Below are 72,089 nucleotides of genomic sequence, written 5' to 3' on the forward strand. Positions count from 1 at the left end.
GGGGTCGAGAATCTTGGTTTGCAAAAGAGCAAGGAGAGAAAATACTCACCAAGAACATTCTCTGTATTTAAGAGAAAGACATTCTCTCAAGTGTAGAATCTGTATTAAATACATCCATTAATAACAGAGACTCGTGGACTAAGGCTCATTAACGCCCCAACCACGTAAAAAATCTTCATCTCACTTTCTTACAGCTCTTCATTACAATCATATTTTAATAGTTGCCGAAAATCTCGGTCAACAGTTTTACTAACTGGTTTCTCATGTTCTACTTTTTTTTTTGTTATTCTTTTATGATTTTTATAGCATTTTTGTTTCTTTAATTTTCTTTGTTTCTTTGTTATATTTGCTACATAATGTATGTTTAAATCAATTCTATTTTTTGAGCAAGAAAATAAAAATTAAATGCCAAAATAAAGAATGAAGTTAGAAGTTTGATTATTAGGTATTGATATAATATTTATATGTTCAAAACTGGTTTTTAATTTTAGTATCGTTTGTAAAAATTTAGTTACTAGGCATTGTGTATATTTCATTATGTTATTGATGAAACTATTTTTTTTTTCCTATTTTAATGAAATAATCAGTTTCTTTTAATATTGATGAAACTGGTTTTAAAGTTAGTATCGTTTTTAGATTGTAATTTTTTTTTCATTATCTTGTTGATGAAACAATTTTTTTTATTCTTTTAATGAAATTATTAGTTTCTTTCAATGTTGATGAAACTAGTTTTTAAAGTTTGTATTCTTTTTCAGATTATGATTTTTTATATTGTTTGTTTTTTCATGATGATGTTAATGAAACTGATTTTTTTTTCTGCTGTTTTTAATAAAATAATTAGTTTTTAACAAAAAAAAAAATAGCAGTTTAAATAAAAAAAAAGTTTAATTTATGTAAAAAAAAATAAGATACAAAAATGTACACTAATTATATATATTCATAGGTTTTAACAATTCTGTAATGAGGTTGCTCTATTTTTATGATATTATTGTATTTTTTTAGTTTGTATAAAACTAGTTTTATTATTGTATGATATTTGAAGAACAATTTTTATTTTATTTTAAATAATCAGTTTCTGACACACATATTATTTTCATAATTAGTTTTTTTTAAGTAACTAGTTTTCATAACTGGTATTTTTATTGTTGTTCACAATTGAGTTTAAAGTTTCAATTTTTTATTTGATTATTTCAAGAAACTAGTTTTTATTTGTTTGTTTTTATTTTGGTTGTTTGACTAACTGGTTTCTCACATTGTTCTGTTTTTTTTTTTTGGTTATTCTTTTATGATTTTTATTGCATTTTTGTTTCCTTTTTTTTTTTTCTCTTTGATTTTAATTTATGTTTCTCTTTGTTATATTTGCTACATAATGTATGTTTAAATCAATTCTATTTTTTGAGCAAGCAAATAAAAATTAAATGCCAAAATAAAGAATGAAGTTAGAAGTTTGATTATGAGGTATTGATATAAAATTTATATGTTCAAAACTGGTTTTTAAATTTAGTATCTTTTGTAAAAGTTTAGTTATTAGGCATTGTGTATTTTTCATTATGTTATTGATGAAACTATTTTTTTTCCCTATTTTAATGACATAATTAGTTTCTTTTAATATTGATGAAACTGGTTTTAAAGCTAGTATCGTTTTTAGATTGTAATTTTTTTCATTATCTTGTTGATGAAACTGTTTTTTTTTATTCTTTTAATGAAATTATTAGTTTCTTTCAATGTTGATGAAACTAGTTTTTAAAGTTTGTATTCTTTTCAGATTATGATTTTTTATATTTTTTTTCATGATGATGTTGATGAAATTGGTTTTTTTTTTTCTATTGTTTTTAATATAATAATTAGTTTTTAACAAAAAAATAAATAGTAGTTTAAATAAAAAAAAAACAAATTTAATTTCTGTAAAAAAATGAGATACAAAAATATACACTAATTATATATATATATATATTTATATATATACAAAGAAAAAAAAATAGTTTGAGAAAAAAAATTAAAAAAAAAGAGAGAGACTCAAAAAGAAATTAGAAAAAAAGATAAAAAAGAAAATTAGAGAGAGAGAAGAGAAAGAAAGAAAAAAAAAATCAGCAACTGAAATTATAAATGTAATGTTTGAAAAGAAAAAAAGGTTAGTATTTGGTGTAAATTTTCTAAATAAAAAGAAACCCTAAAATGTAAATGTAAAATAAACTAAAAAAAATAAAATTAATTAAGTTAGAAACAAAAATATGAAATATGGGTATGGATAATAAATTTACAAAAATATGGCATATCAAATACCATAAAAAGTCTTAAATGTGAAAAAATGCCATTGAAGATTGACAAACCTATAAATGCCATATTTTTGTAACTTTTTTACAAAATTCCATATTTGATATAATTTTCACTTGTATTATTTGTTTCTTTAAGTGTGTTGGTTAGAACAATCATTTCCAACAGCTCCCTTAAAAAGAGTGACTTTAGCTGAGAAACTAACTTAGAGTGATAAGTCTCTAAACTCCATTTGCAGAAAGGGCCTCCACTCACTCTGTTTATGATCACTCGAAGCATTTATGGACATAATATAATCTGTTGTTTAATGCTGAATTACTGACGGCTATTGTTGGAGCTATATGAATCCAGTATTTCTATTGACTAACTCAAGCATTTATATTGAAAACTTTACCAAACAATTGCTCAAAGAACAATGATCATGTGTGAAAAGAGCTTCCTCTTTAACGTTTATAGTATCAAATATTTGTAATGTTTGTATCAATCTTCAATTGTTTAATTTGGGATGACTGGTGAGCAACTCATCAAAGACATTCTTTCAATCCCAAACAGTTCATTGCATTCTTGTACAAAATAAACTTATAAAATTTGAACCTATATAGCTTATTAGGTACCCAACTAAAATAAAATAACAAAATATAGAATGACCTTAACCTTTAACAAAGTCAAAACCTAAAATTCACTTGTAGTTTCTCTTACAAAACTCCATCCAACAAAGATTTGCTATTGAGAGTTTCAACCTTAGACTTGATAGAGCTAACAGTCTCATTCAGAACAGAAGATTTCAGCTCCAATTCCCTCAGATAAGCTCTGGTCTCTGCAATTCGCTTCTTGGCTTCAAGAACCTCCTTTTCTTTCAAAGTCAAATCCGCCATCTGAGATTCTACTTGTTTCCTAGTCGTTTCCAAGTCCTGCTCACAGTTTGTCTTTGCCACTGCAATTGCATGATGCTGACTAATCAACTCAATGGTTTCTGCGCCTTCACTCAGCACACGGCGTAGCCAAGCAACATCGATCCCTGATGACTCAACATCCTTCAGAATGGCCAACATTTCTTTGACTTTGGACTTTGTCAGCTGCATAATTTGAGTGGACTCCAGTTCTTGAACCACAAAGCACACACATTCCAAATAATAAGAACGCATAGCAATTGATTCTAGTTGGCAACTTGCTGCTATGTCCCCATACTTGTCAAAAATCGACTGCAAAATGGAAGATAACCTTCCCTTAACTCGATATTTTCCCACTGACACACTAGCATCAGAAATTACTGATTGAGCTTCTTCATCATCACTCTCTTGGAAACCATGAGGTACACCAGTGAAAGTAAAGCTGGATTCAGAGGGTGAACCAGTAGTTCCTTCTCTTTTCTCATTCATGACAGGAGATGAAACTGCCTCTGTCATTGGCTGATGGTTTTTCTCCTCTTTCTGATGTATTGGTTGTTCAATGGCAATGGAGTTGACATCTTGTTTCGGAGGATCTTTGGTATAATCAGGCTGCCGAGGAGAGGTACATGATTAGAAAGAGAATTGGTAAGAAATGTGAGTGTGTGGGTGTGTGTGTTCAATATGAATTTCAGCTTACCATCTTGAGAATTTCAGTCATGGATATTGGATAAGAGTTGACGTGCTTCTCATCATAAGGAGACTCTTCAGCATGAATTTCTCCAGAATACGTCTCCGAAGAAGAGTAGTTCTCCCCATTTTGTGATCCAAGCTTTTCTGTAGAATATATGCGTTTTGGAGGCAATGAAGCACTGTTGTTGAAAGCTCTATCTCTTGCGGGTGCACTGTCAGGCTCTCGAGGCGGTGGCATTGATCGAGATTCTTGCATCTTTTTCTTTCCCAACTTCATGGGAAGATCAAGAATGGAGCCTGTAATTAAATGGAACATAAAACAATCATTTGTTGAATGGAAGCCAATGGTATGTTATTTGTGTTAACCCATTGCATTTGTCAATTGTTACATAATCAGAGGACTATAATTTCACAAGGAAAAGAGATCAATCAACATGCAAAGGTTAGTATTACTTAGTTCTCTTCACTCAACTTTTGCTCTCTATCTAGTCATTTGGGAAATTTATTTAAAGAAAGTTTATGGGGTTCAAAAAAAGGAGATAGAAAAAGGGGTTAAAACCTGGTTGGTTTATATCTTCTTTTCCTCCAGCTTTTTTGAGGCAATTTTCATTACACTCATGGTAAGGATTAGATGCCTTAGGGCATGCTCGGCCAACAATTTTATCTTCATATCTTTTGTTCAGACCACCATCTTTTATAACACTGCCATTATCTTTAACAGACAAAAAGAAAAAAGGAAATCCAATATTGTTGTCCCATGTTCAGAAATGGTTTAAGAAAAATATCACAGCAACAAACTCTGATAGGAATAAAACATATTCTTTTAAAACTCAATAACATTTTTAATCAATTGACCAATAACCAAGAATTGTTGTACAAAAACAAAAGCTAAAGCAATACATGTTAATAACTAAGTGAAAAAGCATTGTGCTAGAGCCATGAAAATCAGGGAGAACAATAACATTTTGGTTTGTTTGTATAGCAAATATGAAGAGAGTACATGAGAGAGAAGAAAAAATTGAAAATGGAAAATAACCTGATTTCTTTTTTTCCGTGCGGACCTTTCCTTCTGCTATTCTCTTCAAGCAAGCTTCAGTGCATTCATGATAAGGATTAGGTGCATAATAGCAATCAGAACGTACTTTTCCATTTGAAGTCATCTCTCTTTTGTTGAATTTACACTTGTGATAATCCTGCAAAATATTCTGTAAAAACAACACCAAATTCAATTCAATTAGCATATGAGGACAAATTTCTTCGATTTGGGATTAATATTCTATAGTCATTTTTTAATATGAACTTTCAAGTAACAAATAACAGGGAAGGAAAAAATAACCAAATCTTGAGAAACCATTAAACAACAGATGCTGAAAGTATATACCATCCACAAAATCAAGAGAAATTCAAAAATCAAAATCATTGGCAAGAAAAATATTTATATATATAATTATATTTTCATTACAGTTCATAGCAACCAAACATTAAACAGAGCAAAAGTCTTAAGCCATAGCTCTATGGTAAGTCTCAATTCGAATCAATATATATTATACAATATTGTTTAAAGACTTGTACGAAAAACTTAAAAAAGATAATAAGAAGATCTTCAACATGTACAGAAAAACTAATTACCTAAAATAAAAAGAATGAATAAATCCACAAAACCTCAACAACAAAAAAAGGAGCAGAGAGTCTGAATTAATAATCTTAAAAAAAAAAAACCCACCTGATAAATATTAGGATCTGATAATGGAATAAGAGCAGAGTTTGATGAACAATAACAAAGATGCAGATGGTTTGGTACTGGTAATGATGATGATGGTGCGTAGTTTCTTGACTACGAGATATGAGTGTATCTGTATGACTAGAAATATAATATACTATTAATTGGGAATAAAAGAAATTGATATTTCAAATTCCAACTACAAATATATAAAAAAAAAAATAGAAAACAAATAAAAGAAAAAGAGGCAAAGCTCTTAACAGTGCAACACCTTCTTCGTCGTCTCATTCATACATGACGCACTGCGTTGCCGTTCTTTGACTTTGGAAAGACAATATTGTCAAACCACCATTACTTCTTATTTATTTATTCATTTCATTATTACTTAGGATTCGGACCACTTTTTTATTTATTTATTCTTTTTTTTTTTAAATAAGGTAACATTATTTAAAAATATAATATAATATTTTATTTTATTTTTTTATATTATTTTTAACATTGTTATTTCTAAAAATATTTCAATATATATTATAATTACAGTCTCACACATTATTATTTAATGTGTAATGTAATTTTTAATTATAATAACTTTTTAACTTCAATTTTTTATTAAAAAAATAAATAATATCAATATTATAACATAATATTTATGTAAATTTTTAAAATAATATATTTTTTTCTAATAATATAATATTTTAATATTTTACCAGATAATATAAACATATCCTAAACCCCCTCTAAAATTTTATTAGAGATGCTTTTATGTACCTTCATTTCCCTATTCTCTTTCTCAAAATAAATAATGATAATATGAGATGCTGTACCTTCTAGAAAGATTCATTTCTCACTAACACCAATTAATAGATATAAAAAATTAAAAAAATAGGAAATTCCCTATTTTGTTTTTATTGTTGTAAATAACACTATAATAATAGTGGTACTATCTAAAAAAATAAAAGTTTACTTTTGAACTTCGAAAATTCAACTCTGAACTTCAACCATAAGAATGTGTCGTCGTGGCCCTCGTGGCCCTATTTATCACCATACATACATCAAGATGTTACTCGTTTTTTCTTTTCGTTTCTATTTTTTTTTTCTCATATAAGCAAAAGTAGCCTACATCACCTTTTGTCTTGCAGAAAGTCACAACAAGCAATATCAAAAAACTTGTCTTTTGTGTTTGGATTAAAATGCAAAAGCTTTTATTTGGTTGGGAAATTTTACTTAATTTAAGTTAACTTATATTAGTATAGGAAAGTTTTATTCACACCTCATAAAATTATAAATAATTTAATAATTTTTATTTTATATAAAATATATATCTTTAATTTATAAAAAAAAATTATCCTTCTAATATTCTTAAAAAATACACTTATAAAATAAAAATTAATTTTTTTAAAAAAATATTAAGACAAACAATTAAAATTAAATATTATATGAAATGAAATTAAAAAAAAAAGTATAAATGATTTTTTAAATAATGTGAAAATAAAATTAAAATAACTATTTATATTTAGAGAAAATAATGTGAAAAGCAACTTTTAGAAAAAAAATAATTAAAAGTAAACTTTAGAGATTAATTAAAATTAAGTTTAATTTTTTTTAAAAAAAAAATGGGATGTACTAATAATTTTACGGGGTATAAATAAAATTTTCCTATAAAAGGCTAAGATTTCATCAAACCTAATTCTACCCCTCATTTCAAACACTTACCCTCTCTCTCTCTCTCTCTCTCTCTCTCTCTCTCTCTCTCTCTCTCTCTCTCTCTCTCTCTCTCTCTCTCTCTCTCTCTCTCTCTCTCTCTCTCTCTCTCTCTCTCTCTCTATGAACTCACCCTAAGGACTCAACCCACCACCACAACCTTGATCCCTTCTCTTCACGACCACAGACCCAACGACCCACGGACCCCATGACAATTGCGGACCCAATGACCTCCATCGTCCACGGCTTCTCCATCGACAATGTCGCCAAAGGTAAATATTATTTTTGTTTTTGTTTTGTTTTTTTTTTTTTTTGCATGATTTAGGATTAAAATATATGAAATTATTGATATGTTTATTTAGATTTAGGGTTAACGGTCTTTGATTTTTGAGTTTGGATTAGATTTAGGGTTAGAATGGTCGGACATGTGTTTTAGGGAAAATTTTAATTTTTGGCCTGGTCTGGTGCAAGCCCGATGTATTTTTTGTTATTAAAATAGGATAAAGGTTGAAGACAATAGCCCAATGTAGGCCTTATGCTGGGCTTGATATAGGTCCCGATAGTGTGCCTAAGTTTTATGCTTTTATTGTAAGGCTCGATTGGACCGATGTATGGTCCGATATGAGGCCCAATGTATGGTCACAAAATAGCACAAAAATAGACACATTATCGAGCGTAGCATCGGGCATAATAAAAAAGCATAAAACTTAGACACACTATCGAGCCTTATATTGGGCCCATCATTGGGCCTACATCGAGCTATCGTCTTCAACTTTTATTCTTTTCCAACAACAAAAACATATCGGACTAGGCCAAAAAACCAAAATTTCTCCAAAACACATATCCGACCATTCTAACCTTAAATCTAACCCAAACTCAATAATCATGCAAAAAAAAAAAAAAAAAAAAAAAAGATACTTACCTTTGACAACATTGTCGATGGAGAAGCCATGGTTGATGAAGAAGTTGTTGGGTCTGTGGATCGTTGGGTATGTGGTGGTCGTGGAGAGAAGGGACCGAGATTGTGGGAAGTGAGTTGTGGGTCGAGTCATTCGGGTGAGTTTAGAGAGCAAGAGAGAGAAGGGAGGAAGAGAGAGAGTCAAGTGTTTGAAATGGGATGGGTAAAATTGGTTTTATGAAATGTTAGCCTATTCTACCAATATGGGTTAACTTAGGTTTAAGGAAATAATTTTAATCCAATAAATGCATAAAAAATTATATTTCCCATTTGTTATCATAGTTTTTTTTTTTTTTTTTTTTTGAAAGGATTATCATAGTTATTTAGATTAAAAGAGAGGTGAAAAAAAGTGAAAAGTAATAACTTAAATTCAGCAGTCAACACTCGTCTACTCACTTTGAAATGTTTTACTAAAATTTTAATTCTCTTTTAATTTTACCAAATACATTTACATTATTTAAATATTAGAAACATAATAAAATAAAATAATTATTTCAAGAATAAACAAAAATAAAAGGTTAAATAATATAAAATATTGTACCTCATAAATAGTTGTAAATAGTTTGGAGCAAGTAGCTAAAAAAGTTCAGATGGAGAAAGGCTTAAATTGTTTGATGGAGAACGAAAAGATTTTAGTTATTAATATTTCTTTTTTTATTACATCTTAACTATTATAAAGGAGCACTTCCAACAACTTGAGTGGAAAACGTCTTTGATAGGGTTGAGTAGAATTTTTTCAAAGCTATTATTCTCCATTTTGGTTTCCCTGCTAGGTTTGTCTCTCTCATTTTAAACTGGATTTCCACTGTCTCCTTTAAAATCCTGGTCAATGGCTGTCTCTCTTAAAGTTTCCATCCTTCTAGAGGTATCAGGCAAATGGACCCCCTTTCTCCTACCTCTTTCTGTTGGTCTCTGAAGGCCTCTCTGATGTCATCCGTGCTCGTATGTGTGCTAATCATTTTAAGAGTTTTTCTATATGCAGAACTGCCCCTGTCATCTCTCACTTGTTATTTGCAAATGATAGCCTACTATAAAGTCATCTCTCACTTGACCTCTATAATAATGTCACTGGTTAGTCTGTAAACTTTGACAAATCCTCTATCCTTTTCTCTCCAAATACTAGCTTATCTGATAAAAGTATTTTTTACAATAATTAGGGCTGTCTAATAAGGATTTTATCAGCAAATACCTAGGAGTTCATCAGTGTTGGTAGGCTTAAAAGTTCTTTTCACTATCTTCTGCAAAGTGTTAGTTCTAAGATCAATAGCTAGAATGGGAAGTTCTTCTCCATGGCTGGGAAAGAATCTCTGCTCAAAGTTACAGTCCAAGTTATCCCTTCTTATGCTATATCTTGTTTCCGTCTTCCCATGACTACTTGTAAAATCCTGGAGAGCCTTATGGCTAAATTCTGGTGGAGTTCTAGTGTTAACAAGAAAAAAAATCATTGGAAAAATTGGCCATCACTCTGTGTTTTTAATTTTTTTAGTTGGTTGGGTTTTAGATCCATTGACCACCACAATGAGGCTATGTTAGTTAAGCATGTTTGGAGGATCTTTCTTAACCCTTTGTCTCTTTTGTCTGGATTTTATTTCAAAAATAATGATTTTCTCCATGCGTCCAAAGGTCATTGCTCTTCGGCCAGTTGGAGAAGTATTATGTGAGGAAGATATGTGCTTTTGAAGGGTCTGATTTGGAAAGTTAGAAATGGAACTTCTATCTCTACTATTAGTTCCTGTTGGGTTCCCAACGTTAAATCTCTTCAATTTAAAGAAAAAATTTCCCCTTGATCACTCGGTCTCATATTTTATTCAGGATAATGATACATGGAATGTTGAAAGTCATAGACTTTACTTCCCTAAGGACATTATAGATGAAATCCTAAAGGTTCCTATTTTTCCAACTATGGAGGACACTCTCATTTGGGGATATCATCCCTCGAGCAATTTCACTGTCAATTCTGCATATCATCTTGCCAAGTCTTTAGTTTCTACTTCTTCTCCCTCTTCCTCTAACCCAGCTACTTTTAAAAACTGGTGGAAGCTGATTTGGTCTTTGAAAATCCCATGTAATGACTACATTTATAATATGGATTAGTAAAGACAATTAGCAATAATTATTGATATTTTTATAGTCATTTGTGAATTATATATGAATTATGTTAGTTTTACAATTTTTGCTCAACGACAATGGAAAATGCAATGGATGACTATTTTAATCACATGGGTAAGTCTAGAATCTTATTTCTTAGTGGGATGTATATTGAAGAAAATAGAATACCGGGTTTGAGCGGGATTATGGTTTTTGACCATTTTACCCCTTGACTTTATTTTGCTTAAGGTGTAAGTAAAAGGGCAATTCAGTAATTTGTCAAGTGTGGGATTTGGTGGCTGCCTAGGGGAGTGACACCTAGTTATTTATTTTTAGCAAGGGTTTAATTTATTAAATCTTATTTCATTTAGAGGAAAAACTAAGAAAAGCCAAAAAAAAATCAAATAACACCCTCTCTTTCCCTTCTCTCTCTTTGAATCAGCAAGAACCATGGGGTTTGTTGCTGATTTTTTGTGTTTTCAGCAAGAATTTGTGGAGGTCTTAACCAAGGTAAGTCGTAGACACTCTTTGTTTATGAATTTCTCAAGGTTTTAGTTGGTTTTGACTTATGAGTTTAGGGAATAGGGGTTGTTAGGGTTTGATTAGGTTATGGTAAGATTTTTAAGTCCATTTTAAGTTGATTTTGAGTTCTTGATGTTGGATTTGATGTATTGTGATGGAATTGATTCTGAGTGTTTTTCTTAGTTCTGTTGCTTAGAAAATATTGTGGAAGGTTGTTTTAGGTACCCTGGAAGGTTTGGTGGCATTTGGATAAGTTTTGAGCAAGTTTGGTGTTGTTTAGGGAAACTTGGTGCAAACTGGTAACTGGTTTTCCAGAACCTGTAAAACTGGTTAACCGGTTTTGGTAGATTCCCCAAACAACTCGTTTTCTCAATTCTTGCCCATTTCAGTGCCTTAGTTGGGTGTTTCCCTGTTTCCTAGGTTATTGTAGTTCCTATTTAGAATAACAATACCTTAAGTTGTAGGTTTAAGTTTTCCGGATTAGGATTTTGACATGTGATTTACCAGGTTATGTTATGTGATTAGGGCATCCATCTAGCATGAGACTTTCCGTTCAGGTCGACCAACTCACTTAAATTCAGAAAGAAGGTAAGAACTATGTATAATATGTGATATGAATATGCGAATGTATGTATGTGTTAATGTATATGCATGCTTGTTATGATTGTCACACTACCAATACTTGTGAAAATGGTACAGAGTGCATTGGTATAGTGTATATTGTTAAGGAGTACATTACGGTGATACCAGCACAAGTACAGAAAAGTACAGGGTGTGTGTGGTATATCACTCAGGGGTACTCAGGGTACGAAAGAAACCCTACCAGCACTCGTGCAATGAGGTACGTAGTGTATGTGGTACAGTGGTTGTACCCTAGTATGAAACGTTCTTACTAATCTGTTAAGCCTTGTAAATAGGTCTATGGGCGCCTAGATACAAGTCAATATTATATGATATATTATATGCTATTCTTACTGAGTGTGTTGACTCACATTTCTACTTCAATGTGTAAGTAAAGGAAAGGCGAAAGTTGAGTATGAGTGAGCCTGAGCTGTGATGGGATTGTACATGTCCGGCAACGCGACCTGGAGTGTTCGATCTCGGGACATCTGGGGTTTCCATTTTGTAGTCGCTATGCGACCTGACATTTGTATTTTGTATATTTTTGTAAAAGTTTAACAACGGGACCCGACACTTGTAAATATTTTATTAAAGTTTATAAAATTTCATAGTTATCATTAAAAGTTTTAATTTGTCACGATTTTCGAGAAAATTCTGTGATTAGCAAAGATAGCACCGCAATTGAAAAATCATTATAGCGTCCCTTAGCATTAGGGCGTTACAATTTCGGTATCAGAGCTGCCAGGTTTGTTTACCGAAGTTTTCTAAGACATGTACAATCTTCATCGGAGAAAGCTCGTCTCACGGTTCAATAAGCCTGTACTTTTTTAGTATTATAAGTGATTATCGAAGCATGTTATGAAGCATATTAGATTATGGTTATCTATTTTAAATGCATTTCCTTAAAATCTATAAGTGCGGTATTAAGTTTTATGATCGCTGTCTAACCTGCCTCGCTTATGGGTTCGCGAGCTAAATCCTATTAAATGGACACCCTACAAAATACAAGGAATCAGGTTAATAGGGTCGAGACTGGAGGCGGATAGGGAAATCAAATTTCCCAGAATCCTCGTGGTCTCGGCTGTGGCCGTGGCAGAGTTGAGGGTGGTCATCATGTGAATCCACCAAAAGCTCCTCCAGATTGGGACCAGAGATCGCGAAAATGCAAGATCGTATTTGCCAGCAAGATGAAGAAATTTTGAGGCTAAGGCATCAGGGTCCTCCTGCAGTGCCTCCACCGCAAGCTAAGGTTGTTATAGTGTTGAAAATATTTTACCAGGATCTAAATTTACTACCAAGTATGTTTTATTAACATCCTAATATGAATTCTAAAACAATGAAATAAACACATAAGAGTTTAAGAAAACCTTACATTGGGTGCAGCGGAATATTATGACTCCTTCTATTCAGATCTCTAGCCCTTGATTCCTTTCTGTAGCAGAGCATTATCAAGATCTGAATCTGGATCTCTTTCTCTCCTTCTTTGATGCTGATTTTCCACAGTCTTACATACTATGATTGAGGTACCACTTGATGTGTGTGGGCACTACTCTATCACTTAGATGGATTTCGAAAACAGAGAAGAAAGAGAGAGAGGGAGTGGCGGCTTCAGGAGTGTTTGAGTGAAAGAAAATAATGCAGTAATGTGTGTGTGAAACCTGAAGCCTTTACCTTCTATTTATAGAATACCACATAAGGTTAAGGTTGAATTACTTGGCATTTAAAAATGAAAAATAAAATGATAAAAGGGAAGCAAAGTGGCCGGCCATAGCAATATGGAAACAAGCCTCTCACTTTTGCAACTTTCCTATTTTATCATTCCTAGTTTCCCATTCTCCAAAATTGCCAATTTTCTCATTCAACCACATAAATGTCAAATCTAATTATTTAATAACTATAATTAATTATTAAATAATATATTGTCATTTATTTTATTTATTAATAAAAACTAATCAAAGTTTCCCAATTAATAAATATACCCTATAAACTCTCTATTTACTGTTTTACCCTTACTTAGTGAAAATTCATAAAGTAGACTTAGTCTAACTTTAGAATTATAATTGATTAATCAAAATCAATTAACTGAGTCTTACAAGCAGTATGGTCTCAACTTGTATGGGGACCATGGGTCTATATAACCGAGCTTCCAATAAGTCCAACCGAATTTACCAAGTAAATTCCCTAACTTATTAATTCCTTATTGAATCCACTCTTAGAACTTGGAATTGCACTCTCAGTCATATAGAACGCTCTATATGTTCCACGATATAGATACGTCATTAGTTATCCATTGTTATAATCCTAATTTGATTAATGATCCTCTATATAGATGATTTACACTGTAAAGGGATTAAATTACCGTAACACCCTACAATGTATTTTATCCTTAAAACACTTAACCCTGTATAAATGATATTTTAGCTAAGTGAAATGAGTACTCCATCATTTATTTTCGTTTGATTAAGCTCGAAGGAAATCATCCTTTACTTTCTATTCCCCAGATAGAAGTTATAGATTCCATATTTATGTTAGCGCTCCCACTCAATTGCACTACCGTGTTCCCAAAATGTACGTATCACCCTGACCCAAAAGTATGCTTAACTAACAAATCAAAGAACACGAATAACACTCTTGAGATTGAACCTAATCATATCAGGATTAAGATCATTTGATCTAGGATCAACAGGTGATATTGAATTGAATAGATATTACGGTAAATTCTAATTTATCTAATCAAAGTTTAATATCGGTCCCTTCCGATGTATACTCCATACATTCGATACTGGTAAACTTTGCCAATGTCCTGGAAAGGACATAACACTTTTCCAAGGTGTAAGAATACCTATCGCTGATTATATCATGTCAGTCTAAATCCAGTGTTCTGACAAATCAGGGAATAAACTTTCGAAAATATAATTAAAATTATATTCCACTGTGCTGACAACACTATAATCATTAACAAATTCATATGTTCTGGACTTAAATAGAATTCATACATTATATATAATCATGAAATAAATCATGTGAACCATGCAACATAAAATGTTATTTCTGATCTTTATTAATAAGTGAATCTGATTATATTGAAATGAGTTTTATTTAGGGCACAAAACCCAACATATAGTTCCTATGGTGCCAGCAGAACAACTTGTTGCTGGCAACTGTATGGAGCCACTATATGAGAGGTTCCGCAAGCAAGCACCTCCAGTGTTCTTGGTAGGGGTGTGCCAAAAGTCATCTAATCCAATTACAATCGACCGACCCAATCCCAACTGATTTAATAGAATCAGATATTCAATCATAATTGGATCGGATCCAATGTAAATTTTGAAAATCCAATCGGATTGAATCAGTTGTTGGATGGGACATCCGATCCAATGGATAACCGACCAAATCGATCCAATTATCATCCAATGGTCATCCAATTATATTTATATATCTTTAAAATACATTTATAATTTTATATATTTAATATATTTTATTTAAAAATATGTATTAATTGATTTATTATACATTTAACACATGAGATTAAAGAAAAAAAATCTTAGATTTAAAATATTAATTTCCATCTTCCTAAACGCTATTAAATTTGTAAATACGTATTGAATAAATTTATTTTTTAACAGTTTTATCATTAGATGATGAGAATTAGGTTGGACTAAACTAATGTTTATTATATATGTTGGATTATTAAGTTTTAAATTATATTTTTTTGTATATGTTTTTCTTTTTAATGAAATTAACTTGAATGGTAGCTAAAATGGATTGGATGAATCCAATCCAATCCAGTAAAAAACCAGTCAATGCATCCAATAGTTGTAACTGATCCAATCCAATACATTCATTGGATCGGATTGGATCAGATGACTCAATTTGATTGGATTGGATCGGTTGGGTCCAAATCCATTAGATGTGATCCAATGAACACCCTTAGTTTTTGGGAGGTCCAGATGTGATGAAGGCTGAACAGTGGCTCATAGTGATAGAAAGAATTCTGAATTTGATGGGGTCGTTGGAAATGATCAGGTGACCTGCGCAACTTTTTCAGTTCCAGGAAGACGCTCTCGTGTGGTGGGAATTGGTGTCCCTCACCTGAGACGTCACTGTCATGACCTGGGAGGAGTTCCGAGATTTATTCAATGCCAAGTATTACAATGAGGCAGTCCATAGTGCTAAGCGAAAAGAATTCACAGAATTGGTGCAGACTGAGGGTATGTCGGTAACTAAATACACAACAAAATTTGATTGTCTAGCCAAGCTCGCCTCGAGTATTGTGCTTACAGACTTCAGCAAGAAAGAGAAATATTTGGCAGGTCTCAATGTAAAAATTAGACATTACCTGGTGATTACTACAAATGAGGCAACATCATATGCGAAGATGGTTGAAAAGGCTCTGCGAGCCGATGGTGCAGATAAGTTTCTTCAGGAGCCCCGTGTGACTCCGAGTGTTGGTGGGACCCCCACTCTTCCTACTCATGTCTATGGTAGGGATGGTGGTGATTCCACCACTGATCAAAAAAGAAAGGCTACCCCGACATCTGGTGGTTCAGGGCAGAGCAAGCGGTTCCGTGGGAACCAAGGCAGAGGTGGACACTAGGGTTACTCTTACCCTGAGTGCCCACGTTGTAAAAAACATCATCCGGGTGAGTGCAACCAGAAGACATGCTTCTAGTGCGGCTTGGTGGGGTATTTCAAGAAAGATTTCCCTCAAACAAAGAAAGAAGAACATAAGCCAGAGGCAAACCCCTACCTGCTCGGGTGTTCGCCATCACTCAAGCTGATGCTGGAGCCAGTCCTTCTACGGTGACAAGCCAACTTCCTATCAGGAACTCCTTTTATACTATATTCTTTGATTCAGGAGCTACACACTCATATGTGGCAACACGGGTAATCGATCTTTTGGGTAGGCCATGTGATTTTATTGAAAGAGGGTTTTGAACCCTAATGCCTAGTGGGGAGTTGGTTATCTCTAATAGGCGCATTAGGTCTAAGCCAGTTAGGATTGAAGATTGGGAGTTGAGTGCTGACTTAATAGAGCTAGAATTAACAAAATTTGATATCATACTTGGGATGGATTTTCTGTCCAAGTATTCGGCCAGCATTGATTGCAAGCGGAAAATGGTAACTTCTTAGCCAGAGGGTGAGGATCCATTTGTTTATGTTGGATCGGTTCAAAGGTCTCGGATCTCGACTATTTCAGTGTTAAGGGCTAGAGATTTACTACATAGTGGATGTGTAGGATTTTTAGCGGTTGTGATTGACTCCAGCACACCCGAAACATTTGGGCCTGAGGTAGTCAGAGTTGTTAGAGACTTTTTCGACGTATTTCCCAAGGAGTTTCCGAGATTACTGCCACAATGAGAAATAGATTTTGTGATTGATTTGGCACCTGGAGTTGAACCTGTTTCAAAGGCACCTTATAGGATGGCTCCAGAAGAACTTAAGGAGCTAAAAATATAACTTCAGAGGATGCTTGATTTACGGTTTATCCGACCCAGTATATCGCCCTAGGGAGCTCTGGTTCTGTTTGTGAAAAAGAATGATGGTTCCCTTAGAATGTGTATTGATTATCAAGAACTGAACAAGCTGATGATTAAAAACAAATATCTGTTGCCCAGAATTGATGATTTATTCGATCAGCTTCAAGGAAAGACTGTGTTTTCAAAGATTGACTTGCGATCTGGTTATCACCAACTCAAAATTTGAGAAAAAGATATACCAAAGACTACATTTCGAACCAGATATGGGCACTATGAGTTTCTGGTAATGTCATTTAGATAGACTAATGCTCCAATGGCCTTTATGGATCTCATGAATAGAGTATTCAAGGATTTCCTCGATAACTTCATCATAGTATTATCGATGACATCCTCGTATACTCTCAGTCAGAAGAGGAGCATGAGCATCATCTTCGAATGGTATTACAACGCCTCAGGGATCATAAGTTGTATGCAAAGTTCAAAAAGTGTGAATTCTGGTTGTCAGATTTATCTTTTCTAGGGCATATTGTCAGAAAAGATGGAATTATTGTTGACCCAAGAAAGATTGATTCAGTGAAGAATTGGCCGAGGCCCTTGGATTCCGACAGGCAAGGGGCACTAAAACAGGAAGTTGACAAGTTTTTAGTCAACGATTTTATACGCGAGGTATTTTATCCCTTGTGGATAGCCAATCCTGTTCTTGTTCCAAAACCTGACGAAACTTGGAGAACTTGTATTGACTTCTCCGATCTGAATATGGCATGCCTAAAAGACTGCTTTCCACTTTCCAAGATCGACCAGTTAGTGGATGCAACTGCTGAGCACGAGCTTATGTTATTTATGGACGCATATTCTGGATATAACCAGGTAAAAATATACGTCCCATATCAAGAACATACAAGCTTTGTAACAAACATGGGACTCTATTGTTATAAAGTCATGCCGTTCTGACTGAAGAACGCTGGGGCAACATATCAACGACTAGTGAACAAAATGTTCGCAAGCAAAACAAGGCGAAATAAGGAGGTTTACGTCGATGATATGTTGGTGAAATCAGTACAGAGTAAGGATCATACCTCAGACCTCACGGAATGCTTTAAAATATTAAAAAAGTATAACATGAAGCTAAACCCAAAAAAATGTTCCTTTGGAGTCTCCTAGGGAAAGTTTTTGGGATTCATTGTTAACACGAGGGGTATTAAGGAAAATCCTGAAAAAAAAAAATCAAAGCATTAATAGGCATGCCATTCCCGACAAAACATAAGGAAGTACAGGCCCTGACAGGAAGAATGGAGGTACTTAACAAATTCATTTCGAAGTCAACTGATAAATGTGTGTCGTTCTCCAACATATTGCGAGGCAACAAAAAGTTCGAGTGGACAAAAGAGTGCGAAGACACCTTTCAGAGCATAAAAAGGCATCTCGCAATGCCTCCAGTTTTGGCGAAACCAATAACTGGAGAGACGTTATTTCTTTATTTAGCCATCTCAAAAGATGCGATTAGTGCATCTATAGTGCGAGAAGAGAGCAAGCACCAACAACCTATTTACTACGTAAGTAAAAGGTTACTAGGGACAGAATCCAGGTATCCCCCTCTAGAAAAACTCGCGTTATGCATAGTCCATGCATCTCGTAAATTACAGCCGTACTTCCAGGCTCACCCCATAAAAGTGTTAGCCGATCAGCCCTTGAGACAAGTTTTATCAAAACTAGATGCTTTTGGAAGATTGATAAATTGGTCGATTGAACTGGGGCAGCTCGACATAACATACCATCCTAGAACATCCATCAAGGGCCAAGCTTTAGCTGACTTCTTGATAGAAGGTATAACACCAGAAGAAATCCCACCTGATCAGCAAGACGCGGAAACCTAGAAGTTATATGTGGATGGTGCATCCAACAAACAGGGTTCGGGTGCAGGGGTAATATTAATATCGCCAGAAGGCTTTAAGTTTCACTATGCTCTGAGGTTCCAATTTGACGCATCAAATAACAATGCTGAATATGAAGCCTTGATTGCTGGCTTAAAGATAGCAGAGGCTTTAAAAGTCAAAAATCTCATTTGTCATAGTGATTCGCAGCTGATTGTGAACCAGGTCCTCGGGGAATACCAGGCCAAAGGCTTGAAAATGGAGAAGTATTTAGAGAAAGTTGAGAAGAACTTGGAAAGATTCGATTACTTTAAAATTGAACAAATTCTGAGAGAACAAAACTCCAACGCCGATGCCTTAGCAAAGCTGGCCCTGCAGAATGACCTGGATGAAGTAAATCTGGTTCCGGTAGAAATGCTGAGTGAGCCAAGTATATGTGAAACTGAAGATGTCGAGATGATAGATAGCTCTCCAGCATGGATGATGCCTATTATCAACTATTTACTCGACGTGCAACTTCCAAATGACAAAAATGAGGCACGAAAACTATTGTATACTGTGCCTCGCTACACAATGATTGAAGGCAAACTATATAGAAGAGGGTATTCAATGCCCCTACTTCGGTGTATTCCTCCCGCAGAAGCAAACAAAATCATTAGAGAAATTCATGAAGGCTTCTGTGGGGATCATGCGGGTTGGCAAAGCCTATCTAAAAAGATCATTAGGCAAGGATATTACTGGCCAACAATCAATAAGGTGTTGGGAATTATTTTACCAGGATCTTAGATCTACTCACAAGTATGTTTATTAACATCCTAAATATGAACTTTCTAAAACGATAAAATAAACACATATAAAGTTAAGAAAACCTTACATTGATGCAGCGGAATAAATGTCTCCTTCCACTCAGATCTCTAACCCTTGATTCCTTTCTGTAGCAGAGTATAATCAAGATCTGAGCCCGAATCTCCTTCTTCTTCAAGCTTTGATCCTTCACAGTCTTCCAATCTATGATTGAGTTACTGCTTGCTGTGTGTGGGCACTTACTCTTTCACTAGGGTCACGAAAAAGATGAAGGGAAAAAAGAGAGAGGTATTTCGGCCAAGGATAGAAAGTGGGAAGGCTCGGTTTTTCTGAAGAGAGAAATTTCTGTCAGAAAGCTTGTTGAAAACTTGTGATTTGACTGAGCCATCACTTTCTATTTATAGGCAACTACTAGGTCTAGGTTTAGAATTATTTGGCATTAAAATAATGAAAATAATAATTTGAAAAATCATCATTAAGTGGCCGGCCATATGGTGTTATTGGGCCTTACTTAATTTTGCAATTTTATCAAATTTTATCTCTATTTTCTCAAAAATGCCAATTTTCCAATTCTAACCTTTTAAATGCCAAAACTAATTATTTAATAACTAAAATACATTATTAAATAATATTGTCATTTAATTTAATTATTAATTAGACATATAAAGTCCATTAATAAATAAATAAACCTAGAAAACTCTTTTCCTTACAATTTCACCCCTGCTTAGTGAAAATTCATAAAATCAGACATAGTCTAACTTTAGAATTATAATTGACCAATCACGAATCAATTAATGAGTCTTACAAGCAGAATGTTCTCAACTAGAATGGGGACCATGGATCTATATGCTGAGCTTCCAATAAGTGAACCAAATTTACCAAGTAAATTCCTACTTATTAATTCTTCGTTGAATCCACTCTTAGAACTTAGAATTGCACTCTCAGACTTATATAGAGCATATTGTATGTTTCACGATACCAATATACTATCTCATTTAACTATTGTTATAATCTTATTGTGATTTAAAGATCCTCTATATAGATGATTTACATCGAGATGGGATTTCTTTTACCGTTCTCACCCCTCAATGTATTTTGCCCCTTAAAACACTTAGCTACCTGTAAATGGTGTTTAATAATCTAATAATTAGTCAGTTAAACAAGAGCTCGTCCATTTACTTCTATTTGCTAAGCTCGAAGGGAATCATCACTTGACTTTTATACACCAGAAGAAGCTATAGATTCCATATTTATGTTCAGCACTCCCACTCAATCATACTATCATGTTCCCAAAATATACGTATCACCCTGACCCAAAAGTAGGCTTAACTAATAAATCAAAGAACATGAATAGCACTCCTGAGTTGAGCCCAAGCATATCAGGATTTAGATTCTTTTCAATCTTAAGATCAACTACTGATATTGACTTGGAAAGATATGTATAACGGTAAGTTTGTAATATCTTAACTTAGTTGCAATATCGGTCCAGTCCAATGTATACTCCATACATTCGAAACTAGTATACTTTACTAATGTCCTGGAAAGAACATAACACTTACTCCAAGTGTAAGTACACATCATCGCTGATTATCACATTAGTGTAAATCCAATAACACTGATGAAACAGGGACCAAAACTTTTGATGCATATGATCACAATCACATTCCACTGTGTTGACGATACCGTAATTGTGAATAAACATATGATCTGGATTTAACTGATTTTGTGTGTATGAATGTCATAAACATATTAAACATATTAAACCATTAGCATGTAAAATTCATGCAAACATCAATCACTTCTAATTTCTTTTATTGATAACTAATCAGATTGTAAAGAGTTTTATTTAGGGCATAAAACCCAACAAACTCCCACTTGCACTAATATAAAACAAACTGCGCAAATAGGTCAATCTGATGTCTTGATCTTCAGATCAAGTGTAGTATATTTGAATCCACCCAAACTTCTGGAAACTAGTTCATAAATACACTTATGAAACATCCTTTACTATATGCTTTACTCATCAAGGGATACTGAAATCTTTACTGTTTTAAAAGTACATCTGAATTAACAGAAGACATATCTCTCATATTTTAAAATATGTAATTGAGATAATACAGTGTAGACTTTTCTTCAGTGATATAACTTTCTGGTATTTTCGAATAGACCAAGTAATAATTCTTCTCTGGTAGAGCTTGAATTATTATACAATAATTCCTCCACCCCCAAAGTAAGCACCATCTCATATAAATCGAAATTAGATGGTGAGATACAAAGACAACTGATACACAGTTCCTTAATATCTGACATATAGATCACTTACATAAATCCTTCTTGAATATCTTCTAATGTTCCCTATTTGATTACATCTCAAATAGCTCCCACTCAATAGCAGATGTCTGGTTAAATAATACTTTTAACCTCTGATTGTTTAGAGAGTTACCTAGTTGTGACTTTTGTGTTAGTCTGAAACTTTAAGTTAAGACTAAGTCATCAACATAGCAGACTAGTATTTGAAGTGAAAAATACATGCCAGAGATTGAAGTAATCAAAATTAAGATACCATCAAATTTTATGAGGATTAAGAATTCTATGTTCAAGTCATTCAAATGGACTGAACTAGAGTTCTTTATCTTATTCTCATAATTCTGATAAGCTATACCTATCCATGTGAATGGTTAGATTTGCTTTTCAGTAGTGTTCTTAAGTACCTATCACAATTATCAACCTAATGAAGATGGGTATAGAACTTTAAAATTCTCCCACTCAATTAAGGTAATGTGAAACTTTAACAAAGAACTTTCAAAGGTATCAAACTTTTACTTACAACAGTAAAATCGAAATGGAACATACAATCAAGATCAAGAATTTATATTGACAATAGCTGACTCATTATATTACTTCTATGTTTAAACAAGATATGTGTTTCATAGGGAATTGTGGAATATACTCCACCCCTAAGAATATACATATAGGGTACTATGGATAACCTCCACCCCTAAGTATATAGAGATTATGATCCACCCCTAAAGGTTGTAAAGATCATGATTCTCTAAGTGTGATAGAGTTTATGTGGAATTGAATACTATCCATAGTTCATTAGATATAAAAGATCGTTGAACTGCATAGTTTTCTTAACTTTTCTCCACCCCTATCAGATCATAAGATCCTTTTATTAAACAAATTCTTAATAATTGTATGAGAATTAACAATTATTGATAAACATAGAAATAATTTCTAATGTTTATATAATATAACTCTATGAAGAGTTGTAAATATTATAGAATTTGCATCAATAATAAAATCACTTACACATACAAACATACAAATATAATGTGGTAATAATTGATGAAGATAAATTAAATGAAGCTCAATCTCATAAATTGCAATAGGGAATTTCGAAAATAAAACTTTATTAATATTAAAAAAATATTGCAACAATATGAGAGAAACAGGGATAAATATCCCTAACTAAAATTTGAAATCCAAATTGTCTTTAAACTAAAACAATTAATTCAAAAAAAAAATAAATTGAAGAGCTTCATCTTCATCTGGACGATTTCACCCTTGGTCCAGCTTTTTGATCGAACTCAATTGAGTTCAAGTAGCTTGGCCTATAAGAAGAAGAAAACAAATAAACAAAGTTAGTCCAGAATCATAAATCCAATTGGATAATAATTCACTAAAACTCTTAAAGTTTATAAAAGGAAATACCTTGTTTCTTTGCAAGAAGTTTAGGACATTGGGGTTTCCAATGACCTTTTTCATTGCAGTGGAAACACTTTCCTTTAAGTGTAGCATCACCAGAAGGAGCAGCCTTTTTCATGGCTTTGGCTCGCTTCTTGGTGTTCTTCCACTTCTTCTTCGATTTGGGCTTTGAAGCAGAGGCGGCATTTGCTTCAGGTTTCATCGTCCCATTACCATTACCAGGATTATGAGGTTTACTACCTTTCTTCTTGGGTCCTCCAATCAAATTTTCATAAGTTTGAAGGTCATTGACTAATTCATGAAAGTCAAATTCCTTCTTATTCATGACATAATTTGATGTGTATGGTAGAAATGCTGGAGTCAGGCTATTCAAGATAAGACTAACTTGAGTAGCACTGTCCATTTCAGCACCATGATCCTGGGCTTCTTGGAAATAACTGGACATGAGGAGAACATGATCACGCACGTTTTGATGAGGTTCCATCCGTGCATTGATGTACTTCTTAGTCGCGTCAAAGCGTGACTGAAGTGATGCCTTACCGAATAGCTCATTTAATTTCGTCATAACTTCAGCAGCCTTCTCGGTTTTAGAAAACCGAGTTTTGAGGGTGTCAACCATGCTAGAAAGCATAAAGTATAGAGCTTTGTCATTTGCTTTCTGCCAACGCTCATACTTTTCTTTCACAACTTTGGATGCATTATCCCCAGGCACTTCAGGTGACGGCTCAGTTAAAACAAACAAGGCACTTTCTCCTATGAGAGCAATATTAATGTTCTCATTCCATTTATTAAAGTTAGATCCATTCAGCTTGTTTTCAGTCAACAGTGATAACATGGGATTCATTTTGACAAAATAGGATACTACAAAATAATAGAAATCAACAAATAGAAATTAAAAAATGGTTTAACACACAAAAATAATTCAGAAATTATAAGCACATAGCAAGTAGGAATGATATGAGAAAATACTTAAAAAATTCAATCTTAAATAATTTCCAAGGTTTTCAACAAACTGATATCAGTGTCCCGTTTAGGCGAGAGTCAAAGGTATCATCCATTGAATAGAGTTGTCAGCACATCTACAATGTTAAACATTCTAGCAACCTTTTATTCGATCAAGATCAGAATCCAGCGTTGTCCCGTTTAGGCGAGAGTCAAGGCTATTCTATCTCATGAGCTTCTACCATTGTTTCACAATTTGCAAGTCAAATATGGTCGCCACCATTAGGGTGATCTATACCATATAAAACACTTACAAACCACTTATCATGCGAGATTAAACGGTGCGAAATTGCTAATGAACGTTCCTCCATTAGGGAGGATTACTCACTAAAACAAACGCGGTGTAAAACCCACAATGGAGATCGAATATCTTAATAATAATAAAGCTCATTGTTTAAAATGTATTTTCTTTATTATTCTAATAAATAAATCTCATTAAATTTTATTTAAGAATTAAAATTCAAAAATAAAAATTTAATATAATATTTATAAAATTATACTTAGATGGTGATTGAAATAAAATTAATTATTTCCATCTTAGTAATAATCTTAAATATAAATATTAAGGAAATTAATTTAAGTTGAATTAAATTAAATAATTAGCAACTTAAAAATTTCCTTTGAGAATATATTTATTGAGTTCGAAAATTAAGTATAAAAACTATACAATTTTCGAAAATAATAAAAATAGAAAAGAAATACTTCAAGCAAAAATATCACCTATCTAGATATTCTTTTGACTAGTTAATTCAATTTCTAATAATATATATATATTTTAAATTCACTTATTTTAAATTAATCAATTAAATGAAAAATCATTGACTTGAGTTGGTCCAAGAATTAATAAATAATTAATTTACAACTCAATCTATTTTTCAAAAAAAATTCGAAAATATTGCATAATTAAAATGCAAATTTCGAAATTGATTAATAAAATGAAGAAAAATATATATATTGAAAATTATTTAAATTTAAGTTGAAAAATTAAATTTCAACCTAAAAATAATTTTCTATTTAATTAAGTGTCATGAAAAATCAATAAATATTTAAGTATCATGATGAAAATCAACTTAGATATTTAGATTTTTCAACTTAATTAAATGTATTAAATTCAAGAAATAATAATTAAGTGTAGAGAAGGCTTAATTATTAATTTCTATTTAATACTAGGAAAAATATACTTAATAAAATTGTACCAAAATTAATTATTTAAATAATTAATTTCACAAAGTATGATTTTCCTATTTAAATATTAGAAATAATAAGTAGTCTAGAAATTACTATCTAGAAAATATCTTATTTGACTAAGTATCTTTTTAAAATTTGAAAAATATCTAATTTAAGTTATATAGAAAAAATCTAAAACTTAAATAATTTCAAATCAAGATTTAATTAAATATCACAAATTAAGTTGTAACCACTTAATTTGAAGATATCTTTTGAAGTTAATATTTGAAAAGATATTAACTTAAAAAATATCTTAAGAATCTTTAATAACTAATGCCTAAGATTCCTCAACTTGATTTAAAATTTAAATCAAATATTCAAATTTAAGTTAGTTAAGAAAAATCAGTTGATACAACTAATTTATAACTTAAATAGGAATATTTAATTAAATAAGCTCCAGAAAGAATCTTAGTTAGTTAAAATTCTATATTTAATTAAATACAAGAAAAATACAAATAGTTTGTCTAGAAATAATATCTAAAACTAAAAGTGTTTTTCTTAAAATTAACTTTAAAATATTAAAATGAAAATAAATTTCATATATTTTAAAAGTTAATTATGTTGCTAATTCAATTTTTTTTATTAGGTCAAACTAATATAATTAACCTAGTACAGTTATTTAAATCAAGCAAATGGGCCTTCACAATTGGGGTAGTTCATGTGAGGGGGTGCTGGGTTCAGTATGTCGTACCCACTTCTATGGCACCCAACTCTCACACAAGGCCCAAAAGAGAGGAATTTAACCTTAAAATGAATAACTGTTATTAATTGAATAGGTCCAATAACTAAATGGACCTAAATAAAAGCTATCATGGTGTGACATTTTATTTAGCAACAACCTATATGCATCTATATAATAAAATAAACATATAGGCTCACACAGGCACACTTTGGATGGATCCTATCATGTTGCTAGGTCATACACAGATGAAAGAAGATTGTAAAATTTACCTGTTACAAATTATTAACTTGACCAAGGGAGCCATCAGATCATTAGATCTGGCAAAAAGTAACCATGGCTATTTGCAATCAAGTAATAATAGGTTTTTAAAACTTACACACAAGCTAAAAACACATACTCCTGCAACAAGGTTAGCTGGATAGTTGGAAGTAGGATTTATTTAATTTTAAATAAATAATTTCGAAAAAATAAATAAAAAATATTTTAATTAATTTCGAAAAAATAAAAAAAAATAAAAAAAATTTAATTAATTTTCGAAAATAAAAAAAAATATATAAATTTCGAAATTATTTAAAAATAAATATTTAAAATTAAACCTTCATTTTGAAAAATTAGGTTTCAACCAACCTAAATATCATTTCAAAAATTTGCTAACTACTTTTAAAAATTAAATGTTATTTTAAAAATAAAAATTAAATAAAAAATTAGAAAAGATAAATAAAATATCTTTTCAGATTTTAAATTTAATTTAAATAAATAAAATAACAAAATTTAAAAGTTAGCAAAATATCTTATATCTATTTAAAATTACATGATTATAAATATCTTATTTTAAATTTAAATATGGTCAAAATATCTAAAAAGATTTAATTAAAAAATCTTAACAGATAAGATATTTTTAAAATATCTTAAAAGATAAGATATTTTTAAATATCTTAAAAGATACTATAAATATCTTAAAAGATAAGATATTTTTAAATATCTTAAAAGATATTATAAATATCTTAAAAAATCTGACCTTAAATTTTAAAAAAATATAATCAAATTTAAAAATAAGATAGATTTTTAAGCAAAAAGATAAATACTAATTCTATTCAAATTCAAATTACACTAATATCTTGAATTAAATTAAAAAAAATTAAATTAATTCAAAATGATAATTAGAATTGAATTAGGAATAGTAATAGTATATATACAAAACCATACAAAAAATTGGAAGTTAATTCCATGAAAAAGTATGAAAAATTGAAGAAAAAAGGAAAAATTCGAAACTGTACGGACAGTTCTGCGATCGCAGGAAAATATCAAGACAAATTTCCGATTTTGTCAAATCTTCAAAAAATCATAACTAATTCAAATAAAATCCAAATTGAGTTCTGTAAAAGGCTAACTTGCTTAATTTTTTTCATACTATCCAATAAAAATAATTCCAGAAACGAAATCACAATTATTTTTTTACGAAAATTTCACAAACATCAATCAATCATCAAATAACACTCAATACAACATGATACCATCCAAAGAACATACAAACAATCGTTTTAAAGTCCAAATTACATGCAAGTAAATCAATTACCATGGCTCTGAGGCCAGTTGTTGGGAATTATTTTACCAGGATCTTAGATCTACTCACAAGTATGTTTATTAACATCCTAAATATGAACTTTCTAAAACGATAAAATAAACACATATAAAGTTAAGAAAACCTTACATTGATGCAGCGGAATAAATGTCTCCTTCCACTCAGATCTCTAACCCTTGATTCCTTTCTGTAGCAGAGTATAATCAAGATCTGAGCCCGAATCTCCTTCTTCTTCAAGCTTTGATCCTTCACAGTCTTCCAATCTATGATTGAGTTACTGCTTGCTGTGTGTGTGCACTTACTCTTTCACTAGGGTCACGAAAAAGATGAAGGGAAAAGAGAGAGATGTATTTCGGCCAAGGATAGAAAGTGGGAAGGCTCAGTTTTTCTGAAGAGAGAAATTTCTGTCAGAAAGCTTGTTGAAAACTTGTGATTTGACTGAGCCATCACTTTCTATTTATAGGTAACTACTAGGTCTAGGTTTAGAATTATTTGGCATTAAAATAGTGAAAATAATAATTTGAAAAATCATCATTAAGTGGCCGGCCATATGGTGTTATTGGGCCTTACTTAATTTTGCAATTTTATCAAATTTTATCTCTATTTTCTCAAAAATGCCAATTTTCCAATTCTAACATTTTAAATGCCAAAACTAATTATTTAATAACTAAAATACATTATTAAATAATATTGTCATTTAATTTAATTATTAATTAGACATATAAAGTCCATTAATAAATAAATAAACCTAGAAAACTCTTTTCCTTACAATTTCACCCCTGCTTAGTGAAAATTCATAAAATCAGACATAGTCTAACTTTAGAATTATAATTGACCAATCACGAATCAATTAATGAGTCTTACAAGCAGAATGTTCTCAACTAGAATGGGGACCATGGATCTATATGCTGAGCTTCCAATAAGTGAACCAAATTTACCAAGTAAATTCCTACTTATTAATTCTTCGTTGAATCCACTCTTAGAACTTAGAATTGCACTCTCAGACTTATATAGAGCATATTGTATGTTTCACGATACCAATATACTATCTCATTTAACCATTGTCATAATCTTATTGTGATTTAAAGATCCTCTATAGAGATGATTTACATCGAGATGGGATTTCTTTTACCGTTCTCACCCCTCAATGTATTTTGCCCCTTAAAACACTTAGCTACCTGTAAATGGTGTTTAATGATCTAATAATTAGTCAGTTAAACAAGAGCTCATCCATTTACTTCTATTTGCTAAGCTCGAAGGGAATCATCACTTGACTTCTATACACCAGTAGAAGCTATAGATTCCATATTTATGTTCAGCATTCCCACTCAATCATACTATCATGTTCCCAAAATATACGTATCACCCTGACCCAAAAGTAGGCTTAACTAATAAATCAAAGAACATGAATAGCACTCCTGAGTTGAGCCCAAGCATATTAGGATTTAGATTCTTTTCAATCTTAAGATCAACTACTGATATTGACTTGGAAAGATATGTATAACGGTAAGTTTGTAATATCTTAACTTAGTTGCAATATCGGTCCAGTCCAATGTATACTCCATACATTCAAAACTAGTATACTTTACTAATGTCCTGGAAAGAACATAACACTTACTCCAAGTGTAAGTACACATCATCGCTGATTATCACATTAGTGTAAATCCAATAACACTGATGAAACAGGGACCAAAACTTTTGATGCATATGATCACAATCACATTCCACTGTGTTGACGATACCGTAATTGTGAATAAACATATGATCTGGATTTAACTGATTTTGTGTGTATGAATGTCATAAACATATTAAACATATTAAACCATTAGCATGTAAAATTCATGCAAACATCAATCACTTCTAATTTCTTTTATTGATAACTAATCAGATTGTAAAGAGTTTTATTTAGGGCATAAAACCCAACATAAGGACACACATGAGTTTGTCAAGAAATATGATAAGTATCACATGTTTTCACATATACATCGCGTACCACCAACAGAACTTAGAATGATGACCTCACCCTACCCATTTGCTATATGGGGAATAGACCTAATTGAGGCATTACCCACTAGGCGAGGAGGAGCTGAGGATGCAGTTGTAGCAGTCGACTTCTTCACTAAATGGACGGAGGCCGAGCCCCTCGTCTCCATAACCTGCAAGAAAGTCCTTGACTTTGTCGTCAAGAACATTATTTGTAGGTTTGGAATTCCCATGAAGATAGTATTCGATAATGGAACCCAATTTGATGGCGACTTATTCATTGAATTCTGCGAGAGGAATAAAATTATCAAAAGCTTCTCGTCAGTATCCAAGCCTCAGGCAAATGGAGAAGTGGAAGCTGCCAATAAAACCCTAAAGGATACTATCAAGAAGAAGTTAGACGCTGCCAAAGGTAGATGGGTTGACGAGCTACCTCAGGTGCTCTGGGCCCACAGAACTACTGAGAAAACAGCCACGGGACACACTCCTTTCTCGCTAGCATTTGGGTCGGAAGCAATGCTGCCTGTTGAAGTGAACATATCGACTCACAAAAGAGACTTTTATAATCAAGAAGAAAACCAGGAACTTTTAAAATTGTCCTCAGATCTACTTGAGGAAAAACGAATTGAGTCGCAAACTATCAACGCCACATACCAACACCAAGTCACAAGATACTTCAACAAAAGAGTCAAGAAAAGACTATTCAATGTTGGAGACTTGGTGTTAAGATGAGTCTTTGCAAATATGAGAGATGCATCAGCAGGAGTGTTCAACCTGAACTGGGAGGGTCCAAATGTCATCGAAGTAGGAGTTGGAGTCGGAGTCTATAAATTAGCTCGACTTGATGGCTCGCTATTACAGAACTACTGGAACGCAGAACATTTGCGATCCTTCTATCAGTTATGAATAAAGAGAATCATTTATATTAAGTAATTACAAAGTTTCATTCTTTAAATTACTTAAGGGGCATTTATGTATGACTAACCGGAATTCATCTGGAAATACATTGTATAATGCAAACTCGCCATTTCAATTTTTTTTTTTAAAAAAATTCAAAGGTTCTCGACTAAACCTCTTTGACGAAAGTGGAGTAGAACCGTTATAACTCCCTGACCAAACCCTTTTGACGAGAAATGGGTCGAATCGTTATAACACCTTGATCAAACCTTTTTGACGAAGAAGTGATCAAACAACTATAATTTTTGATTTATAACCTATCTGACGGGAGAGGAAAATCAAAAGCTATAACTCGCGTATAAAACTGAATACTAACAGTTCTCGCGAGTTAGGAAAGTACTAAACGAGGCATCACGGCGCATTGATAAAAGTACTTAAACCTAGAAAAGGGATAGATAATATAACTATTCATACGAGCAAATAAAAAATATACAAAGTGATAAAATCCTTAAAGTATATTTAAAGCTTGCTTAAGGCAGATTATAACTGCAATTGCGAGGCAGAATTGACAACCGCTCAAAAATCATAAAGTTTGTTAGATAACTAACTATAAGAAGATTACGAGCAATGGAGAAACCCAAAAGTGATGTATATTTGATCAAAATATAGTTGTTTACATTGTGAATGAAAACGCAAGCAAATACAATTGTATTAATTTCTAATGAAAACAGTACAAGACATTTAAGATAAGAAAAACCTAAGACTGGTTACAAACTTGTCTTTACAAAAATTCCACTAGGGGCAAACCATTAAGTCATTCTCCTAAGCAGAGGATGAGAGAGAAATACTGTCTACATATAGCTTGGAGAAAGACCGGCTACACATAGACAAAAAAGACCGTCTGCACGTAGAGAGCCTTAATCTCTGCACAGACCCAATTCTCCTCATCATCAGATCCCATTTCCTGAAGCCGAGATCTATTTCCCAACCTCAGGAAATTTCTCAACACTGGAGAGAAGCTAATACAAAGATCTCCTGGCACAGGTTAGGGTCTTGGGTTGGCTGGATTCTCTGATAGAAACCATGCCAACTTCCTTCCCAGATCCACCTGAAACCATGCCAATCTTCCTCTAGAATTCATCATCAACCTGAGGAGGATTTTTGAGATCGCTCACAAGGTCTGTACCCTCTAGGATCACTTGTGAGGATCAGCCATGGCAGGCTATGGGGTTCCCCTAGTTTGGATTGGTCGGAAGCTTATCAGCCCTGGACTCCATCGTTTCCAGCTCCGGTTGAGGCTTGAAGTCTGTAGGAACAAATAGAAAATGGTTGGTGCATCTGGATATAATGAGTCTGGAAGGATAAACTTCTAAACTCAGAAGGGACATTTTGGCAGGAAGGAAGTAATCCATTCTGGAAATGGATTTCACTAAAGAGCTAGAAGGTTTGTGAAAAATGACAAGCTTGAGCCCCCCTTTTATACACGAAGTTCATTGATAAAAAAGCCAAGGATTGAGAAATCTAACAGCTGGGAATCGTGCAGAATAGGAATAGGTGATTCATAATAATCTTTGAAATCGTACAACCACCAGAATCAAAGGAGGCGTCCTTTCCAAGAAAGGATTTTGGCAAAAATGCCCTTCGTAATTGTTATAAAGCACTTTGAGGGGCAATTGTTATACCCGAAATTTGGCTGGAGGATAATAGTCAAGGTAAAGGGAATGTGAATCGGTGCAATATCTTTTTATGGAATAACTCATTAATTGCGGAAGTATCAGAGTATATTTGTAACCTGCTGACTATAAGGTCTTAGGCGAGGAATTAATGTACGAACTGGCACTTAGTGTATTAAGGAGAAATCATATGTTGCTGAAGGAGAATAGCGAAGCACCAGAGAAAGGTAACATATACCTTAGCTTGCAATAAACAAACCAAGTGTAAAAGTCGAATCGGCTCGAAGAACAAGAATGTGAGATGGCCATCTCGCTACGAAGAAACTTCCTATAGTTTCATCCCACTAATAGGAGCGAGGCTCATAATCCTGGCAAGTCAGAAGATTTCTGTATACCCGCGATCGACATAAGAAATATCTTATCGACCTCAGAAAGAAGAATGGTTTCAGCTCGCCATTGAGATCACTACAATCAAGTTTCTATCGAGACATCTCCAAATTCAACAATTAAATATGTGTTTAATACACGATATTCTTGACCCAATAAAAGCAGAAAAATCACAGCTATATGATTTTAAAAATCATACACCGCATTTACATTTTTATGTAATTAGATCCCACGATTTTAGGGATAATGATTGTAATCATATTTTGGTCAGCTTTGTAATTAACTGCCACTATGCAATTATAAATAGTAGCAAACAATCTCAAAAAAAGGACGAAAAAACTCTTATGAAAGAGGCTCTGGAAAAAAAAATACTCAAAAATCTGAATAAGATTGACTCATGAACTATGCATAATTTTAACTGCAAAACTACGTAAAAAAACCCAGTGTTTATATATTATTTTTCTATAGCTTTTATTTTTTTTTCTGTGTTGAATTATCATCGTGAGGCTCAAATTTGGTTAACAAAAATCTGCGTTAACACATATCACAGGTGACTGGTCATAAACTGCCTCAACAATCATTGTCGACATAACATATAAAATTATAAAGGGAAATTTAATTTTTATGCTTACATTTTGTTAAAAAATTTCCCCTAAATTCATAATAACTAATATTTGTAGGATATGACAATTTTTATGATATTCCTAAAATACCCCCCATTTACATCACCCCCATTTACACAATTGGATGCCCTTCATCGGACCCCGCATCGGACACAATCAGACCCATACGTCTCCTACCTCACAAACTCACAGTTTCATTCGACCCTATCGGGCCCCATCGAACCTTGTCCAAATCACAGATCTGAAATTCTGAAAACTAAAAAACGGAACACGAACTCACCTTTGACATTGTGTTTAATTCGGTTGGGGGTGCGCCTGGGTATCGTGGGTCGGTGGTAGTGCGCCGTGGGTCGGTGGGGAGCGCCGTGGGTCGGTGGGGATGTTGAAGGGGTTCGATGGGTCCGATTTTGTGGGTCTGTGGGGTGGTTCGCGTGGGTTCAGTTGGGATGTTGAAGGGATATCGAGCGAGAGAGAGGGGAGAGAACAGAGGTTAGAGAGAGAAGTGTGGTTTGAAAATGAGAGGGGTATATTTTTAGTTTAAATGTAAATTTGACTTATTTTTAAAATTTTGAAATATATAAGTTTAGAGAATTAATTTCTCCTATTAGTATGTATAAATAATCAAATTTCCCATTATAAATCATACATTAACGGCAAAAAGTATTGCCTTCGTCGGTCATTTTGAGTCAATTTTTCGAGATTATATGTATTTATCTATTTTATTGGTTGTCTAAAAAGATATCGGCATTTCTTCCAAATTTTGAAAATTAAAGTTGTCTAGCTTTAATGTTGGCTTGTCGAACGTTAATATCTCCAAAGCATGAAAAGAAAATCATCTTTTTATACTGACTTACATCACTATTCAATCAAAGTGTAGGACATAGAGAAAAATGGATAACTTATCTTTTTCTTATTGATTAAATAAAATTTCAACTAAATGGCTGGGTGACAACAAAATCACTACAATGAGGCCAGAATATATTTCCCTATCTAAATGAAGGGTGTGATGTATGTTTCCCAAATGTGATACAATAAGTGATAGAGTAGTTGAAACATGAAGCAATAATATACTAAACCAAAACGAAATGAATATAATTTAATATAAACTTGAGCATGGTAGTTAGTGTTTTGTAGGCCTTAAGTTGGGTCATGCAATAAGCCTTCTCTCATCATTACCAACTCATTTCCTTGTGTAATTAGTTAATTTCTTTCCTCTATCTTTTTAAAATCAATCGATAAATATATTATTATTATTCCTTTAGGGAAACAAATACTACTCGATCTTAAGACTACTACTCATTCATGTACAATCAATCAAAAGCATCATCATACTTCTAAGGAAACGACATAAGATCGAGTTTATACTTTTTCAGGCTTTTCCAACAAGTTGGAGAAGACTTGTCATTTTTCCTTTTACATCTATATTGGGAACAACTGAATTTTCTTTTACAAATTTGTTTACGTATAGTACTTTTCCATTTCTAGTCCAAAGTTATAGAGTAGTTGAAACATGTAAGAATATAGAAATCCCAAGCGAGCGAAAAACTTCAAGGTAGTTAAGGTTACAAACGCCACACTCTTAGGTCATGCAATATGCTCTCATTCATTATAACTAACTTAATATATATTTATATACTTTTTAATAATGAATTCTTTCCTCCTAAAATATGTGCTTATATAATCTTCCATAACAAGAAAAGTTAGATATAATTATAATATTAGTTATTGTATATGAAAATTTCTCCTTCTTTCATGCTTAGGCTGCAGTTCACCTACCGATATAAGTAGCTCCCAACCTCAAAAAAAAAAAAAAAAACTTATAAAAGGGTCTAAAGTTGTTTTATTTTTATTGTTATTGTTATTTTAGTTTCTTTCTTATTGGATGAGATAGGTACTTTGGTATGAGGTGGGGGGAGCTGTCTTAGCTTAAACTTGGTGCAACTATATCAGTTCCTGTCACCTGAACTTTGTATGGAGATTTTCCTTTGTATTTTCTGCTGCCTTGTAGTTTTGCTTCTTCCACCCTGCTTATGTTTTTTCATATGAATACTTAAATTCAGTCAAAAGTGTTAAGCATATTTATCTTGAGAACAACAGAAGGCATTGCTATCTCTCTTGGTACTTGTGAGTGTCATAATAAGATTAGCATTTTAGTAATAAAGAAAAGAAGAAGAAAAAGAAAAAGGGATTCTTTAGAATTTGAAGTGTTTGCATTTTTCTCAATTATTTTGCAGGTAATATGGACCTGATAATGCAGTATCTGATGGAGAGGGTTAGAGCTCTAGTGGGCTCGAAAGGATGGGATTATTGTGTTCTCTGGAAACTAAGTGAAGATCAAAGGTTAGAGAAATTGTCCATGACTAACTAAATTAAATGATACGTGTCTGTGTGTCTATTTTCATGTTACTTTTTGGGATATGTTATAGGTTTATTGAGTGGATGAGATGTTGTTGTGCTGGGACTGAAAACACACAAAATGGTGGAGAAGAAGAGCTGATTTTTCCAGTTTCTCCAGTCCTTCCATGCAGGGATACCATATGTCAACACCCAAGAGTTAATTCCTGTGAACTTCTTGCCCAATTGCCAACTTCAATGCCTTCAGATTCAGGGTACTAACCATTTCTTTTGTTTAGTTTTTTACTATAGATGATTTTTTTTCTGGTATATATGTTATGAATCCTAAACCTATACTTAACACAAGGTTATGAACAGAATTTATGCACAAACCTTGGTATCCAATCAACCCAGCTGGTTAAACTTTTCAACTGTCACATGCTCACATGCTCTCGAGGTAAGTTGTTTTTGAAACTAAACCCTTCTCTAATTTTCCACCATTGTCTAAAAGGTATATTAACTTGCAGGAATCTATTGGGACCAGGGTTTTGATTCCATTGCCAGTTGCATTGGTAGAGCTTTTTGTGAATAAACAGGTATGAGTATTGTCTTTTCAAATAATCATTTTCTCTTGTCTTCACTCCAAGTAAGTATTATAATAGAGTTTCTTTTGACAGATATCAGAAGATCAGAATGTGGTAGACTTCATCACAACTCAATACAATATTTTGATGGAGCAGGAAGCCCTGATTAACACAAACAATATGGACACAAGCTTTTGTGTCAACATTAATGTAATGAATGAAAGCCAATCAAGGCCATTTTTGGGCAATGAAACTGACAAAATGGATTCCAACAATAATCTGCCGGCACCTAATTCCACAGCATTTGAGAACCTGAACATGTCTTATGATGTATCTGTTGATCGAACTCGTCTATGCAATTCCCCAATGAGCTTGCAGCAATTTGGTTACAATTCTGAAAGTAGGACCAGAAACGATGCTGCCTTTCCTGAATGTTCTCATGATCCATCGGTACATCCAGATAAGCATTTGGATTCTTCAATGGATGCCATGCAGCCATCCATGATGAATGACACAACCAATACACATGTGCAATTTCTGGAACAAGTAACAGAAAACAAGGAGCAGCATGGTAATGAAAAGGACTCGAACAAACAGGAAGAAGGAAGATCAAATTCAGTCTCGGATTGTAGTGATCAGATTGATGATGAGGATAATGGAAAGTATAGGAGAAAATCAGGAAAATCAGATCAGTGCAAGAACCTTTTTGCTGAGAGAAGAAGAAGGAAGAAGCTTAATGAAAGGCTCTATACTCTTCGTTCTTTGGTTCCCAAAATTTCTAAGGTAACAGATATTTAATGCTTTTTTTAATTGGAACTAGTAGTTGTAAAATCTAAGGTCTTCATCTCATTTTTGTTCCACAGTTGGACAGAGCCTCCATACTTGGGGATGCAATTGAGTATGTAAAAGACTTACAGAGTCAGGCAAAAGAGCTTCAAGATGAGCTAGAGGAGCAATCAGACAATGATGGCCTAAACTCCAACATTAATGGTAAAAGAAACAATGTTCTGTCTGAGACTTTGAGTCGCGACGACACTAATTTCAGGTCTAGGCCTGAGCATGAAAAAGTTCAAAATGAATTTCATTTGGAAACATCAAGGAGTGGAAGCATCTCAAAGCAGAACCAAGACTCAGATACAACTAATGACAAGGCACCACAGATGGAGGTAACATAAGTTCTTCTACTTTTCTTAACGTTCTGATATATTTGTGTTTTAAGCTTCATAATAACATGTTTGAAACAAATTTAGCCGCAAGTGGAAGTGGCTCAAATAGATGGAAATGAGTTCTTTGTGAAGGTATTCTGTGAGCACAAGCCTGGAAGATTTGTGAGATTGATGGAGGCTTTGAATTCTCTAGCTCTTGAAGTAACTAATGCCAACGTTACTACATTTCGAAACCTTGTTTCCAATGTTCTTAAAGTAGAGGTAGAATGCTTCTAATCAATTTTTTTTTTCTTAGCAAGATCTTTCACATCTACATATATAAACTACTATTTGTTGCTTAAAATTTTTGGATTCAGAAGAAGGACAGTAAAATAGTAGTCCAAGCTGATCACTTGAGAGACTTCTTGCTGGAGCTGACAAGGAATCCTTCTAGAGGTTTATCTGAGATGTCTAAAGTTTCAGATAATAGCAGCAGCATTGACTATCAGCACCATCTTCACAACCAGCCCTCTTATTGATTTCATAACTAAGTTACAGTTCTTCAAATGAGATAAGAACTCACTTCACTTCAAGCTTAAAAACATAATGTTTTAAATGGAAGCAAGATTTCTACTGAATAATCTATTAATTTTCAATATGTCATATATATTTAGTACTCTAGTGTAACTCAGCAAAGTGTATCAGATTTGATGCTGAGAATCTGTTTTTGTTTGGTCCACAGAAATAGAAAAAGCACACTATATGTTTAAATGCTTAGTGTGCCACTTGTGCTCTTTGCTAATAATCTTGATCATTACACAAAAATTTATTTCAGACATACCAATAAAGTTCTATGTGCGTTGTGTATGTATAAATGTACCAAATACATAGCTTTCAGCCATCATACACTAACTTCCCAACACCATAGTGTCTACAAATCTTGGGAAGCTAAAGATCAGTGGTTGTTTTATGAACTGAAAGAATGTTACTATGCACAACAATTACAAAAAAAAAAATCAAAACTTGCTGATTTCATTAATAAAACAATTTGAATAAGATCACAAATACCAAAGTGTAAATCCCATTTTTCCAAGTGTCACTGGACAAAGTGCTTCTACTAGAGCTGGAAGGTGGAACTGCTGGCAGCTCATCAGGTTGAGAAGTTGGAGAACCATCTGTGGTTGGATTGGTATCATCAGAAGAGGGATTATTACCTTGTTTAACATCAATGCTAAATCTCATTCCACCAAAGCAATGGCCTGATACATTACATATAAACCAATACTTCTTGGCTTCAGTGAGTTTGACTTTATCATTTCCACTCTCATACTTTGTCAACACGCCGCTGCTCGCATCACATGATCGAAACGTTTTCTCATCTACCTCATATGCATTGTGTTGTCCCTTTACGTACTTGAAAACTACATAACATGTAACATCTTAGGTGAAACAAAAATAAAAAAAAAATATTTGATTTCCAATCCAAGCAAAGTTGTTTTTTTCAGGAGCAATTGGTTTAGTTAGATTTTACTTTCTCTGTCAAAGCAATAGTGACTTCTGCTTTTACTCTTGTTTTTAGAAGATGATAGCAGACATAATTTTTAAGGAACAAAACATTTAAAGGGTTAAAACAAAAAGATCATACCAAGCACATCACCAACAGTGAAGTTGTACTTTGTTGACCAAGTTAAAAAGTTGCCTTGGCTGTTCCATTCATCACCATCACCAACTATGTAATCTTCTGAGGTTACTCCCTTTAGAAAACAGGTGTAGACTATAAGGATCAACAACAAAGTGAAGTGATTTAAAATTTTGCTTTTTGTCATAGCTTCTTCAAGGACCAGAAATATTGGTTTTCTGATGAACTTTGTTTGTGAATTAGAAGAAGAAGAAGAAGAAGAAAGACAATCACAAAAAGTAAATTTGCTGGGCTGAAAATGCTTTGTTATATTCTCACACAGAGGACTTTTTCCAAACAGGTGGTACAGATCACTGATAATAAATTGGCTTTTATGTTATTAGTTATGCTCAGTCAGACAAGCGTGTTTCCCAAAAAATGTAAGGATAAATTAATAAAATCATCATTTAGAGTGATGGACCCAAAAGTATATCAAAATGTATTCTATGACATACCTTTAAACGAAAAAAACTACCCAAATCCTTTTATATTGGTTTGAACCATTCAGTTTGAATTATGACTCTACCAACAACCGGATTTGGACCATTTCCAAGACTTTTACTAAATGAAGGTTTATGTTTAAAATGTTATTAACTTATTGTTGACTTAATATTCATAAAATAAAATAATATTTTTTTGTACATATAATTATTTTACAGAATTAATCGTTATAAAATAATTACTCGAACAATTATAGCAACTATAAAAGACTCTCAACTTTGTAGCACTATAATAGAATTGAAACTGTACAAAATGATGGTGGAAGAAACTTCAAACCAAAGATATAATTCTTTGCAAAATATATTCTTAGATAAGTTTCCAGTGTAAACAATTAAAACAAAAAAAAGGAACATAAGGAAGAACAAAATAAGAAATTTATAAAGAACCTTAGACAAAGGTTGTGGTGGAAGGGGTCACCCACTAATGGTTTTTCTTTTTAGTTTGTTGTTGAGATGTAATTGTAAGTAGCTCAACATCGATTAATATTTGTAGGAAAGCGACCACCAACTAAAACGCGTAGTTTTGTTCAGAAAGAAACTACATGTTTTTTCTTTCGTAAGGAAAACAAATTGCAAATTAGATGTAATACTTGTATTTTTGTTATATCAATATGTAATACCTGTACTTAATCCTTTGTTATAGTATTTACTAAAGAAAAATTTACATTGACCAAAAATTAAAAAAAAAAAAATTACAAAAATACGTAATATAATTATTTTTTTTATTTTTACTTTTTAAATTTTTTATTATAAAAATATCTCTGCAATTAAAAATTAAATTTTTTTTTGAATAAACTTAGCAACTTTATTAACTAGCACTCGTTAATAACAATAGAACGCACTTCGTTGGAACAATTCTCCAATTGAAGCACACGACCTGAAGAGAAACAAGAATCCATGGCTAAAACATGAGCCAGCTTATTTGCAAATCGTTTGACAAAACACAACTCAATATTATTTAAAGATAAGAGAAGAGTACGGGTATGGTTGAAATAAGTCATGTCTTTTGACATGTGTGCTGTCTCTCTGTGATTGGGAGTTTTGTATGTTTATGAGAATTTTTATCTGTAAGCTTTGTTCCTGAGTGTTGTGTTTGTCTTATTGGAGTGTTTGTCTTATTACTATGGCCTCAAGCAGTAGAATTATGAATGATGTTGAGAAATAATAAGCCAATATCTGTTTAGAAGAAGAAGAAGAGTTTGTTACTGAGTTAGAAGAAGCTGAATCTGATGAGGTTGAGTACGATGACGAATGATGTCTTATTGGGAGACTCCTTTCTGGGAAAATCTCAGACTATCAAGTGTTTCAAAATATCATTGCTGATTTGTGGAAACCAGGGAAAGGTATGTATGTAAAAATACTTGAGCAAAACCAATTTCTATTCCAATTCTACCATGAAATTGATATCGATAGAGTTATCACTGGTAGTCCTTGGACTTACGATCGCAAACAGTTGCTTCTTGAGAGATTAAAGCCAGGTGATAATCCTTGAACCAAACCGATTAACCATCTTGACTTATGGGTCCAGATACACGATCTGCAACCTGGGTTCAAAACAGAACATGTTGTTCGTCATGCTGGAAAATATATTGGGTCTTTTCTTGAATCCGATCCCAATAACTTCAAAGGTGTATGGCGAGAGTTTCTACGGGTTCATGTTAGGATGAATATTGATCTCCCTTTGAAAAGACGAATGACGTTTAAAAGATTAAGAGGGGAAACATTCTATGCAAATTTTAAGTATGAAAGAGTCCCCACTTTCTGCTTCATATGTGGTATAATGGGACACTCTGAACGCTTCTGCAAAAAGCTCTATGAACTCCCAGCAGACCGCATTGATAAACCGTATAGCATTGAAATGAAAGCTCCCTCCAGGCGCCAGAATTTCTTGGTCGCGTCTCCATGGCTGCGTTCTGCAAAACAAGCTGCTCAGCCTGGTGTCGTCGACGGTGAAGACAGTGATCGTGGAGTTAATACTTCTCCACAATTCAAGGCGGCATTCAATTCAGTATCCGATCATGGTAAATCTGCCTATTTTGATAATACAGTGCCAGCTGACTATATGCATGATGTTAGGGATATTGATATCAATTCAGTCAATGGGGGTAATGGAGAAAAAATTCCATCAATTGTAATTAATGGTAATGATTCTACCTTTATGTCTGATGATGAACTTACCATATTGGACCTTAAAAGAAAACGTGGGGAGAAGGGGTCCATACTGAATTCACATGTGGCAAATATGGTTGATATAGAACAAGTTAATGAGATAAATATTAGTATTCCTGCAAATACTGAGGAGATGCCAAAAAACGATTTTGTGGTGGGCTCTGGTGTTCAGGCCCACCACTCATCATGAATACTCTTAGTTGGAATTGCCGTGGGCTTGGGAACCCACGGGCTATTCAATTCCTCACAGACATTTGTGTCCAAAAGAAACCCAATTTCCTTTTCTTATGTGAGACTTTGAGTAAAAAAGACGTAATGGATCGTATTAAAAACAAGTTGGGCTTTGATAGTTGCTTTGTTGTTGAAGCCCAAGGGAGGAAAGGTGGCCTTGCCCTTCTTTGGAAAAATTCTGATGATGCCCATCTTCTTGGATACTCGGACAACCACATTGATATTGAAATCCATACTTCTGGTTCTGCACGATGGAGACTCACGGGCTTCTATGGTGAACCAAATCGAACACTTCGTGACCGTACCTGGCAACTGCTCAAGACCATTGCCCCTTGCTCGACCTTTTCATTGGTGTATCATAGGCGATTTTAATAACATTGCTTCTCAAGATGAAAAACAAGGAGGCCGACCCTACCCCTCATACTTGATTAATGGCTTTCAAGATGTTATTCGTCACTGCTGCCTCTTTGATTTGAAGCTTCATGGTTATGCTTTCACCTGGGAACGTGGGAGAGGTACTGCTCATCATGTTGAAATCAGGTTAGATAAAGCTCTTGTAACTCAACATTGGCTTGATCTTTTCCCGAATGCTATTTTATCAAATTGTGATTTTTCTTCAAGTGACCATACGCCTATCTTTCTGCAACCTGCTGTAAGTAACCGAGGCAACCACATTCAATTTTTTAAATATCAAAACGCATGGAGTCGTGAGCCGTATTGTAAGCAAATTGTGAAAAACTGCTGGGAGGTTAATGCTAATTCTACTCTAGCTGTTAAAATTCATCATTGCAGTAACACTTTGAGAGCTTGGGGGTTCGAACTCACTGGGAATTTCAAACACAGGCTGAAGACAAGCAAAACTCGAATGGCTGCCATGAAAAGTTCAACAATCCATCCTGCTACTGCTGAATTTGATGAGGAGAAAAACAATTATTTTGAGATTTTGGCACAGCAAGAACTCTATTGGAAACAAAGATCCAAGCAACACTGGCTTCATTCGGGAGACAAAAATAGTAAATATTTCCATGCCTCTGCCAGCACTAGGAAACGGGGTAATTAAATTCTGAGATTAAAAGATTCGAATGATGATTGGAAGGACTGGGATTCAGGTCTGAATTCGGTTATTGTTGATTATTTTTCTAATCTTTTTACTGCGGCTGGGACTACTTGTAACAGTGTGCTGGAAAACATCCGATGCTCTGTCACCCGTGAACAAAATGATGAGCTTCTTAGTCCGATTACTGTTGAGGAAATCAAGCATGCTCTCTTTCAAATGCATCCCGATAAGGCTCCTGGACCGGATGGTATGGGACCGGGCTTTTATCAGCATCATTGGGATATTGTAAGTGCCGATTTGATTGCATTAGTATCTGACTTCTTCAATACTGGTACTTTTCCTAGTGAGTATAACACTACCAATTTGGTTCTCATTCCCAAAAAGAAGAATTTTTCTACCATGGGAGACTTGCGCCCTATTGCCCTATGTAATGTTGCCTACAAGATTAGTGCTAAAGTCCTTGCCAACCGGATGCGTCCTTTGATCGGTGATGTTATCTCAGAAACTCAGAGTGCCTTCATACCTGGTAGACTCATTTCCGATAATATCATGGTAGCTTTTGAAGTCATGCACTATCTCAAGCGGAAACGAAGAGGTAAAAAGGGTTCATGGCCCTTAAGCTTGATATGAGTAAAGCTTATGACCGTGTTGAATGGGACTATTTGCGTGCAGTTACGCTTCGTATGGGGTTTGCTGAGAGATGGGTGAACCTTGTTATGGAATGTGTTACTACGGTTATACTATTATTCACAACAATCACACCATGGGACCTATCATTCCAACAAGAGGTATCCGACAAGGTGATCCGCTTTCAACTTATCTCTTCATTATTTGTGCTGAGGGATTCTCTTCTATCATCCAAAAATTTGTAGCTAACCAACTTATTCAAGGCTGTCGTGTGGCTAATGGTGCCCCTGCAATTTCACATATGCTGTTTGCTGACGATAGTTATCTATTTTGTCAAGCTACCAATGCTGCGGCTTTGAATGTTCGGACTATGCTTCATAGTTTTGAAATGGCGTCTGGTCAAAAGGTGAATGTTACTAAATCTTCTATTTTCTTTAGCCCCAATACTGATCAAATGCTAAAGAACCAGATATGTTCAACATTAGAGATGGCTGAAGTTGATGACCAAAGTATGTACCTTGGCCTACCTAATACCATGGGTAGGAAGAAGACGGCAATCCTTGGCTTTTTAAAAACTAAGGTGGTGAATCGCATACATAGCTGGAGTGGTCGTTTTCTATCTCGAGCTGGTAAGGAAATACTTCTCAAGACGGTAATTCAATCCCTCCCAACGTATGCAATGAGTGTCTTTCTCATTCCCCTCAAGATTTGTAATGAGATTGAAACATTGATGGCTAACTTTTGGTGGAAGACAACATCTAGTAAGGGTAATGGTATCATTTGGATGTCATGGGATCGAATGGCGGTTCACAAAGACTTTGGAGGACTTGGTTTTCGTCGCCTACATGATTTTAATCTTGCGATGTTAGCAAAGAAAGGCTGGCGGCTTCTTGTTTCACCAAATTCTCTTGTTAGCCAAGTTTATAAGGCACGGTACTTTCCCCGCTCTGATTTTCTTGATGCTGAACTTGGTAACAACCCCAGCTTTGTCTGGAGAAGTATATGGCAAGCAAAAGACATTGTTAAACTTGGTGTCAGACGCACTATCGGTTCAGGGACTACCACTAGTATTCTCTCTCACCCTTGGTTACCCGATAACTCTAACCCATATGTCACAACCTCTCACCCGAGCTTGCATCATAGAATGGTCAATTCCCTCCTTGAAATTGATAACTCTTCCTGGGACCGTGAGGTTATTACTGATATTTTTAATTTGAGGGATGCATCTCTCATTTTTGGGCTGCCTCTAAGTGCCTATGCTGGAGAGGACTGCTGGTCTTGGATTGGGGAAAGTAATGGCACTTTCTCAGTTAAAAGTGCTTACTTTCTGCTGCAGAAACCGAAAAACCAGCAAGCTGGTGCGGACAATTCTGGGTTCTGGCACTCACTTTGGCAGCTAAAAATTCCACCGAAAGTCAAGAATTTCTTGTGGAGGGTTGCTTCGAATGTTCTCCCCACCTGTTTACAGCTGACTACCAAGCATGTAGACATTTCTTCAAGCTGCCCTATATGCAAAAATCACCCAGAATCGGTCTCCCATGCCATAATCAGTTGCCCCTTTGCCCGTTCTTGCTGGGATTATGCACATCCCACGGTAGATACTGCTCCCAATACAACAGCAGGTATGTGGCTCTGCAACATATTCCAAACTTCTGATACTGAATTTAAATGCTGAATTGCTATGTTGTGTTGGGCAATTTGGAAAGCACGCAACAACCTAGTTTGGAATAAAAAAACATCTTCTCCCCTACAAGTTTCTACATCAGCATTAGTTATTCTTGATCAATGGCGTAAAGCTCAAGATAAACAAAACTTATTGTCATTGGCGCTTGAAACCAATGACTCTAAGGTTGAGCAATGGACTAAACTAGCATCTAATACAATCAAGATTAATGTTGACGCTGCTCTCTTTGAAGGGGAATGCTCTTATGGCTACGGCATTGTTGCACGGAACTCCTTAGGCCTTTTTTTGGATGCTCAAGCCGTATGCAATCGGGGGTCGTTTTCACCTGAAGTTGTTGAAGCCATAGGTGTCAAGGAAGCTCTTAGTTGGATCAAAACTAAGGGTTGGGATAAAGTTGAGATTGAAACCGACAGTATGCTCACCGTTCAGGCCATTCGTACCTCTCATCGCATGTCCTCTGTTTTTGGGTTGGTTGTCAATGATTGTAAACATTTACTTTCCTATCTTCCACATGTTTTTGTTAATTTTATTAAACGATCAGCTAATCGAGTTGCCCACTATGTGGCTAGGCACTCTCGATTCTTTTCTGGTTGTAGCATTCATGCTCAGAACTTACCTCCTGATCTTCAGGACCTTTCGATTCTGAATGCTAAATTTCAATGAAATTTTATTTCATTTCAAAAAAAAAAAAAGATAAGAGAAGAGTACGAACATCATGAACTAATAGACCGAAAGAGGATGACAAAGTAATTTGGCTATCAATTTCCAAAATCAATTGTCCCCACAAATGACGGTCAATCCAGCTTAAAGCTTCTTTTATGCCAACAAGTTCATCTATTTCAGGTTGCACCTGCCATTTTAGCATAAAAATCCCTGCCATGTTCTCCGCCGCCTCCATTCGCTAATAACTACTCGACGCCATGGACACCCGAACGAACCCAGAACCAAGAACCAGTAACTAACGCCATAAACCAATAAACCAAACCCAATGAGAGAAACTATAGAACCATGTCAAAAGATAAGACTAATAGGAAAACCTAATTAGTTTCAACACATGAAACTAAAAATTCTAACCCCATTAAAATATTAATAGGAATTAACCTAATAACAGTAAAAAATAAAAGATCAACCAATTGTTCACTTTACAGCAACCAATTGTTGACTGTAACTCACGGAAACAATAAACTAAATCTAATTGTTCAATAAAAGAACAAAAGAACTAAATCCAACTAATAACACACGGAAACAGAAACTAAAACCAATCAATCGTTGACTGTAACTCCCGGAAACAGCTTGAACCAATTTTTTACTCTCTTTAATCAACGACAAGGAACAATGGCTGAAATCGCAGGAACCTTCACACCAACGTCGTTGACGTTTGCGAGAGGGAGATCGTCGTCGTTGACGTGCACCGCCAGCGTCTACAAACGGGGAAGAGCTTACACCGCCGTCGTCTGCAAATGGGGAGGCACCGTCATCGGCAGATCGTCTAGGCGGCTGGGCTGAAGCGAAAGATGAAACCCCACTGTAATATTACGATTGGAGGCCCTTGGACGCTGACGGAGTTACCGCGGCTGGAAGCGAAGGAGAGAGAGATTTGGACCGTGGATGGCCGGAGGTGGTGGTGCGGCCTCGGAGCGGACTTATTAGGTTTATAAAAGTTCAATTATTTTTTTAATTATTTTATAATTTATTTTTATAGTTATATTACAGTTTTTATGAATTTTTTTTTCTAATTATTTTTTGCTGTTTATTTATTTATAGAGTTATTTTTTAGTTATTTTTTTATTTTTTACTGAACAACGTGTATTTTTGTAATAAAAAATTTTAGGATGTAAAATTATAAATAAAACATAAAAAAAATATTTTTATTAATTAAAAGAAAGCTTTACTAGTTTGTGCTTTTTTGATAGCCTTAATGGTCTTTTTTATTTTTCAAGATGGTTTGCATTTCATAATGGGATTATTTCACAAATACACAAAAACAACAAAAAAATTACAAAAATACAGTTTCACAGAATTTTAAACATTTTTACGATTTTTTTTTATTTTATTTACAGAAAATAAGATCTTTTTACGTTGTACTCATGTTAATTTGTTGTTGATATTTTGTTATTTGTATGTTATTTTTTAATGTTGTTTTGATGTTATTTAGATGTTCTTTCCATGTTACTTTTATGTAATTTTTTTTGTTGTTTTCATGTTGTTTCTATGAAAAAATGTCAAAAAAATTCTTTAAACGTAAAAATGTAATATTTTTTTACATAAAATGGTGCCTTATATAATTATCCCTTTCATAATTATATATAACTCTACTTTGAGCTACCCATATAGTACCTCAGTCAATGTACCTTCAATGGTCGAAAATATAACTTCTACTTTTACGAACAATTATTAAAATTAGGGGTATTCATTTGATCTAATCTGTATTATTTTGCTTATCATACATTCAATCTACACTTAGTGCAAATTTTATATTTTTAATTCAATTCAATCCACATAGTACTTAAATTTAATCCAATTCAATTTAATCCGCAAAAGTACAGATTGAATCGATTATTTTAGAATGATTACTTTTTCATATTTAATAATTTATTTTTTATTAAAAAATATTTGTGTTCACATAACTAACAACAAATTAACACTTTTGAAAAATAACAACAACAAAATAAAATAAATTATTGTTTGTGGTGTTTAGTTCAGCCATTTTATGTTTTATCTTTTGCTGATGTGTTACCAACTGTTTCGACAGTTGGTGCCCAAATTCGTTATCTCAACAAACAACCAACTTTAAATACTATAAATAAACCTTGCAACACACATTTTTGTTAAGTTGTAAATTCAAATTTTAGGAATAAAGAGAGTGAAAAGGAAGGATGTATAAGGGAATCAAGTGTAGCTGATCTTGGTTCCCATTTGTGAGGTTCATTGTAATTTTTTCTCATCCTTTCTTCATTGTATTCAACACACTCTTGTACTGGTTTCAACATCAATAAAGGTCTATGTTTTTCAACTCTTGGTGTTAATTTTTCTCTTTGATATGTTCTTTAGGTTGTTGGGTTGGTTATTTTTGTTTCATTTTGATTGTTGCATTGTGTTCTTGATTGGGTTGTTGAGAGTGATTAATTCACTACCAGTGGTATCAGAGCCGAGAGAGATCAAAGACATCAAGAACCTATTTTGGAAGATTAAGAATTGCAACCATGTCATCTACAAGATTCGAGGTGGACAAGTTCAATGGTGCAAATGATTTTGGTTTGTGGATGAAAGCACTTCTTGTTCATCAAGGGATCTCTGAAGCTTTGAATGCAGATGACTTGAACAACATCAAAGATGAGAAAACCAAGAAAGACACAAAGAGCAAAGCACACAATGAAATCATCTTGAGCCTTGGAGATGAAGTTTTGAGAGAAGTCTCACATGAGGAGACTGCAGCTGCACTTTGGGACAAACTTGCCTCGATCTACCTCAAGAAATCTTTGGCAAACAAATTGTAACTCAAGAAAAAGCTATACACCCTTAGAATGGAAGAGACAAAGGAGCTTAGAAAGCACCTGGATGAGTTCAACAGAATCATCCTTAAAATGTCCAATATTAGTGTGAAGATTGATGAGAAAGATAAAGGTATTATTCCTCTCAGTTCTCTCCCTAAATCCTATGAACATTTTATTGATACTATATTGTATGGGAAGGATACTCTAACCATGGCAGAAGTCAAAGCTACTCTCAACTCCAAGGAAATTCAAAAGAAATCAAAAGAAAAAGGAGAAACCAATGGAGAAGGACTCTTGGCTCGAGGAAGATTTGACATAAAAGATTCCAAGAATTTCAAGAACTCTCATGGCCACAAGAACAACAATCATCACAAAGGAAAATCCAAGTTCAAACCAGGAAAATTCTAAAATTACTGTAAAAAGGAAGGGCATTATAAATCAGAGTATTATCTGCTCAAGAATAAAACAAATAAAAAGGGAAAATCTGATGTTAGAGAAGCTGGTTTAGTGTCAAATGGATATGAATCTGGTGATGTGTTGGTTGTTACAAACAGTGTGTCCAATGGAGATTGTTTGCCACTATTTATAATTGCATAGTGGTAGTTAATTACAAGGCTGACCAAAATGTAATTACAGTCATTATCCCTTAAATCGTGGGATCTGATTACATATTATGAAATGTAAATGCAGTGTATGATTTTGAAAATCATTAAGCTGTGATTTTCTCACTTTTACAGGGTCAGAAATATTGTGTATTAAACACGTATTTAATTGTTGAATCTGGAGATGTCTCGACAGAAACTTGATTGTAATGATTCTAATGGCGAGCTGGAACCATCCTTCTTTCTGTAGTCAACTTGATATGTTTTACGTCGATTGCGGGTATATGAAAATCTTCTGACTTGCCAGGGTTATGAGCCTCGCTCCTGTTAGTTGGATGGAACTATAGGGAGCTTCCTCGTAGCGAGATGGTCATCTCGCATTCTTGTTCTTCGAGCCGATTCGACTTTTACACTTAATTTGCTTATTGCAAGCTAAGGTATGTGTTACTTTTCTCCAGTGCCTCGCTATTCTCCTTTAACGACATATGGTTTCTCGTTATACACTAAGTACTAGTTCGTACATTGATTCCTCGCCTAAGACCTTACAGTCAGCGAGTTATAAATATACTCTGATACTTACGCAATTAATGAGTTATTCCATAAAAAGATATGGCACCGATTCACATTCCCTTTACCTTGACACGTGTCCTCCAGTCGAATTTCGGGTGTAACATAATATTTCATAGAAAAAAAAAAATTTTAAAAAAAACTATAGTTTTTCAATCTCCAATAATAATCTATTTCCATCTCCATTTATATATAAATCAAACCAATACACATATATGTCAATATATATGTACTCATCTTTAAATTTACACTAAAATATATATAGATATATACATATATTCATTACTAAAATAAATAAGTTAGTATATGTATTTAAGTTTATGTGTATGTGTTTATGTGAATAACAATAATTTTTCTGGTGTTTTTTTATTGTAAAACAAATAAAATACACCAACTCAATATATTACTAAAAAAGATTAAGAAATTAAAAGTTTGTATCTTTTTTTTTTAATATTATTAGAAAATTAATATATATTATAGGGAAATTTTATAATGCACCCCTTAAAAGGAATACACTGATACATCTCTATCTGTTTTAGTATTAGAAATAATTTTTCAGACAATTTTTTTCTCATGGTTATGTAAATTATACTTATTTGAGACATCCTGCAAAATTTTAAGAAATTCGAAAAAGTTTAACACGCCGAAAATTGCGTTCAAGCAGTGTGTTGCACGCGTGACTATTTTATTTTATACACGTGTAAAATAGACTGTTTGAACATTGTTTTTTATATTGTAAATTATTCCGAATTTCTTAAAATTTTATAAGATATCTTAAATAGCTATAACGTATATAAATATGAAAAAAAATTAGACTAAATTTTTTTTCTAGATGCCGAAATAAGTAGAGGGTGCATCAATACATCCATTTTGAGGGGGTGCGTTGTAAAATCACCCTATATTATATATTATAATTTTTTTAAAATATATATAATTTAGTGCGGGTTGAATTGAATCGGTTACTTTTTGTTGTCAAACAATATCCAATCCGCACAAGTGCAGATTTTAGATTTTTCAATCCAATCCAATCCGCGCAAGTTCGAATATCCTCATTTTGCGAATTGAATTAGATTAGATCGTGCGGATTGGATCCTTATTGAACACCCCTACTAACCCTTTACCACGTTTATTTCTTCTGTGCCATTTTTCGCTCACTGTGAAGGAGGATAATTAAAAGATGAGACCATTCTACACTTAAGCAACTTAAAAGGCAGTTTTACTTTCTCATGGATCATTTCTGTCAATTTGAGACATAAGGTTCAGAAATTGGATCTAATAACTAGCATTTCATGCTCACTACAAGAAACTTACGAAGCAACGCTTTGTCATTTGGACTTTAACAAATTAATTAGCGTGACATATTTGCCTCTTCAATTTGTCTCCATAGCGATTGTGCTTATAGAAGGGCAAAAGGACAAATAAGAAAATCATTACACAAAATTTTATGATGTTTAACAAATAGTTGTGACGATATGCAAAGACTAAAATGAAATAGAAAGAATTAATTGAATATTAAATGTCAATGTGAAAATTGAAAGGAAAAAAAAAGACGCAAGAAAAAAAAATAGCACTCTAAACTATAGCAGTAAAGAAATAAAGTATTTCCTCTTTTCTTTCAATGCTGCAGCCAAAATTTCAACAGGAAAAAATTCTGTTAGGTTCTCCAGCCTGTGAAAAGCAATGTTAAAAGAAGAGAACCTTGTATGTACTGTACAATCACGACCAATGCTTGATTTTATCTTCTTCGATAATCTGCATGAAGGAAGCTCTCAAATGGTGTTCCTGTGAGAGCCTTTTGGATGTCATCCCAATTTTCAACCAGATTAGACAAAGAACCTTTGTGAATCTTCACTTGGCGGCTCTTTAGTTCCATTCGCGGAACCTTTAAAAAATCTTGAACATCTGTAAGTTTCTGCACACATGCAAAAATAATATAAGAAAGAACAACAAAAGTCATGATCAAACTATAGTGATACTCAGTATTCTGACATAGCAGATCAAGCTCAGTCATGTATATTGAGTAAAGATTGCTTACAGTGCGGTTTTTGACTACATCCTCGTAGTAAACAATCATATGCCTGGTACTCTTGAAGTACTCCAAAGCTTTGGTTGTTGTCTCTTCTACTTGTTTCAAGTTGGGTATCAGCAATGTTGCATTAACTGTTGGCTTGTACTTCGCCAGTATGTCTGCCTGAAAACCATTGGAAAGATGAGTTAAAAATCTTGGAAGTGTGTGTGTATGTGTGTGTGGGTGAGAGAGAGAGAGAGAGAGAGAGAGAGAGAGAGAGAGAGAGAGGGAGACCTCAAGGGGAGAATGTACATGGGACTTGTGTGTTCCATTCAGTAACTTGACTTCTCTATCATAAGAATTTGCGAGAACTGAGATCATCCTGCGCAAAAGATTTCTACGAAAGAGAAAGATTGCAGTAACACCTCGACTTTCAAAATACTTCACTATTTCCTTGTGATGCTGCATCAAACCCTGCAAATATTTTTCAATTAGGCCAAAATCTCTTCTTCTATGCAGAACAAAACATTACATTCAGTTGTGAGCCTCATGAAACGCAAGTGTGAAGGAGTCCTCACAGAATGATCCCAGAATGTGCACTAGTATTAAGAGTGATTTTCCAAACTTTTTTTTTTAAATCATTTTTTCTTTTCTATCAATAAATTGATGCCTTAACGTTTATGCATTTAATGATTTAGAACTTCTCAGACACGATCACACGAAGACCTATTTGGTACAGGATAAGGGTCCTTTTGGTGCACCATTATACACCATATTGTATAATATTAAATATAATTGTATTATATGTCATATTCTTTTTATAAAGTACTATATTTGATATTGACTTGTATGTTTATATATATTTATATATATGTGTATAAATCAAAATTTAACAATATTATTGTATAAAAATATAATATACAAGACAGTTTAATATAATATTATATAATATAATAGGATCTAATACGCTGTACCAAATGAACCCTCCAGTGAACACAAGGTCATAATAGGAACTTGAAGGGGGTCGGACAAGATGCTTTTTATTTTACACAAAGTTGCAGTTGTTTAACTTAAGGGTTGGTTCCTAAATTTAAATTGTTAGGGATCAGAGAGCAGAAATGAATAGAACTTATAGCGGGGTCTAATCAAATTTGTAAGGAAAAAGTATAGTTAGTTTCTCATATAACCAAAAGCATTGAATTACATCCACTTCCAAAAAATTCAAAACAACACAAGATGAAATCGTTTGATATGTCATGTAGCCAGCCACATTTTCCCTACCGAAAAACCGAGAAAAACAAATCTAACATGTCCTGGTTATTCAGACAACAGCTATCTATAAACTAGGCATGCATGTCAAAGCAGGTGAAAAACACAAATGTCTCAAGCTTCTTCAACGTGCAGTGTCAGAAAATTAGATATGATGTACATTTGCTACTAGTTGCACTAAAATCTAATGCTTTGTTTTTTAAACAAACTAAATAATTGTGCAACCAAGGCAAATAGCACATGGTAAATAAGAAGTCAAATTTCTAGAGCATATATTCACCTGATTAAGCATCCACTTTAACCCTACTGCAGCTGTACACTCATTCTTTGAGGCACTACTAAACCAGTCTAGATTGTAAATTCTATCCAAAGTCTCCACAATGGTTGAGATGTTACTTCTCCTAACTTTGACGGAGAATACCTCCCCATTTGAGCTAATGTTAGTATGGTTATTCAACAATGTTTCAAACCACCCACTTCCAGACCTCTGCATTGATAAAATGGCGAAATATCGCACAGGATTGCATGCGCATTCAGCCCTGAAATACATGACAAATCATGTAATTGTCTTTCAAATGAAATCAAGCCCAAAACCCAAAACTAATAAACAGCTTTATACCTGCTATAATTCTTGGGTTTGGGGTAGTGCACAAGAGGAGTTTCCAAGGATTCAATATTCGGTTCTTGACAAGGCTTTTCAATCACCTGGAGGTTCAAATATCCAACCTTGTTCCGGGTGCTAACTTGCTTCAGACAAATGGAGCATATATATACACCACACACCATTGCAAATACCAATACAATCATCCTCAACACCAATGGAGATTTCTTGGGCGCCTTTATCAGTAAAACATCCTGAAATTCTCTAAATTTAGCTTATGTGAAGGGAGGAAAACATACAAGGACAGAGACAATAAAACCCACATGGGGTATCAACTTATTTGTTTTCTCACAAAGGCCAAAATTGGATGAGCCGATCAGATTAACCATAGCAGAGTTAGAAAAAGCAAATCACATGACTATTGGCACAAGAAGCAGCAAAATTTATACACATAAACAAATAAAATTAAAAAAGAAAAGACAAAATAAAGTGCAATATGTTTCAGCTTAAGTTACTAAACTTTTGATTCCGTACAAAGAAGAATCAACCTACGAGAAACTAAATCAGACGACATGGCAACTACTATACATATCAAAATAGTGGGAAAAAATAAATATTATAAATAAGAAATCTTCATCTAGAATATACTATCAAATGAAAGCCGAAAAAACAGGAAAAATATTGTTTGATTAATCATAACCCAGATCCGATATTTCACATGCAACCCCATTAAAATATAATCTAAGGAAAAAGAAATGGCAAACGACAAGAGGCAAGAATCATATATATACAAGAAACAAAAAAATTGTATATAGAGAAAGACTAAAAGGTAGACCTTGGTGAAGAAAAATAGATCGTCAGCCATGGTCACGAAGCTTAAAAAGGACACCAACGAAAAGGCATTGGGCAGCTCAGATTCTTCTTCTTCCTTCCTTCTTTCTCTTTCTTTTTCTCGTACTTCTTTTTTTTTTATTTTTTTTGTTGTTGTTGTTGGCTTTAGTTTTTCTCTCTACTGCACTAATCCATAAAATTCAAACCCAAAATATGAAGAAAAAGAAAAATGAAAAGAGAAATAGTGAGGGAGAGAAACTTTATTTGATGGGTTTTTCCCTTTTACTATTTTTATATATTTACTATTTTTCTATTGAGGAAAAAAAGAAAAAACAAATGAAAAGGAACAGAATGATTAGATGCTTCCATCGACCGTTGCACGCCTTTCTTTGAGTTTATAATATATAATGGTTTCATCTGAGATTCTTCGCAATCCAAGCGAAAAGGAATCCACACGAACGAGAAAGACGAAGTAGGACTTTGCCAATGATACAAGCCGTCGTTTTCTGGTTTTCCCAACAATATTTACGACGTTATCCTTGACAATTTGCCACACAATTTTTGCCAAAATCCCATAATTTTTTCAGAAAAAAAAATAAAAAGAAACTTTCAAAGATATAAATTTTTGGTCCTTTATTTTATTGAAGAAATTATACTGTATTCAAGCTTTATTTTACTACAATCTTCTTTTAAAAGAAATTTTACTAAATTGATGTTACCTGAAAATATACGTATAATTAATTTTTTTTAATTAGGTTGTGATGTTAAATGCAATACATATATGTTTAATTTTTTTTAATTAAGTAATCTAACTTTTTTATTTTTAAATGAGATTTGAGATTTTGATCTTTAAAAAAGCTACATTAATGTGTTACTTAGATATGATTATAAATACGTATTTTTTAAATTTTTAAAATTTTCTTAATTAGTTAATGTATTTGATAATACAAATATGGTAATTTACTATATTCTTAACCAAAACTCACATAATCAAATTTAAGTGTGTCTGTATATAGGTTGGATTCGTAAATTTGATATAAACGTTTTTTATTCCTAAACTTTACGAAAAATATAGTGTGTGAATCGGTTTACCAAATGGAAAATAATCAATTCCTTATTACAACCATTTTCATTAAAAATATAAAATAAATAATAGTAAAGTTAAAAATATGGTTAAAATATTTATAACTAGTAAACATCCCGCGTTTTGCGGCGGATATATAAAATATTTTAAATTATATATAAAAAATAAATTGTGTATTTTAATTAATAATAATTACTTAATAAAATTATATCAAAATTTTAACTTTACTGTTAAAAAATTTGTGACATAAATACTTAAAATATTATATTTATTGCTAATAAATACCAAAATTTGAAAAATAGTAACATAAATCTACATTTACGGTTTAATTTTTATTCAGATGTGTATGTTAAGTTCTGGGTTCGAATTTTATTTGAGTGTCTATATATAGGTTGAATTTGTAAATTTGATATAAACGTTTTTTATTCCTAAACTTTACAAAAAATATAGCGTGTGAATCGGTTTACCATAACTAAAATAAAAAGCAATCAATTCCTTATTACAACTATTTTAATTTAAAATATAAAATAAATAATAGTAAAGTTAAAAATATGGTCAAAAATATTTATAATATTTTAAATTTAAATTTCTTTACATAAAATATTTACATAATTTTTTTTATTTTAATTCAAAGTTAAACCAATAAATTTAAAAATATGATTAAAAATATCTATAATATTTTAAGTAATTTAAATTTCTTTATATAAAATATCTACATAATTTTTATTTTTAATTGTATATAATAATATTATAAAATTAATAAAGAATATTCTGTTAATTAATAGGATACTCTATTAAAGTTAACGTAGAAACCCCAAAAGTATCGTTAAACCAAGAATTCTGTTACATAGCCACACTTTATATAGAATAAATATGTTTTAATTTTTACCTTTATTTTTATATTTTTTTTTTAAGATATACTCACTTTTATAGATGATGTCCCAATTATACATGTTAACGCAAATTTTCGTTAACTATATTTGAGCCTAAATTGTGATAAACTTGCACAGAAAATAAAAACAGTAAAGAAAAAAGTAAGAACTTGAAGGTTTTTTTACGTGATTTTGCAATTAAAATTATGTATAGCCCACGAGTCAATCTTATTAGATTTCTGATACAGTTTTAGGGCCTTTTCTCTTATGAATTTTTTCGTACCTTTTTCAGTCTAACTTGCCCCTATTTATAATTACATAGGAGTGCAGTTCATTACAGTGTTGTCTGATATTTTACAACAAGTATCCCCTGAAATCATGGGATTTGATCACATTCCACGTAAAATATGTGTGGTTAATATCTAAAAATCACACAGCTGTGATTGATCCACTTTTATTTGGTCAATATAAACGTGTATTAAATACGTTACAAATCGTATCGTTTTGGGACATCGCGCTGGGAATATAGCAACAACAACCCTGGTATCAAGCCAGAGCTTTTCCCACACCTTTCCGAGGTTAATAATGTGAGCCTCGTCATTTATGCTATTGAAGTCATAACACTCCATCTGACAATTGCAGTTCTTCGCGACAAAGTGAACTTCAGTAGCCAACATCATTTGAATGTCAGCTTCTATCCGAGAGAACTGACTTGACAGAGCTGTGAATCTCACTAAAAGATGTCTGGAGTTGACTAGTGAAGATACCACAAGCGCGCCTTCCTATAGCGAGATGGACGCCTCGCTATTAGTTGTATGGGTTTACCTGATTATTATACTTAGTTTGTATACGGTATATTATACGCTAAGTGTCTTATCGGCCATTGTATCTCGTCTTCTAATGCGTAGCGAGGTTGACGCCTCGCCTTGTACATCTGAAATTGTATGATTTCTCACTAATGCACGAGGCAACAGTTTGCATATCTTTATCTCGCCTAAGATTTTTCAATCAGTCGAGTTATAAATATACTCTGTCAATTTCGCATTTAACGAGTTATTCTATTTCAAATATAATCATCATTACGTGTGTTGATTTGTATTCTTCCCAGTTTCACACGTGTCCTCCTCTGATTGCTAGCCAAATTTCGAGTATAACAATACCCCTTAAATTAATGTAAACTAGAAAATAAACCGCGATTTGCATGCAGTGTAAGGGTGAGCAAAAAATTCAAGAAACCGACCAAACCGAGTGAATCAACCGTTTGAACACCGAAAAAATTAAAAACTGAAAAAACCGCCTTCGGTTAAAACTGCCTTAACACGGTCGGTTTTAGTGTCAATGACAAACTGACCGATTAAACTGAGAACCGACTGAACATATATATTATACACTGTATATAATATAATTATTTTTTGTACATATTTAATAGGGTAAATACCATGTTGGACCCTGTGTTTTGTAAAAATTATCAATTGGACCCTCTGTTTTGTTAAATGACAAAATAGACCTTATATTTTTCAAATTAGTAAAAATATGATCCTGAGCTCAATTTTTAATAATTTTATTTTTTTAATACAACAAACTTTAAGATAATTTATAATACGGACAGATACAGAAAATATAACTAATTTTGTCATAACATCTCTAGATCAGATTATTATTAGGTTTTATTTTGACAAAAAATCAGTTTAGGGTCCTATCTATACAATTTTTGAAAATACAGGGTCTATTTTTTCATTTAACAAAACAGATGGTCCAATTGGTTACTTTTGCAATACACAGGGTCCAAAATGAAATTTACCCTATTTAATATATAATTTTATTAAACTAGTTTTACTTCTTATCTTTTTTATTTAAAGTCTCAATTATTCATTATTTTATTTTATTATAATTTGATGTATTTACATATTATATACACACAATTACAAAATAATATTAGTTTTTTAATATAACTCATTACCATATTAGCAGCACAAATAATTTGAACAAATTTAAAAAAAAAAATATATTTTACATTATTTATTTAACTAAAAAAGTTTTGTTCTTAAATTATATGATATTTGATACAATACTCTAATTTTTTTTAGTTTTCAAATAATTATAGAAAATTTTAAGACTTATTTTTTTTAAAAAAAAAAAATGAAGCTTGAACCGACCAAACCGTGGATTAAAATAGTTAATTTTTTTACATTTATATAATGGTCGGTCGGTTTTCATAGTTATAATCTAAAAATCAAAAACCAAAATTTGAATTTTTTAATGTAAAAAATTGATTAAGTCGATCATTGCTTACCCTTAGTGCGGTGTATTTTATTTAGTAATAATTATTTAATTTTAGTAATTTTCTTAATTGAAAATTAAAGTTGTAGGATTTAAAATCATAATAAAATTTTATGAAACTTAAAAAGATCATTGATAACAAAAAGGAACCCACAATCATTGATACACAAAAATTAAAAATCCTAAAATTATATTAATTTAAGATACATAATTCAATTATCTGTCAACGACTTTTCTTATGATAGAATATGCCAAGACTCAATAGAAGAGAGATCCATGTACAAAAAAGACATGTTACAAATATGACCTTTGCTTATGAGATTCAACATTTACGTGTAATTCTTGTATTTATTTATTTTTTTTTTTTTTGGACAAAGTGATTAGAATCACTCATGAATTTACGACGCAGACGTCTGCCACCGGCGCTGGAACCTCCTCGAACCAGGATAGCTCATCGTCTAACCGTAGAGCATGCTTTGCCAAACCATGGGTCGCTAAATATCCAAAGCGAGCCACATAGGACAAAACTGCCCCCGGAAATTTAGACAATAAAGCTATAACATCTTCAAACACCGCTCCTAGCTCATTGAAATACACCTGAAAAAAGCACAAAACCAGAATAAAACTTTTATTAGAAAATTATCAAATTGACCAGAATCTACCAAACAACAAGAACTAAGCAACCAGAACCCCACTAAAAATTATTAGAACTAGCCAAAGGGATTACCCTTTGGCTAGTAGCAACTGAATTATAGCACTCTACTTCATAACCTTCTTAAAGTCACCATCCTTTACTAAGATATCATCTAAAATAAATTTTAGTATGTAATTTAGTAAAAAATAATGAACCTAAATCCTACTATATATATAATGAAACTATAATTTGATCCATTTCTATTTATATCAATTATAGAAGTTGACTGCCATATTTGAAAAGATCTTCCAAAAACAACCTTGGAAAATCTAAGCTTTTTGATTGACATTTCCAACAGATAATATAAGAAAAAATTACTCTATGCTATATATATGAAGAGAATGATAATATATTAATTAATATTGATTTTTTTTTTTTTTTTGAGAAAATATTGATTTTTAATGATATTGATCATTGTTTTATAAAAAAAATTATACTAATTAATATTGAATTTTTACATGTGTTAAATCATGATCCTGAATTTTTAAAGTTGTTAAAAATACCCCTGAACTATTGAGATTGTTTGATTTAAGGACTTTTGTCTAATTTTAATAAAAAAAATCTAACATGGATGAAAGTTCAAGGGACATAATTTAATACATGTCAAAATTTGAAAGGCATGATTTGGTAGATATCAAAGTCTAAGGAGCATGATTTTGTACATAAACAATCATTGAAATAGTAAAATTGAATGAAATTAGACAAAAGTCCTTAAATCTAACAATCTCAATAGTTCAAATAGAATTTTTAACGACAAAAAAAATTCAAAAGCCATGATTTGGTACATATTAAAGTTTAAGGGACAAAAATCTTAATTAGCCCCAAAATAATATATATAATAGATTAATTATTCTAATTGTAAATAGTGATATTGATTATAATATAGTTGTGATATTTTATATGATTATTCTCAATAATTAAATATGCATATATATGGGTATGCTCTTAATGGTTATTACCCATGTATGGGTATTTTATTTTTGACCATTGGATCAAATATCGAATGGTTGATATTTATAATCATTAATTAAATATTAAAAAATTAATATTTCCTATTTTGTTATTATCTATATTCCTAAAATAGATAAAACTATTAATAGAAATAAAAAATTTATAAATGGAAATGTTATTTAAAAAATAAAACACACCAAAAAAACTAACAAACTATTTTTTTTTAATAAAAATCATTTTTAAAGATTAAAAAGAAAAAAAATGTATATTTATCTTTTTATAAAATTTCTTTAAACTAGAATTCTAAATTGCATTACTGAAAACAAAAAAATAATAATTTTAAGCTTTAAACTGTAATACATATGTATAAGATTTTTTCTAAACCTAAAACCTTTAATTTTATAATAATTAACAATTATTTATATATTTTTATTTTTTCTAAAATACTTGAGCTTACCAAATCTATAAGAACAAAACCAATGAAGAAAATTTTAACAAAAAAAAAATGAAGAAAAAAGTGTCATAAACATTATTGAATAATGGTAATTGCCAACACAAGAATTTCATGCACAAAAAATTATATTTAACCTCTAGACAAGATTATCATCTTCTAATCCTAAAAATATAAATAATGAACAACACCTCATTAGTTATTCTAGGAAAATGATGCATGGTAATATCAAAAAAATCATTGGATGATAATAATATTTCTCTAACAATGATAGCCTATGTAAGAACTAAGAAGTATTGTAGCGTTTTATTTTTAAGAGTATGAATGATATTAAGACAATTGGATTCCATAATCAAGCTCTTATTCTCCTAATAAAAAAACACATTAATATACATGTAAATGATTTTTAGTTTTACAATAATAAATTATTAACAAACTCACAATTTCATAAAATAATAAAATAGTAATTTTAATTAATTTTTAAAAATAATTTATAATTTTTTTTTCAAATTATTAGTTGTAATTATTATTTCCAATTTTATAAATAATAAATATAATTTTTTTTTTTAAAAAATAATTGTTAGAAACTTGCCATAAAAGGTTATTAGATTATTACCTTATTAATTTTTTTTAGTTCCAATCAATAGGTATTACCCATTAAGAAAGTAAAATCTAACTAATCAAATGACTACATTTATATGCAAAAGTAATCAGGAATAGAAGAAAAATTAAAAATCAATCACATTATTCAATAATACTAATAAAAAAGCAAAAAATATAACTTTAGATAATACCAATAAAAAATTAAAATGAAAAAAATAAATACTCAATAATATTAATTAAATACTCATTTTTAAATATAGATTTTAGAATTATATCTATGAAGCTAATAAAAAATTAAAACATAAGAAAATTAAAGAGAAACAAATAATGCTAATTAGAGAGATCTTAGAGTGACATGTATTTTATTTTAAAGTGACATGTAACAAATAATATAGATCTTATAGATCTAAGAAACAAACAGCGTTTCGCGTGCGGTTGTATTTTATTTAGTAATAATTAAATTAAAAAATTATATTAAATCTTGTATTTCAAATTTTGATATTTTTTTTAATAGTATGAGTAACTATTCTATTAAACTTTTATTTTTTTTACTCTTAATAAGATAAAAAATAAAATATATATTATAAAATCTTAGTTATTTTAATTAACTAGAACTAAATAAATGTTAATTTTTTAATTAATTAATTTATTATAGATATATATTATTATACGGGGAGGTTTCAATGGTTACTTTTCTATTGTAACCATCATGGTTACATTTTTTTAAGCCATTGAATTACTATTAAATGGTTGTGATTATTTTAGAAATTAAATAAAAATAAATAATAAATAACTTGTAACCTAAAAGTAATTGATAATTTATTTTCTTATAAAACTTTAATTAAGATTAATTATATTATTTTGTTATAATTTATTTCCAAGCTAGGTTTCATGGCTGGAATTATTACTCTAGTGAAGTTACGGAGAGGAGGTTGTTGATTTTGTGGAGAAAAGTGTTTGTTCAAGTTGTTGTTGTTGCTGAAACGGATCAATATATCCATTGTTATGTTAAAATGGCAGGGTCCTAAACCTGAGATCATCTTCCCAAACTTAATAGCTTTGTTGAAAACTTGAATTGCCCAAGCTACTGTCATTTTTTTTCTTAAGCAAGCTGTCTTCTCAAGTTTATGACCAGCTAATTTGTTGGCTTGGAGCTGTCCCTTGGCCTAGCAGGTACAATGGCTGGACGGAGTGGTTGAACAACAAAGGGAAAGGCCTTGTTGCTGCAGTTTCTAACTTCGTTCTGGCTGCTGCAGTTTATGAGATTTAGAGGAACAAGAACATGTGTATATTTGAGCACTTCTCTCATTCAGCTGCTAGTTTAGTTGCTGAAATAAAACAATAAAAAAAAATCTGCTATTGTTTAGATGGCACAGCTATGTTAAGAGAAAAATGAGTACTAATGATCAAGTGTATTTACTTAAAATTTTTAGCTGGTTGAGAACACGACGCAGGGACGGTTAGCTTTGTTGTCTTGGTGCTTGTTATTTTTGTTCAAGTGATTAATGAAAACTTCTTTCTTCATAAAAAAAAAAAATTTAAAAAGTATATACAAAAAAATTAATTCATAAAAAATTGAGGAGGGCAAAAAAAATCCCCATTCCTATTGTTTTTTAAGTTGCTTGTCAGAGAATGGGCCTTACACAATACGTATAAATATTTAGGTGCCGTTTGGTAACAATTATGTTTTCTAATTTTTTAATCACAAAAATGAAGTAGAATTCTTGTTTTTAAAATTCTGTTTTTGAAAAACAAAAATGCGTTCTATAACTACTTTTGTTTTTTAATTTTAAAAACAGAAAACAAAAGTGTGTTCTGTAAAGTTTATTTTTATTTTATTTTTTGATTTTATTTAAGTCGGATCTGGGTCTGAGACCGGGTCCGAGTCCGGATCGGGTGCTAAGTTCGGCACCAGGGCTAGGGCGGAGTTTGGGTCTGAGCCGAAGTCTAAAACATTGATAAAAAAATTGTTTAAAAAAAATAATAAAAGTGAGTTTTTTGTTTTTAAAATTTTGATTTTCAATTAAAAAATTGAAAAGTAAAAACAGTTTTATAGAACATGTTTTTGAAAAATATTTTCACTTTCCTAATTTTAATAACAAAAAACTGATTAAAAAATTGTTACCAAACGACACCTTAACTTTTCAATAATTTTTCAACAAATATATTAGTACCGTGGCCAAACAGCAACATACTCTTTTTTTTTTTTTTTGTTAGATAAATGCTACAGCAACATATTCTTTTTTTTTTTTAGATAAATGCTAAAAGATATCACTAGTGTCAAACACCTTCCTACGTGTCAATATCACTATTAGTCTAATTAAGTATCGAATCTTATATAATTTAATTTAATATCGCTATTAGTCTAACTAAGTATCCTATCTCATATAATTTAATATAATAACTTTTAGGGAGTATCGCTAGCTAATCGTAGAGCGACACGTCTTAAAAGTGCTACGCACAGCCCAATAATAATACTCTTTTTTTTTTATTATTATTATTTTTATATATTAAATAAATTATGTTTAAATTGTATAAAAAAATAGTTAGTGGCCGAGAAAAATAACATTACCCGTTGCCAGCATTGGAGATCGCCTAAGAACCCACCTCCCACGCTCCTCACAATTATACTCTACAAAAAGTAAAAACATATATAAAAAGACAAAATAAACAAATAAAATATTTAAAAAAAATGACACACCATCCAATATCAATATAACCAACAATTATTATTATGTATTCCATTCCAATTTTGTACAAAATATGGATTACTCCTCCAAAGAGGTGGCTGTCGAGTTCCCTTCCTTCCGACTCTACAAAGACGGCACAGTTGACCGCTTCGACGGAGACATAACCGTTCTCCCCTCCCCTTACACCGAAAACGGAGTACGATCCAAGGACATCGTCATCTCACCAGCTTCCGGACTCTCCGCCAGGCTTTTCCTCCCAAAAATATCTGATCCAACCCAAAAGCTACCTCTCCTACTATACTACCACGGCGGTGCATTCGTTATTGGATCGCCATTCTCTCCCATATTCAGCGCCTTCGTCGCTTCTGTAGCCGCCGAAGCAAACGTCATCGCTTTGTCAGTGAACTACCGAAGGGCTCCAGAGAATCCCCTACCAGCCGCTTTCGAGGACGCATGGGAAGCGATTCAGTGGGTCGCGGCCCATTACCGTGGAAATGGGTCGGAAGAGTGGATCAACCAATACGCCGATCTCGAGAGGGTTTTCGTGGGCGGAGATAGTGCGGGTGGGACTTTAGCCAATAATATTGTACTTCGAGCCGCCGTTGATGGTCCGAGAACCGTGGGACTGATCCTGTATTTCCCGTTTTTCGATGGTGATGAAGAACGGAACAAGTTGCTGAACTACATTTTCCCATCTTATAGTGGACCTGGTGACCTGCTGGTGAACCCGCTATCTGACCCGAATCTGGCGAAACTGGGATGCAGCAAGGTGGTGGTTTTTGTTGCTGAGAATGATAGTTTGAAGGACAGAGGCTGGGCTTACTACGAGGCGTTGAAAAAAAGTGGGTGGAGTGGATTGGTGGAGATTATGGAGATTGAAGGGGAGGGCCATGATTTTCACTTGATAAAACCAGAAAGTGAGAAAGCTCGGGACGTGATGAAGAGGACGGTTTCCTTCTTGAATGAGGCATAGTCTAATATGGATTATTGTAACAAATATTATAAAGAAATCCCTCTCATAAAAAACGTTGAAGTGAAAGGCTAATTGATAGCTTTTGCTTTCGTTCATTAATAGGTCTATCAATAGTAATACTTAGCAGATACTTTCTTTCAAAAAAGATACTTTTTGCCAACAATCTATATATCTATATATGTGGCAGTTAGAACTCCTTTTTTCCCTGTTTTGGTTTACTCTTGCGATATAACATCCTCCCGGCTCCACCACCTTATCCCACACCGCGGCCACCATCAGCATCATAACATCACCTTTGTTTTTCGGGTTGAGAAGCTTGTAAACAGTCCCGTCCTGCACTCCACAATTTTTTTAAAGAAACTGAACAGTCCCGTTCTGCAGTCGACAACTTGATTTCATGATTTTTTTGTACAAAAAATATTAATGTTTAAAACTAAAGTATCTTCTCTAATTTTTCAGCACAAATAAGAGGTAATTTGAGGTTTTTCCGAGCAGCACCTTTGAAATTATAGGTACAAGCATGTTGTTCGGGCAAACGATGACGACTACAATAAACATTGCCACAACGACATGAAAACCCGTCAATCTAACTTTCTTATTATAATCATTGCATCGATTTGTCCTAATTTTCAAATCCTTTAATCGATAATTCCAATGCTTTTTGGGTTGAGATGTAAAATCAATTTAAATTTAGAAATTATATTAGTAAATATTTTTTTTAAAAAAATATTAATAAAATAGCTAAATACAATAAATTAATTAATAAAAATTATAAAAATATATTTACAATACATTAATTTTTTTAAAGAAAAATATATAATAATTAAATTAAGTTATATAATTTTTTGGCTGATTCTCCAATGCACTCCCTTAAAATAGATGTATTATGCGCTCTCTGCTTGTCTTGGCATCGAGAAGAATTTTTTAATCTAACTTTTTTCATATTCATGTACATTATAGTTATTTAAAATATTCTACAAAATTTTAAGAAATTTGGAATAATTTACAATATTAAAAATTATGTTCAAATAGTCTATTTTACACGCGTATAAAATAAAATAGTCAAGCGTACAACACACTCTATTTGAATGCAATTTTCGACATGTTAAACTTTTTCGAATTTCTTAAAATTTTGCAGGTTGTCTTAAATAATTATAATTTACATCACCATGAGGGAAAAAATTGACTAAAAAATTATTTCGGATAGTAAAACGGATAAAAATGTATTGGTACAACCCTTTGAAGGGGTGCATTGTAGAATTTTTCTAATTTTATTTCATAATAATATATTTATAATAAATATATTAAATTATTAAATACATACCACAGTATTTGATATATCGTATTACTAAAAATTAATAAACCGTAGTAATAAAATTATATACCACAAATAAATTATAATAATACTAAATTAATACTCAATATATATATATATATATTATGTTAACAAAATTATATATACCACTATTAAAATATGTATACATACAAAAAAAAAATTATATATAATCCTTATATATAATAAAATAAAAACTAAATATTATCTTAAATAAATAATATACATACACAACAAATACTATACAAAAAAAAATATATATCTACAATAAAAAATATAACAAAATAATATAATATTGTTAAGAAAATTATATATATTATATTAACAAAATTATATACAACCATAAAATAATTATACCTACAAAATTATATAACACATTTATATATAATAAAATAAAAACTAAACATGTATGATCTGAAATAAAATGATATACTATATAATAAAACGTATATACTATATAACAAAAAATATATACCTTAGAATAGAAATATATATAATAACAATAAATAAAAATAAAAATATATAGCATGCTAATAAAATTATATTTATTAATTTCAGCTAATAAAAATATCACCCAAGTATCAAAAACATGACAATTTCAGCTAGCGCCCGCCAGCTGAACTCAACAGCCTGACAAGTCCCTAGCTCTTTGCTATGTGGGGGGTGGATCTAATAGGAGCACTGCCGACGAGTAGAGCAGGGGCGAAGGATGAAATTGTGGCAGTGGACTACTACACCAAGTGGGTGGAAGCAAGACCATTAGTTCACATAACCGTCAAGCAAGTAGCCTCCTTCGTCAACAAGTTTATTATTTGCCGGTTTGGAGTTCCTTATAAAATCATCACTGATAACGGTATTCAGTTCAGAGACTTACTAGGAGCATATTGTGAGGAAAAGGAAATAAACTCTCACATGGTCCAGACATTCGAGGAAGTAAGGAATGAGGAGGCATTGGTGGAGAGCTTGTACTCGGTGGAGGAAAAAGGGAGAAAGCTCAGATGAAGGTAGTCGTGTACCAGCAGAGAGTGGCCTAATACTACAACTCTAGGGTGCGAATACATGCCTTTCGGGTCGGGGAACTAGTGTTAAGAAAGGTCCTTCCAAATACAAAAGACCCCACAGCGGGTGTGCTGGGAACAAACTGGAAATGTCCTTACTGCATAGCACAGATCATTCCACCTGGAACGTATAAGCTAGCCTACATGGACAACACTGTGGTACCGCAAGCCTAGAACGCCAAGTACTTGAGGAAGTAGTACAAATGAGACTGTGATGACCATTGTCGGAAACGAAATAAGAAGTATGTTATTTTTAAGTCCTTTAATTTCAATCAAGGAAGAGATTTGAAATATCTTACATGATTATGTAATTTGAATATGATGTAACTTAAAATTTTGCTATCATATATGGTATGACAAGTTTTAGTGAGACAATCATGCAAAACATTCTAAAGAAAACACCACATACCTCAAGCGTCTCCTCGCATCAATGCTAGCAAAAAAACTCTCGATGACTATGGCGATTAGCTACCCCACTAGTCCAAGAAAAGAGAGGGCCTAGTGATAACCCCAAGAATAAGGGCACACAAAAAATGTGCTCATTAGAGTACTCAAACCCTAAAAATTACCACATTTTAGAAAGAAAAAAAAATCAAAACCTCTGCTATTTGTGTAAGTTCATTAGTAAAAATAGTAAAACCAACAGTTAAAAGCGTTGTTACTTTGGACCCAGATCCATAGTAAATTACCTTTAATGAGTAACAAAACAGAATCAACGAAATAGTACAAGAGCAGCTGAGCAGGCCCATAAACCTTCCATGTTTATCATCAAACGCAGGCAACTGTAAGAAGATTTGATAATGAAAGAGCTTTTCTCTGCTACAATAATAAAAGAGCTATTATACAGAGTAACCCAAACTATGCACTGGAATGTTACAAAACAAATATTCAGTTAAAAAATTATAAAAGGAAAGAATTCTGATGCCAACGGTGGGAGCTTCCTCAGGCAGTCAAACTAATGTCTGTAAAGGCCAAGCAATGACTTCTCTCTCTCTTCCACTCTCTTCTTTGCAGCCTCCCTTGCTTTGAGTGCAGCTGTTTCTTCTTTCGATACCACCTTCGGCCTCCCATCTTGCCTCTTTCTTTTGCCAACAGTAAGAGATGACGGAGCACCTTTAACAGATCTCATGGGGTTTAAAGAAGCTGAAACAACTCGCCCAGGTGGAGGCCCTTCTTCACCTTTAGCAGCGTTTGTATTTCCTTTAGCTATGCCTGACGATGAAGCTGAAGCTGGCTTTTTAAAAATTGATTCTTTATATCCAGAACTTGAGGCAAACTGAGGTGTCGCATGCGCCTCTTCTTGTGACACCCACTTCCCTGTAACATTTATGCAAAATTGATAATCAAAACATATATATGAGACCTTTTAAGGAAAGTATTACATATCATGTGTTAGAAATAAAGTTTAACAACCGTAGTTATGTACCTATACTATCAGAATAGTAGAAGCCTGAATTTGGATCGTAATGAAAACCATTTGTTTGATTGTAGTAATACCCTGAAGTGCTGTCATACTCCCATTCTGTTATCATTCATAGCTGTTTCAGTTTAAACAGTTCCAGATCAAAATAAAACCATGCTTGTTTGAATCGAAAGGGCATTGTAAATCTACTGTTCTTTTTTCCCAATAAATATATGCAGATTGCAAACTTACTCTCTTGATCATCTACATCTAATTCATGAGAATCTCTAGCCTCCTTAAAGTTTGCCACGTCCTTCTGATAGCTGCGCTTAGCTTTCTGCAGACATTTAAGATTAAGGTAATCAGCATTTAAATTTAGAATACATTAGGCAATATTATGCTAAATCTGATTTTATCATTTTTTTATGATCTCAACCTCCATGATGAAGGCGCATTTCCATATTCCTTATTCAAATTAACTCACATTGACAACTGTCTGTCTATAATACATTTTAATAATTTCCTGCTAATTGTCAAATTTCTTTTCGAATGTGTCTGTGTTGACTTGAAATCACTCTCACAATTTCTCCTGCAAGTAGTTCTTAAGTAGTCCTCACTACTGAGCTGATCATAGTTACTTGCCTGGAATTTCAAATTCGTTCGGTTCATCTTATACACAAAACAAGCTCTAAATGCATTCTGATTCCTCAATAAATCGTCAACTGTGCCCTATCCCTATTACATACATAAACTATAAAAAAGGCCAGAAGTTTTTTCTGAAGTTTCCTACAACGAGAGAGGTTTGAGGAATGAAACATGTATATAAATATATGCTATTTAAAAATATAGTGTATGCTTATTATGGATGCATAATTTCATCCACCAGCATACAAAATGAACAGAACACATTAATAAACTACAAAGAACTACAAATGTTACTTTCGTCCCCACACTAGCTAAATTGTTTTGTACCAAGTGATTACAACAACATAGAACTATCTAAACCACATTCTCATTTCTTAGTTAAATTGTCAACTTCCTTTAAAATATGTAATAATTGATGGAAAAGGCCAGATTTACTCGAGTGTACTATAACAAGATTTTGTCTACCAGCATATGAAGAAATTAAGTTCTTATCAGCAAATATACTTCCAGACTAGAAGCAGTCTTAGTCACAATTGATAAAACAGTAACCAAATTTGTCAGAATTGATACAATGCAAGCATTGCATCAACTATAACAAAGCCATTTATCTATTGATACTCACTGTTTCTATTTGCTCCAGGAGCCGGGCTGCTTCCTTTTCTTCCTTCTCCTTAGCAGCCTTGTCTTTCCGCGTATCTGCAATCTTCTTGGAAACATTATCTTTGTGACGCTGACCAAGTTCATGGTTTCTAATGCTGCTCGGGTTATTGGATATGTATATTTTGCAGAAGTCGCACCATTTGTTACCCTGGCTAACCCAATACTGCAAAATGGGGAAAAAACCAATAATTAAGGAAAGCAATTGGCAAAGATTTAACTCTACTAAAGGGGCTACTATGGGTGAAATGAACTTAAAGAGAAATATAAATAAACAAAATTTGGATGCCTTTGAATTGAAAAAGAATAACTATTGTCGGCAGTAATACAAAACAAAGATATTCCTCATCTATTTCTCTCGGCAAATATAAGGTGTAGAGATTGCATTATGATCAACACAATCAGTAAACAAGGTTGAATTTTTCTTCTAATGAATTAACAAATTTGAAACAAAAAAAAATTAATCGAATTCAACATAAAGAACAAAATTTTCACTCAAATATAGGTCAATTTACTACATCGGTAACAAACCCAATTCAACAATAAATTTGGCTACATCTATATAAACAGCTCGTATGAAACCAGAGAAGTAAGTAATAGAAAGTGGATCGCAGGAGATACCTCAGTCATGGTTGCGAATTGGGTCTGCTAAATCAGACCGCCTAGGGCGGCAAACCGGAGATTTTGCAAGGCTGAAATACAAATCTGGGTAGAATAACAATGAAGGAATCGCAGAGACACGGCAGCGATAGTAGTGGCGGTGAGTCAGGGGGGTTGGATTTGGATATGCACTATCCGAAAGTATCAGAGCGGGAATTTGTTGACTGCCTTCGACCAAAGTATATGGTTTAAGTTTACAAAAGAGAAGTAATTAACCCAAAATCGTGTCTATGGCGTTTAAGAAGTGTAGGAATATAACGTCATACTAGGGTTGAGTAACACAGAAAACTACGACTGCATTAGTTGAAGGTAAATTAGTATTTTTGTTCCTGAATTTTGATAGTATTAACAAATCTTATTTCATTTAGTACATATCAAAGTTTTCGAAGGGCATAATTTGGTAGATATCAAAGTCGAGGCAGCATAGTTTAGTACATAAACAATTAAAATAGTAAAATTGAATAAAATTAGACAAAAACATTTAAATCCAATAATCTTAATAATTCAAGAGTATTTTTAACGACTTTAAAAGTTCAGGGACATGATTTGGTACATGTTAAAGTTAAGGGGGCAAAAATCTAATTAGCCTTATTTGAATAATAGGGAATAATGTTTTGTAAAATAATTATATTTTTATGTTCAAAAAATATTTTTTTTTTATATTTTTACGGTTTTCCAAAAAATAACACGAAAACAACATAAAATCAACAAGAAAACTACATAAAAGTAACATGAAAATAACATCAAAATAACAACAAAAAATAACATACAAATAACAAAAAATCAACAACAAATTAACAAGATTACAACATAAAAATACCGTATTTTCTGTAAATAAAAAAAAATCGTAAAAATATTTAAAATTTCGTAAAACTGTATTTTTGTAATTTTTTTATTATTTTTATGTTTTTGTGAAATAATCCCTTAAAATATACTAGTCTATAACATTTTTTCAATTATTATAAAAAATAG

At 32.5% G+C, this 72,089-nt stretch overlaps 6 protein-coding genes across 14 annotated transcripts; 2 read left to right on the forward strand and 4 right to left on the reverse strand.

Moving 5' to 3' along the window:
• Positions 1 to 2,698: 2,698 nt before the first annotated feature.
• On the reverse strand, positions 2,699 to 5,950 carry LOC133033302 (uncharacterized). Of its 4 annotated transcripts, none has more exons than XM_061108018.1 (5): positions 5,846 to 5,950; positions 4,891 to 5,059; positions 4,414 to 4,566; positions 3,862 to 4,151; positions 2,699 to 3,773 (listed from the first exon to the last, which is right to left on the reverse strand). In XM_061108018.1, exons 1-5 carry the CDS (start codon positions 5,864 to 5,866, stop codon positions 2,970 to 2,972), a joined length of 1,437 nt encoding a protein of 478 aa, XP_060964001.1. In that variant the 5' UTR covers positions 5,867 to 5,950; the 3' UTR covers positions 2,699 to 2,969. The 4 variants fall into 4 exon arrangements, with proteins under 4 accessions (XP_060964001.1, XP_060964003.1, XP_060964002.1 ...); XM_061108020.1 differs by lacking the exon at positions 5,846 to 5,950 and adding an exon at positions 5,578 to 5,686; XM_061108019.1 differs by lacking the exon at positions 4,414 to 4,566 and having other exon boundaries at positions 5,846 to 5,948.
• A 29,098-nt stretch (positions 5,951 to 35,048) lies between these two features.
• On the forward strand, positions 35,049 to 38,313 carry LOC115706375 (transcription factor ABORTED MICROSPORES). 6 transcript variants are annotated; one of them, XM_061107931.1, is made up of 10 exons: positions 35,232 to 35,352; positions 35,444 to 35,507; positions 35,618 to 35,723; positions 35,810 to 35,992; positions 36,096 to 36,174; positions 36,245 to 36,313; positions 36,395 to 37,084; positions 37,165 to 37,467; positions 37,552 to 37,728; positions 37,824 to 38,313. In XM_061107931.1, exons 3-10 carry the CDS (start codon positions 35,623 to 35,625, stop codon positions 37,983 to 37,985), a joined length of 1,764 nt encoding a protein of 587 aa, XP_060963914.1. In that variant the 5' UTR covers positions 35,232 to 35,352; positions 35,444 to 35,507; positions 35,618 to 35,622; the 3' UTR covers positions 37,986 to 38,313. The 6 variants fall into 6 exon arrangements, with proteins under 6 accessions (XP_060963912.1, XP_060963915.1, XP_060963913.1 ...); XM_061107935.1 differs by having other exon boundaries at positions 37,827 to 38,313; XM_061107929.1 differs by having other exon boundaries at positions 35,049 to 35,507.
• Positions 37,902 to 39,703, reverse strand: LOC133033252 (mavicyanin-like). The gene is made up of 2 exons (XM_061107936.1): positions 39,092 to 39,703; positions 37,902 to 38,867 (listed from the first exon to the last, which is right to left on the reverse strand). Exons 1-2 carry the CDS (start codon positions 39,270 to 39,272, stop codon positions 38,482 to 38,484), a joined length of 567 nt encoding a protein of 188 aa, XP_060963919.1. The 5' UTR covers positions 39,273 to 39,703; the 3' UTR covers positions 37,902 to 38,481.
• Positions 39,704 to 51,473: 11,770 nt separating this feature from the next.
• LOC133033180 (uncharacterized) lies at positions 51,474 to 55,340 on the reverse strand. The gene is made up of 6 exons (XM_061107807.1): positions 54,769 to 55,340; positions 53,952 to 54,187; positions 53,613 to 53,871; positions 52,358 to 52,537; positions 52,091 to 52,246; positions 51,474 to 51,967 (listed from the first exon to the last, which is right to left on the reverse strand). Exons 1-6 carry the CDS (start codon positions 54,796 to 54,798, stop codon positions 51,791 to 51,793), a joined length of 1,038 nt encoding a protein of 345 aa, XP_060963790.1. The 5' UTR covers positions 54,799 to 55,340; the 3' UTR covers positions 51,474 to 51,790.
• Positions 55,341 to 64,420: 9,080 nt separating this feature from the next.
• On the forward strand, positions 64,421 to 65,853 carry LOC115706188 (2-hydroxyisoflavanone dehydratase). Its single transcript, XM_030633752.2, has one exon. It carries the CDS (start codon positions 64,463 to 64,465, stop codon positions 65,360 to 65,362), a length of 900 nt encoding a protein of 299 aa, XP_030489612.2. The 5' UTR covers positions 64,421 to 64,462; the 3' UTR covers positions 65,363 to 65,853.
• Positions 65,854 to 68,360: 2,507 nt separating this feature from the next.
• Positions 68,361 to 71,396, reverse strand: LOC115703251 (zinc finger protein ZOP1). The gene is made up of 5 exons (XM_030630770.2): positions 71,079 to 71,396; positions 70,423 to 70,623; positions 69,408 to 69,492; positions 69,180 to 69,275; positions 68,361 to 69,070 (listed from the first exon to the last, which is right to left on the reverse strand). Exons 1-5 carry the CDS (start codon positions 71,085 to 71,087, stop codon positions 68,709 to 68,711), a joined length of 753 nt encoding a protein of 250 aa, XP_030486630.1. The 5' UTR covers positions 71,088 to 71,396; the 3' UTR covers positions 68,361 to 68,708.
• Positions 71,397 to 72,089: the final 693 nt, after the last annotated feature.

Source organism: Cannabis sativa, unplaced genomic scaffold (genome assembly GCF_029168945.1).
Source record: "Cannabis sativa cultivar Pink pepper isolate KNU-18-1 unplaced genomic scaffold, ASM2916894v1 Contig3, whole genome shotgun sequence".
NCBI lineage: Eukaryota > Viridiplantae > Streptophyta > Magnoliopsida > Rosales > Cannabaceae > Cannabis > Cannabis sativa.

Excerpts from the sequence above, each read along its gene's own strand:
- LOC115706375 (XM_061107929.1), top strand. The coding sequence starts at position 35,623 with ATGGACCTGATAATGCAGTATCTGATGGAGAGGGTTAGAGCTCTAGTG. Across the intron at positions 35,993-36,095 it reads TCAATGCCTTCAGATTCAGG|AATTTATGCACAAACCTTGG; the intron begins GTACTAACCATT and ends GGTTATGAACAG. Across the intron at positions 37,468-37,551 it reads ACAAGGCACCACAGATGGAG|CCGCAAGTGGAAGTGGCTCA; the intron begins GTAACATAAGTT and ends AAACAAATTTAG.
- LOC133033302 (XM_061108018.1), bottom strand. The coding sequence starts at position 5,866 with ATGAATGAGACGACGAAGAAG. Across the intron at positions 4,567-4,890 it reads CACGGAAAAAAAGAAATCAG|ATAATGGCAGTGTTATAAAA; the intron begins GTTATTTTCCAT and ends TGTCTGTTAAAG. Across the intron at positions 3,774-3,861 it reads TGACTGAAATTCTCAAGATG|CCTGATTATACCAAAGATCC; the intron begins GTAAGCTGAAAT and ends TCTCCTCGGCAG.
- LOC115703251 (XM_030630770.2), bottom strand. Across the intron at positions 69,493-70,422 it reads TCCTGGAGCAAATAGAAACA|AAAGCTAAGCGCAGCTATCA; the intron begins GTGAGTATCAAT and ends AAATGTCTGCAG. Across the intron at positions 69,276-69,407 it reads AGATGTAGATGATCAAGAGA|AATGGGAGTATGACAGCACT; the intron begins GTAAGTTTGCAA and ends GAATGATAACAG.
- LOC133033252 (XM_061107936.1), bottom strand. The coding sequence starts at position 39,272 with ATGACAAAAAGCAAAATTTTAAATCACTTCACTTTGTTGTTGATCCTT. Across the intron at positions 38,868-39,091 it reads CACTGTTGGTGATGTGCTTG|TTTTCAAGTACGTAAAGGGA; the intron begins GTATGATCTTTT and ends CATGTTATGTAG.
- LOC133033180 (XM_061107807.1), bottom strand. The coding sequence starts at position 54,798 with ATGGCTGACGATCTATTTTTCTTCACCAAG. Across the intron at positions 54,188-54,768 it reads ATCTATTTTTCTTCACCAAG|GATGTTTTACTGATAAAGGC; the intron begins GTCTACCTTTTA and ends AGAGAATTTCAG. Across the intron at positions 52,538-53,612 it reads TAAAGTGGATGCTTAATCAG|GGTTTGATGCAGCATCACAA; the intron begins GTGAATATATGC and ends AAATATTTGCAG.
- LOC115706188 (XM_030633752.2), top strand. The coding sequence starts at position 64,463 with ATGGATTACTCCTCCAAAGAGGTGGCTGTCGAGTTCCCTTCCTTCCGA.